The sequence below is a fragment of the Astyanax mexicanus genome, chromosome 1, assembly GCF_023375975.1.
Source record: "Astyanax mexicanus isolate ESR-SI-001 chromosome 1, AstMex3_surface, whole genome shotgun sequence".
In the NCBI taxonomy this organism is placed as follows: Eukaryota; Metazoa; Chordata; class Actinopteri; order Characiformes; family Acestrorhamphidae; genus Astyanax; species Astyanax mexicanus.
Window position 1 is genome coordinate 15,110,471 of NC_064408.1, and position 59,820 is coordinate 15,170,290.

At 36.8% G+C, this 59,820-nt stretch overlaps 2 protein-coding genes across 3 annotated transcripts; both read right to left on the reverse strand.

The window, feature by feature from the left end:
- Positions 1-8,907: 8,907 nt before the first annotated feature.
- Positions 8,908-21,518, reverse strand: ruvbl2 (RuvB-like AAA ATPase 2). The gene is made up of 15 exons (XM_007228601.4): positions 21,389-21,518; positions 19,806-19,860; positions 19,588-19,643; positions 19,327-19,468; positions 18,927-19,056; positions 17,569-17,635; positions 16,685-16,791; positions 15,395-15,488; positions 13,822-13,945; positions 12,569-12,663; positions 11,541-11,659; positions 11,318-11,437; positions 10,944-11,073; positions 9,681-9,795; positions 8,908-9,130 (listed from the first exon to the last, which is right to left on the reverse strand). The coding sequence occupies exons 1-15, from the start codon at positions 21,398-21,400 to the stop codon at positions 9,105-9,107; spliced, it is 1,392 nt and encodes a 463-aa protein (XP_007228663.1). The 5' UTR covers positions 21,401-21,518; the 3' UTR covers positions 8,908-9,104.
- A 1,560-nt stretch (positions 21,519-23,078) lies between these two features.
- Positions 23,079-36,923, reverse strand: ftr83 (finTRIM family, member 83). Of its 2 annotated transcripts, XM_049469743.1 has the most exons (8): positions 36,219-36,922; positions 33,705-33,800; positions 32,725-32,958; positions 31,681-31,840; positions 30,705-30,761; positions 30,071-30,163; positions 25,329-25,401; positions 23,942-24,055 (listed from the first exon to the last, which is right to left on the reverse strand). In XM_049469743.1, the coding sequence occupies exons 1-7, from the start codon at positions 36,792-36,794 to the stop codon at positions 25,340-25,342; spliced, it is 1,278 nt and encodes a 425-aa protein (XP_049325700.1). In that variant the 5' UTR covers positions 36,795-36,922; the 3' UTR covers positions 23,942-24,055; positions 25,329-25,339. The 2 variants fall into 2 exon arrangements, with proteins under 2 accessions (XP_049325669.1, XP_049325700.1); XM_049469712.1 differs by lacking the exon at positions 25,329-25,401 and having other exon boundaries at positions 23,079-24,055; positions 36,219-36,923.
- Between the last annotated feature and the right edge of the window lie 22,897 nt (positions 36,924-59,820).

Consider the following 59,820-nt stretch of genomic DNA (forward strand, 5'->3'; position numbering starts at 1 on the left):
TTGGCATGTTCTCCTCCACCAGTCTTATACACTGCTTTTGGATAACTTTATGCCTTTACTCCTGGTGCAAAATTTCAAGCAGTTCAGCTTGGTTTGATGGCTTGTGATCATCCATCTTCCTCTTGATTATATTCCAGAGGTTTCCAAAAAAAATCAAAAATCTTTTTTTTCCATAGCTGTATAAGAACAACACTTTGATGAAAATATAAGAAGTAGAAAGAGTAGTTCAGATATTTGTGTGAAAATGTAAGGATTAGAAGTAAAAAGTCCTCTAAAAAAATAATTACTACAGTATAGATAACCAACATGTCAAGTGGAGTTTTATAACTTAAATTTGGGAGTTTGATCCACGCCCTTACTCCTCCCACTCTCCAACCTATTTAACTGTCACTTCCTCTCTACCTGCATGATGAACAACCTCGCACCCACCTCCTCCCCATCTTCCTATTTTATCATTGTCTCACTTTCTCTTCCTGTTTCTTTGTGGGGGTGCTTCAGCTTCACGCTTTTCCAATCATCTGAGTGTTTTTACTTCCTTACTTGACACCTCTGGCTACAGGTGTAGTAAACCAAGCATAGTCGGTTTTCATGATTGCACAGACTGAGAAATCCCAGGATACTCAGATTAGCAGTTTAAATGCATTGAGAAATACCATCACAGAGCTAAAATCAGAACCTGCTGTCCTACCCAACACACAGATGGATCGTGCTGTAGAGCAGATTGCTGGGTCCCTTGTTGGCCTTACAGTCATCATCACTTCAACCCCCAGCACAGCAGAAGGGTCGTATGGACATAAACAGTGTCCATGCAGAGCTCTCGCACTCTTGCATCACAATCACAGCTTGGGCTGCTCAGGACTCTCATCTCACGACCATCAGGTGGGAGCAGCATATTAATCATTCAGTTAAGCTTCTTCTCAATTCATGTTCTTGCAGATAGATCACTAAAGCAGCATTTTGCGAGTGAGGACCATGTTCTACTGCAGCACGGAGAAATTAATTCAGATGTAGTTTGGGAAAGGGTTCAGGGCAGATTTAAGGTGGTACATGAGCTTAGAATAGTATAGAGCTTAAAAAGCAATGCATTTAAGACAGCCCAATATTTTTTCAAAAGCATTTTAGAGGAAATTTTGATAAAAATAATTTTAACCATCATCAAACAGCAATAATGAGGAAAAAATAGCGGATGGCAAGGAGAAGGACACTTCAGACTAATATTTCCCACATTTCTGAAACATCCCCCAAGTCTATCTGCGTCTGGCTTGAACAGGAATAAATTGGAAGCTGTCAGTTTAAGCTGATCTTCTTTCTCTTTAAGCCACAGTGAAGATTATTTGAACCCCAATAACCCCCATATTAAAGACTTCTTTAAGCACTTAGCTTAAAAATATAGAAAAAAAAACTGGGTCAATATCAACTTTCTTCTTTCCAAGCCAGACTAATGCTGTGTTCCATTTACCATGGACGTTAAATGTCGAAATGGGAAATTACGTCAAACAATTAGGGCAGATTGCTGGTTCGAATTCCAGTCATGCAGCTTGCCATCAGCTGCTGGAGCCCTGAGAGAGCACAATTGTACTTGTTCTCCCTGGGTGGGTAGATGGCGCTCTCTCCCCACATCACTCCAAAGGGTAAAGTCGATCATCAGAAGGCTTCTGTGAGCTGATGTATCAGAACCGAGTCGCTGTGCTTTCCTCTGAGCACGCTGAGATGCTACTCAGCAATGCTGCATCAGCAGCAGCTGAAAAAAGGCAGTGATTGGCTTCACATGTGTCGGAGGAGGCATCACTATTGATGGGTGATACAGGAAATTAGAAATAAAAATAAAAAATTAGCTTGATTCTGCGAATATCTAAACTGGTTTTACATTTAGCAGTGTTTTTTTATGGAAAACCATATGAAAGCATATTGATGTTGGATGTCTACTGTTTCACTGTCAGCCTACATTGGCTGGGCTTGAATATCAACTGGTATCTGACAGTAACATTGGGTGCCTTCTGTTGTTTGAAAGTGGGTTTACATTGGCCTAATGTTGGGTGCCAGTTGATACTTGACAGTAGGCCTGCCTTGGTCTAACATTGGGTGTCTACTGTTTTTTGATTGTCTACCTATATTAGCCTAAAGTTGGGTGTCAACTGTTGTTTTTTCAGTAGGTCTACGTTGGCCTAACATTGGATGTCTACTGTTGTGTAACAGTGGGTCTATGTTGGCCTAATGTTGGGTGTCAACTAGTACTTGACAGTGGGCCTAGGGTTGGCCTAATATTGGGTCTCTACTGTTGTTTGACGGTCGACCTATGTTGGCCTAATGTTGGGTGGCAATTATTGTTTTTTTCAGTGGGTCTACATTGACCTAACATTGGATGTCTACTGTTGTGTAACAGTGGGTCTATGTTGGCCTAATGTTGGGTGTCAACTGGTAACTAGGCTTATATTGGCCTGGTGTTGGATGTAAACTGGTGACTGGGCTTATATTGGCCTGGTGTTGGATGTAAACTGGTGACCGGGCTTATATTGGCCTGGTGTTGGATGTAAACTGGTGACCGGGCTTATATTGGCCTGGTGTTGGATGTAAACTGGTGACTGGGCTTATATTGGCCTGGTGTTGGATGTAAACTGGTGACTGGGCTTATATTGGCCTGGTGTTGGATGTAAACTGGTGACTGGGCTTATATTGGCCTGGTGTTGGATGTAAACTGGTGACTGGGCTTATATTGGCCTGGTGTTGGATGTAAACTGGTAACTGGACTTATATTGGTCTGGCATTAGCTTCTGACCATTTAATATTAGCAATAGATTACCAAAAATGTAATCTATTGGCTACTAAATTGGTATAATTGATTAAAAAGAATGTGTTACTGTATGTACTATGTATATTTCGTATGTATCTCATTGAATACATCTAGCACAAAAATGAGCACTGAGGTCAGGTGTTGGCTTTTGAACTTGGGAGTTGATTTGCATGGTTGATGTGTGTTAGTTCCTGGCATTTTGAATGCATTTTTTTTCTATTGTGCCAATCAGTTTAAATGTCATTTTTTTGCCTCAAAAGCTTGACTTTTTAGATTTGCTTCGGAAAAACAACATGCCATAATCTCATTAAAACTGACACAGACCAATGTGAAGCATTCGTGACGACTTCTGCTTTTTAAAAAACATTATCCAGCGTTCTGGAAACAGAAATGATGTTCACCAACATACTTGATATATTAGGAGGCACACACACAGATCTCTCTCAGTGTCAATCTTCAGGCCCAAGCATCCCTGAGGACAGTTTCCACATCATTCAGTAGTTCCTCTCCAGTCACTCCCATTCATTTACAGCCATTTAGTTAGGCATGTTAATGGCCAGTTTTGAGTTACTGCCCTTATCTCCAGGACAGCAGGGGGACAGGAGGCTAGCAGACATGCACATTCTCCTCTAGCGTATTCTCCAGTTTCTATAAAGTCATAGACCCCCTATTCACTTCCCAGGCTGGGACCACCCGTCTGAAAGCAAATGAATGAGTGTTTATGTGTGCAGATTACCTGTTATACTGTCTTTTGTTAGACTGCATCTGAAAGCAGTCTGGCTCTTTGTTAGAGCTGGTTATTTTTTAACACACAGTCGAGCTGTAAACCAGGAGGTGTGTTCTTCTCTTATGCAGCCGCTTGTAGCCTCAGACATAATGCCGGCTCTCTCTGGGCCTCTGATTTCATGAGGCCCAGTTTTACCAGCATAACCCCCCCCCCCCCCCCCCCCCCCAAGAAAAGCTCCACTGTCCATCCATCCATTCATCCATCCACACATGTCCACTTTGTGGTGGAACTACTCGAATATCTTCCTATTTGCTGGCTTGATCTATACGGCAAAAAATATATTTCTATAATTTGCTCTGGTTTGTGGGATTGCCAAGACACACAATCTGTATGGACAAAGCACATAACATATGCAGTCCATATGTTAACAAATATTTCCACTGCTGGTGATACGCCATGACCACAAGTCAGATTCTTTTAGTGATTTGGAACCGGTTTTAGTTGATTCACTTGGGTCTGTTCTATTCAAAGCAGACTGGCCATAGGAAGGAGCAGGACAATTCCCGGTGAGTACCTCTATGTGTGGGCCACTGAAATCAGGTATAATCAGGTATTCTATATTAGACCTCCTGTTACCTGATTATTATGTAATACTATTTTTTTACCCAAGTTTATGTCAAATACTATATTAGTTTGTTGACTACTTAAATAGCCATTTAAAAAAATAACATTGTTCTTAACAGCTTTCCCAAAATAAGTAAAATTATGTTTTTATGTCTAGATATACTGAAAAAACAAAAATCTTCGCATAGCAGTATATCATCAGTTATGAAACTTTAAAATGTAAAATAAAATATAGACTTTTATTTATTTATTAACATTTTAATTAACTTCTTTCAGAAAAAAAATTCTTTTTATTGAGCAATTTTGTATTCATGTCTAGATATACTGACAAACCAAAAATCATGGGACGGCAGCAGGTAAATTCCATGACGTGAGGAATGTCAGTGTATTGCATTATTTTCTAGTGCTCCTCCCTTAAAACAATGTAATTTTTCTACCTGTAAAAATAAAAAAAATTATATTTCTGATTAATTTTGACAAAGTGTCCCTTCTCTACATATTAAAACATTTTTATCCTATCTTATTCAAAACCTTACTAAAATATCATTAAATAAAAAATAAATAAATAATTAAATAAATATTTGCCATACTGCTATGTGAAATATTTGAAACAAAAAAAAAAATCATACAATAACATTTAAAATCAAGGAAAGATATATTGGTCACTTTGAATGTGATGGGTTTGAAGCATTGTTACAGGGTTTTTTATTCAATAAAGAAATTGATTATTACTGTAAGTTCCTAGTTATAAAATAGCTCCCAACCATAAATAAGGGGCTGGAACTTAATGGGGATATTTCATTAGTAATAATCCTTATGCAGACTTTCTACATAAAGGCCAGATCCCAGTCAGATATTTCACTGTCTGGTAAATTTCCCCAAAACAAAGAAGGCATCACTCGCAGCACAAGCAGAAGCTGCGTGTTGCTGCATAGACTCAATCTTTGCTGCATAAACTCAATAGTGAGGAAACACTGCCACCTGGAGTACTGTAGGACTGTACAATCTGCAGGGATCACGCCTTTTTTTGTGTTTTGCCTTTGTTGTGTTTGCTGGCAAGAATTCTTATTACATAAATCCTAATATACACCGCATATGATAATCAGCGCATGTGCAGTATCTATAGTATTGCAATCGAAAATATTCTGGCATCCTGTGAAGGCCAGTGCACACAGAGACAAAGACCAGGGGCCTCATGTACTAAAGGTGCGTACACACAAAAACATTGCGTACACCATATTTCACGCTCACAGTTGTACTAAATTTGACTTGAACGTGAGAAAGTGCGTTTCCCCAGGGCACTTTCATTTCGGGCTTACGTATGTTTTTTTTTGTACGTATGAATTGTGTACGCACACATTGTAGTAAGCCATTATTGGGTAAAATAAAGTAAATGAATCAGACAATTAAACAGTAAGTGGCTTGGCTTACTGAAATAATCATTCAACCGGTTTCCACTTAGCCACATTTTTTTTTTTAATAATTTTATTTCAATTTTTTTCCCATTTTTTCCCCAATTTACACAGCTAATTACCCAACCCTCTCATTAGGACTCCCCCTATCACTAGTAACGCCCCAACACACCAGGAGAGTGAAGACTAACACAAGCTCTCTCCGATACATGTAATGTCAGCCACCGCTTCTTTTCGAGCTGCTGCTGATGCATTGTCGGAGGAAAGTGCAGCTGCTCGGTTCCGATACATCAGCTCACAGACGCCCTGTGCTGCAGGCATCACCGTAGGAGTAATGTGGGGAGAGAGCGCCATCTACCCACCCAGAGGGAGCAGAGCCAATTTTGCTCCCTCTGAGCGCTGGCAGCTGGATGGCAAAGCTGCATGAACGGGTTCGAATCTGCGACCTCCCGCTCATAGTGGCAGCGCTTTAGACCACTGGACCACTCGGTGCCCCAACCTAGTTTTTTTTAAACATGCTTACAAGTTGTTGAAGACGGCAGCGTTGGCATTATTGGAAAATATTGCTAATAGCCGAATTCGCCGAGAGCGCATTTTCTGTGACCATTATTTTTTTTTTGCCCATGGTTATGACTGGTTTATACGCTGTATCAGATTTCCAAGAGCATGGTTGGGATAAGATTACAAACAGAGTGCGTGACGGCTGGCGTCTTGTTAAGCAACTCATTTAAAGCATTTAAATGAAAGCATTTACTACCCATCTTTGAATAATTAGTTTAAAACATGGGTAATTATTAAATTACTTAGGAGACGGTGGCTACGCTGTCTATCATATTATTATAATTTTTTTTTTTTTTTTTGTGCGTAGGGAACTTTTCAGCTCTGAGCGTACAGAACAATTTCATACCTGTCAAGTTTTGGACTTAAAAATAAGGGATTTTTTCCGCCGCCCCAACAGCCCAAACGAGGGAAAAAAAAAAAAAATATATATATATATATATATATATATATATATATATATATATATATATATATATATATATATATATATTATATATTTTTTTTTTATTTAATAGATTTAAAATTGAAATTGAAGGGTGCACAAATTTACAAGAAGGACATGGATCAGATATATTCCATAAGTAAATAATAGTCCTAAGGGGCCTACACAATTAATAATCTTTCATTAATACTTCTTTCTATCGTTCAGTCCACTCCTGATCAGTTCAGTTAATTTCAGCCCTCTCCACATTTTCTCTCTCTCCAGCTCAACCATCTCTTCTACCCCTTCTAAATAATACATTACATTACATTATAATACATTACACCACAATACTTGAGATTTAAACAAATTCTAACAAACCCTAAAACTAGCCCTGAACTAATAGAGTTTGGAAATGATCGTTATTGGCTGATCAGGCACATCAGGGCAGGGCATTATATATATATATATATATATATATATATATATATATATGTAGATTTTTCTCAAACCCTGAATATCTATCTAGCTAATTCTAAAGTTAAGCTAACTGAACACAAGCTGTATTTTATTAAACACACAGTGGGTTTAATTTATGTTTTGATTCAGAGAAGAGTCTTTTTAACCAGCTATCAGAAACAATCTCATCACAGTTTACATGGTTAGTTACCTTTCTTTTAGAAAAATCTCCGTATATCCAGATTAGTTTTAACGACAGCTGCTCCGACTAGCTGCCTGAACTCACAGCGAGGGGAGGGGCGGGGCTTCCCGCACACTAAACTGCGCTCCGCAAAACCAGCTAGCTGATTGGCTGTTTCTCCTGAAAGGCGGGACTTCCTACTTGAACCGGCACCACGATTGGTTAAGAGACACACAGCGGTCAGTGCATTGTCGCCTGTGGCCTATATATTTTTTTATTTAGTATAATACGGGAAATTTACGGGAAAATACTAATACGGGAGGACGGCGGGAAAGAGGAGTAAAATACGGTAGTTTCCCGGCCAAAACGGGAGACTTGACAGGTATGCAATTTAGTAGGAAGTCCACGCAAGTCTTATGACATGAGGCCTCAGAACAATGGAACAATTTGCTTTGGACAGATTAATCTTATTCCTTAATCCGGATTTCTCCTTTCACATAAACTCTAACAAGAGCAATCTATAGGTCCTGTGATAGAGTTTTAGGATTGCTGGAGACTTCTTTACACATCTTATGGTCTGCTCTTGGGCTGAACATGTTAAGATGGCCTGGTAGTTAATACACTGGTTAAAGATTTAGCAGATACTAGAATGGCCTATTTCTAATTGTCTTGAGATTTTTTTTTTATTCCTTCTCAGACTCCTCATGTTGGTCATGGTAATCCCTTCACTTCAACAATTAAGAGTAAACCAGTCTAAAGTCTGAAGTTTAAATAAGACAGGCTCCTCCAAAATCCTGTTTTGGAAAAAAAAGACTCCAAAATCTTGGTTTAAAAGGACTGTATTGTCAATGCATTTACTGCACCGAGCATGTTTAACAGCCAAATGTAAGTAATGATAGCCCTTTTTGAGCCCATATAAACTCTGGAACTGGTTCAGTTTAAGGCTGAGAACAACCTTGGTGATTTTTTTTTTGTGAACCTACCTGTTTGCACCAGTGTTAGTGGAGCAAACACTATAGTAAACATCCTCTTAGCCAGGACATTACTTTAATTTTGGAAAGTAGAATGATAGTATTTTGCCAAAAACACTAAGAAACCCATGTCTGTGTATTTTAACTTTTTTTTTTAACAAATTGTTTTTAGGCAGTAGATTCACTTGCATTACTGCTACTGATGCTGGAGTTACCCCAAAAACACTTTTAAAAGTCTTAAAACTGGAGTTTAAAAGCTTACACAATTATTTACATTATTCTAAAATTGATTACAATTATTTCAATCAAACATTTATAAACTATTATTTTAGCATATTTTTTTAAAATTTGGAGCCATTTTAGACTCAGTCAAGAGCAGAACAGATGCTTATTCTCCTCTCTGAAGATTCTCCGATAGCCCCTTGCTCCTGTACAACTAGACATGTCCACAGAGGTCATCACAGTTCAGTGCCGAAGAACCCACTATTCTTTGGTTGGGAAAAAGTTTTCACGTTTCAACTGATTTTTGCTGGTGGAAATGTGCCAAATGATAAAATTGCCAACTGCATTTTTACTAAATGTTAAGCATGTGGGCCATGCCAGATTTGAACAATCCCAAGAGTCCAAAACCCATTACAAAGCATCTTCAATTTAGTATTTTAATGGGAAATTAACATTTCGGTTATTAGGAGGCAATCAATCCTCTTAGCCTTGAGTTTAAATCTCCAACAATTAAAATAAAATGAGAAACAGCAGAGAATTGCAATTTCAACCAAAAATAGTTTTAATGTGCATGGATTTCAGCAAATGATAAACCGCAATAAAACACATGGAAAAAAACGAGTAATGAGGGGGAATGCACTTCACAGCCAGGAGCCGGGGGACCATCAGGCCACACGAGCTAAGAGAACATCACAGGAACATGGTATAAAAAACAGGCTCTCTTTTGTCATCTTCTTATGAAGTGTCCATCTGAAGAGATTCTGCAGAAAAGAAGGCGTAAAAAAAAAAACATGAACACACTGTGCCAAATGCCAAAGTATTGTGTCCCATGACTTCTGGAAGCCAAAAGAACACTGCACTGATTCGAGGGACATGTGTGGTGTCTACTGCACTGAATTTGAAAATGATTTCTGGTAGAATCGTATGTCTGTTGGCAGGGACATTTCTAGCCAGAAGCTGCCAGTCATGAGCATTACCACCCACTGCTCTGTCCACTGTGGACGGTAATGCTTTGTAGGACATATTCTTGGTACACATGTGACACTGTGAATGTTAAATGCTAGCACAACAAAGTGTCCCATGTACCCTTGCTCGAACTCTGATATAGCAATTAATATATTACTCTGGCCATAAGTATGCTGGCCAGTTTTCAACCTTACGCACAAGATAACACCTAATAGCCTATACAATCATCTCCTGATACTTTACCTAGAGTTAATTGGTTCACATAGTACTATCCCTTAGTGCTATCGACTTTATTTGGCAGGTCATAAAAAAATATTTTCACAAAAAAAAAAGGTCTTGACTCACGTGCTTCGTTGAAGAGGAAGGAGTCCTGGTACTCCTTCATGTACTGTGAGGAACGAGACTCGTCCAAAAAGAGAGAGTAGACACGTTTAATGTCCTCCACCTGGACCTCTGTGCCCTGAGGAACACATCACATCATATCACATTAGACAGGGCTCTAATGTCTATTGGCAAGAGCTTGGATACATTGCAATATACTGTAATCAAGAAAATACAGCTCTGGGAAAAAAAAATAAGAGACCACTTAAAAATGATGAGTTTCTTTGATTTTTCCCAAATTAAAAACCTCTGGAATATAATCAAGAGGAAGATGGATGATCACAAGCCATCAAACCAAGCTAGACAGCGTAAAGCTTTAAAGGCATAAAGTTATCCAAAAGCAGCGTGTAAGACTGGTGGAGGAGAACATGCCAAGATGCATGAAAAATGTGATTAAAAACCAGGGTTATTCCACCAAATATTGATTTCTGAACTCTTTATAAAATCTGAAAACTTTATAAATATGAACTTGTTTTCTTTGCATTATTTGAGGTCTGAAAGCTCTGCAACTTTTTTTATTTTAGTCATTTCTCATTTTCTGCTAATAAATAACTATTATTATTTGGAATTTGGGAGAAATGTTACCCACAGTTTACAGAATAAAACAACAATGTACATTATATTTAAACATATACCTATAAATAGCAAAATCAGAGAAACTGATTTAGAACCTTAACGTTTTTTCAGAGCTATACTGCAATTGTTTAAATAAGATTTTAGGAAAAACTGTTATAGTATAAAAACAATCATATTATTGAAATTTGAGTAAAAGAAAACTTTTCTCCAATAAAATAAAGGATCTAACGATAGTACAACACTGCTATCTAAACTGTGTAATAAATGCAACAATTATATATATGCAGTATTGCAAAACAAAATAGTTATACTTTGATATCAATATTTTTACACTTTTAGAACAGAGCAGTTTCAGTATTCTGCTCTGCATTCAAACCTACACTGTTCGCACGATTCACACTCAAAGTAACCATAACTAGTGCCCAGTCATTCTCAAGCACCTGAACAAGCATCTGAATGTTCAAAAAGAACATCTTTTGAAAGCAGCAGCAAAGTGCCAGAGTAGGTTGTGAATCACTGCAGTTTTCAAAATGTTTCAGTCAAGAATAAGCTGTTACTTTCAGAACAGCTAAACACTCTACAAGAAGAAGGAACATAACGTATCAAAAAGCAGAAAAACATGCACTTTAGTTGCCAAAAAATGTCTATTACCCTGCGTTTGCGGCACACCAGGCCTGCAGTGCTGATAAGCTGGATGGCGTAGCGAAGAGACGTCTCCTGTCCAATACGTGTGAGAACTGTGTGAGCTTCATCACTCAACTCCACATCCTCCTCTTCACATCTAGAAATGATCAGACGATATCAAATTAACAAGAATACAATTTTACCTATTAGTTTATTACATTTAACTTTGATGTATGTTTAAAATGATTTTTTTCCTTTAATTTTACATGTTCAGTTATATATAATCCATCTCCTAATAGTGTTCAAATGAAGCTGTGCTTAGAAAGACAAAGGTTGCCATGGTGTGGCCTTTTTTTCTTTCTTTTACATGATTGAATAACTGCAGTGAGAGTGTTTCTCACCGGATCTTCAGGATCTGCCTTGTCTCTTTCTCAGTGTAAGGAGATGTGGCGATGATAAGCAGTCGGTCCAGCAGGTCTATTGGAATACCGTGAGGACTCTGGTAGTTTGTGCCTCGAATTCTGTAAAATTAATGACAAATGTTATAATAATAATAATAATAATAATAATAATAATTTATATAATACTTAAATTTGTTGAGCATTTCTATTTTTGTTTGCATACCTGGTGATGCCACGGTTGGTGGCCATGATGAGTACAGGTGAAAGGTCGCTCTCTAAGGCTCGGTTTAGGAAGGAGAAACACTCAATATCCAACATGTGAACTTCATCTATAAAGAGGACCTGCAAGAAAAAAAATAGGATTCTCTTAGGCACATACTGTATTTTACAGACCTTAAGGCACTCTGTATTATAAGGCGCATTATCAATGAACGTCTATTTTCTGGTCTTTTATACATAAGGCGAACAGTATTAAAAGGCGCATTTTAAGCGACAATAGTAAGGAATAAGGGTGTCGCCATGTTGTTAATATACACAGATTTCTCTCCTGAAAACTGTTTATTTACAGTAAGCTTAGATTTCCAATATTTTTATCAGAGCAGTTAGCAGCAGCGTGGCTAGCAGCAGTGCGGTTAGCAGTGCTTAGGCTACTAAATGCTACCTGACAGCGCTACACTTAGGAACCCTGAGCCTGAGTGTTCCAGTAAGCCAGAGCACTACCAGCTAGAGGTTCGTCCCACGTAGCTTGCTTTAACAGAGTAAACACGCAGGCTACAAAAAGTAGCGCTGCATTGGATTATAAGGTGCCCTGTCAATTTTTGGGTAAATTAAAGGATTTTAAGCGCGCCTTATAGTCAGAAAAATACAGTAACTTCTAATATAAAAATGTGGTAACTTTTACATTAATTTTAACTAGATTTCAGCATCAAGTTGATTTATTTATTTTTTATTTCCTTTGATTCATGATCCGCATATTTTTGTAGCTACCTTACTGAAGGACTGCTACTGAAGTACACTAGTTATTGCCACCATTAGGATGTCAGTTCAGGAATCAGTCTATTGGTAGTGTAGGTAGGAGTCATTTTTGGACAATTTGCCTAGGCTCAGGACAGCCTATTGTTGTATTAGAAACTAGATGTTTAATACTGGATTCAAAGAAAACTTTGTGGAAGTAGTTTAGAGTTTAGATCAATTTCAGACCTACATAAAGCACTGGCTTAGAGAGAGTTCAAATCAATTTTAAGAACTTACCCCTGGAATGATCTCTGCTTTGCCCTCCTCTCTCCACTCAGACACTTTAGCGTTGATCTGCTCACGTACCTCTGATTTGATCTCTCCAGTGTCTCCTGCATAGTGCAAACACAATCTGGATCAGTTTTATATTCTGCACCACAGTGAAGAATATTCACATTTAATCTCTAATCGACGAGTTACAAATTCTTATCACAAAAGATAAGTCAAACGATGAGCAACAATCAATAAGTAGGATATGGGAAAAGATTGCTAAATTAATAACTGTAATATTCTTCTATCCTTGCAATATTTGCCAACTCCAGTTGTACCAACTCCAGTCCACAACTAATGTGATTATTCTTGTGACTTATTAACTGTTGTTTCGTTCATGCACATTAGTCGATTTATTGTGACTGAAGGTACTGTGTGTATAATAAACAGTGTTTTTAGTAAACTACCTGTCCTTTCAAAGTTCTAAGTGCCTCTTTTTAAATGTCTCGATCCTCAGACTTCAACCAATGAAGTATGGAGCTACTTTGAGATTGTTAATGATGTAAATTAGCGATTTCTTTGCAGGGCAACACTAGCTTTCATTAGCATTGTAAGCATTGGCTAAAAGCACTGTATTTCAGAATACTGTGTGCGAATACAAGTGAGCTATTTGAGATACGTTTGTACTCGTTATTATGTATCACTACACCCCAAGTCAATTTCACATCGGATTGCTCCTTTAAGGTGTCAGTCTGTATAATGTTGTTTCTAAACTGAAAGCAGAAGCATTTCTGAGTGGAAAAGAGATAAAATATTGTGTTTAATGGTACCAGTGTGCTGAAAACGACCATCCCTACTATCACTACTAATATATTAATTCTAAAAAGTGTCGGGCGCTTTTTGCAAGAGTTCTTTGGCCACGTCACACGTCTTTACATACTTACGTCACATGTACAGACTCTAAAAGAGGATCCAGCTCAGTTTTACTAAACGCTAGCGGCTGGTGGAGCAATGGAGACTTCACTCTTTACTCATAATAAAAGCAAAGAAACGAAGTAGTAAAGTTTCTGACTGAGTGCGTGCTCTCTCTCTCTCTCTGACTGAACATAACCTGAAATCGGATTCATCCGCTCTAAAAGGAGACCTCATTGCACCCGCCCAGTTTAAAATGCCCATTCTCACCAGAGCGGGACCTAAATCCACCAAATCCCAAAACTTACGAACATCAGCTTTAAATGACCTGCGAGTAGAGCAAAACAGAGTAACGATGGGATGCATACCTGAGAACAGGGCTAGAAAGCCCTGCGTCCGACTGTTGATGACATCAATCTCGTGGAGTGAAACTGTGTGGACGACTTCCTTTCTCTTCTGCAGCTCCCCTTCTGGGCACTGCACAAACTGAGTCTGCAAAAGCAGAAATAAAGAAACATAAACATCAAAATCTCAACACCATCAGTTAAAACACAGTCCCAAAATAGAGAAGAGCTCCCAGAAGAGTCAGAGTGCGGTAAATGCACATACAGCAAATCTTAAAGGCGGCAGACAAGTCTTTAATGCCTCTGTGATTGCAGTCCCAAAAAAAGGGTCGGTTATCTAAATCAATTCCAGAGCAGGGTTCTGAATAAAATGGGCAGCAAAGGAACAATTTTGTGGGCAGATTGAAATTCTTGATACCAACATGGCTAAAAAGTGCAAAAGATAAGCCTGATTGGAAATGTTTAGCTTAGTACGTGTTTGGTGTGGTGCAGTGGATAACACCACCACCTGCCAGTGAGCTACCATGTGGGAGACTGGGGTTCAATTCCAGGTCTGGGTGACTATGCTGTGCTACACCAATAAGAGTCCTTGGGCAAGACTCCTAACACTACATTGGCCCAACTCTGTAATAGTAATAAAAATAATTGTAAGTCGCTCTGGATAAGAGCGTCAGCTAAATGCCCTGTAATGTAATGTAATGTAATGTAGTAAATGATGCATTTCGTGGTCAAGATAGAAACAATTATTGTAGCAGCTACACAGTCAAACAGCTCATGCACTTAGATTTGCTAACTTCACAGTTTGAAGTACTGTAGAGTAAGCTGTGGTCAGCCGCCATATAAAAGCAAGGTACACTATGTGTCCAAATGTTTGTGGACACCCCTTCTATTAAACGCATACAGCTACTTTAAACTCCACTTATTGCTGAAAATGATATCAGGGTTCATACATGTTTTAATCAATAAATTTCCATCATTTTTCCATGCCTTCAAGGCAATTTTTTATGACCATAGTTTTTTTTTTAAACATCAGTGCAGACATGGACAATAAAACTAAAACTAAAAATGATTTAAATTGATATAATATAGTAGGTCTAAAAATTAATCTGATAAAAAAATTCTGAGCTGATGTATTTGTTCGCTCAGAATAGATTTTCTTTATCAATAAACCGAAACACAAATATGTGTAGACCAAATTTGCATGACTTTTCTAAAACTTTTTGGGTATTTTTATTTATTTATTTATTTTGTTTAATCTTATCCAGGCCTGGAAACTACTATTTTTAAATTCCATGACTTTTCCAGGTTTTTCATGACAATACGAACCCTGTGATGTGCCATTCAGCACACAGCTCGTCTAGAGTCTGTAGACTCTCTGGGGCAGATCAACATAAACCTATTGACACTAGATTTCCAAGAGGAGTATGAAGCAATCTAGCACTAAGCTGTGGAGCAGTGGAACTGTTTTCTCTAACATGGTGATCATCCAACAATCTGCTCTCACTAATGCAACTGCAGTATGCAATCAAATCATTACCAACGGTCAAAAAATCTAGTCTAGTTTAAGAAAGTGGAGTCCCCAAGCAACACTGCTTACCTGTGCCCCCATGGCATCATAATCTCGTGCTCTTGTAAAAGACCGTCCAAGTTTGCTGATCTTCCCGGTGGCTTTATCGATGGTGATCACATCCCTGAAAAGATGGAAAAGGCTGTAATATTAATATACTTGGTATTAAGCCGACACCTATTTTTGGCCACCCTCCTATTATCAGCCAGTTTCACCTATTGCGCAGTTTTCTGTCCCTCTCTGCCATCGGGTAAAGGAAATTCAAAACCCTCCAGCCTTAGATGAACACTTAAACATTATTCTTACAAAAAAAATCCCAAAATAAAACATCATTTCAGTATAATTCACTATGTTGTAAATCTCTGCATAAAAAAACTGTGCGCACTGCATTTCCATAGCACGACAACTATTTCTTGATTTTTTATGTTGAACACTATTTAGGGAGCCTATTTCTAAGTGAATAAGGGTGTCGCCATTTTTTTTTTGACGTAATCAGAGTTTGGACGCGCACACAGGACAAATGCAATGTCATTATACACCACTGGGAGCCGCTGGATCCCATAGGCACAGTGCAGAAACGGCATGTCTCCAATAGGCGGCACAGGCAAAGATGTGGTCCCACAAATAAATAACGGTGCATTTACACTGCTCCGTCGCGACAACGCACAGCGACGTATCCTATTCATTTTCAATGGGAAGCGCCGCCTCTGTCAGGCGCAGTCGCACGGTGCATCATGGGTCTGATGCGTCAAGATGCTTTTTTTTTAATGCTTTTGTATGAAAGCATTTAAATTTATTAGAAATATTTAATTGGACGACGCAGGAAACACTTTTGTCACGCCCACATGCGACCAGTTGGAGGGGGGCAGTGCGGAGCAGTGTAAACGCACTATAAGCCCAGCGATTCGAAAATATGCATTATTAAATTAAATAAAAAGTTCTGTGTATGTATTTTCCAGTTAATGTAGGAAATTTCAAAGAAGTCCTGGATGTTAATCTACACAGATTACTCACCTAAAAACTGTTTATTTAGGTGAGTAAAGCACTACCGTTTATTTACAGTAAGCTTAGATTTCCAATACTTTGACTGAAATGTCCGAAATTAGAGTCCAATTCGTAAGATGCGTAGATATTATAGAAAATTAGAATAGTTTAAGTTTCCTTTTGTATCAGGCAACTTGTAGCATGATATGTATGAAACTTCATTTACCTTACATGATTGTGCAATGTATTCAGCAGCCTTATATGTGATGTTTGGTCATTTAAAGAGATTACATAAAGAATTATAAGACAGCTACAGAGTGATCTGCACACACTCACCCAGCCTGGACCTTCTCCTTACTGAGGCTTTCGATCATTTTACTGCCCAGGTCATAGATGGTCTCCATATCTGTAGTTTTCAGAGTCAGCTTGCCTACTTTTGCACCCTAAACACACAGAGAAAGTAAGGGAAAGAAAGAGGAAGAGAGGAAAAGAGAGAGATGAAATAATCAATAACCCAAATCTAACAGGGTTTATTTAAGGCCATTTTCTTATTTTGCATTTTAATAGCTTTCGTCTGGACATTTTAGGAAAGCTCATAGCTCATTTATACAGCTGTGCCCCAGCAGCGCCGAACGCATCTGTCACATTTATCACGATAAGAAGTTCATTTCCCACACTGTGTGATAAATATCTTTAATAACCTTTTAGGATTAAACAAATTAACTGTATTAAAATGAATGCCTGCGCTGGAGTTCATCACTCTTACTTTGCTGGTCTCAGTCATGAACAGGTGGGATTTTATTGCACAAAAGGGTTCGTAAATACTGGTAATAGTTTGGATTAATGGTTAATGTGAACTGGCACTGCTATTATCATTTATAAAACTGCATTTACCATTTATTAATAATGGTCAGTTACTGGGATATAATGGAGAAAATACAACAGTTGTACTCATAGTTATGTACCACACAGATGGAATAATGGGGGAAATTTAGAATGTTGGAGAAAATTAGCCTAAATCAGCACAGAAGCACACTGGGATATGATGTGAATAGATAAGATTGGGTTAATTAGATATGTGCTACAACTAAAAACATTACATTTTAAAGCCCATTAGCTCAGGTCTCCAACTTGAGAATCATGAAGGGTACAATTAAAAACACACAGCATGAGATAATCTAATAATAAAAATAAGAGAACTAAGCAAGCAAGATACGTACCGTTCCTGTGGCAGGCCTGTCGATTTGAATCTCCACCACCTCGCCCTCAATGATCTCCGTCTCCTCTCTGTTTGAACAAAAACACAGACACCTTTAACATTCATTCTAAACAATACTTACTATCCCTTTTTCCACTAAAACTTTACTGATAACATGGTAACAGGCAAACCCTAAATTTCCCTCAATAACAGGAGCAAAACTAGTTCTGTTCAAATGCAAACCATGTTCAAATCAGTGTTAATTTTGCTGACGAATAATTTCTTTACACCACTTTCTCATAGGTTTCTTACTTTAACTCAAAGTCTTTCAGTACATCCTGAGAGCATCTCTACAGGACAGTATGTGAATGTGTGTTTTTGAGCTTATTTATAGACTGTAGCTACAGTAGGTGTGCTGGGTTAGTGCTGGAGATAAAACTAGATCCTTTAAAAGCTGTGTTTTTGCGTCTACAGCTCTGTTTAAACTATAATTTAACCATTCAAATGTTTCATCACCTGATTTATAGAACAAAATTTTAAACGTAAAATATTTATAGTCACATACCTACAATAATAATATATATGAAATCATATATAAATATATTTCACATTCAAACATTAACAATCTTACACAACTGGTTAATAAATGTTAAATTTTTTATAAGTATGTAGTTAATAATTCAAGGGAACTGATGAAAAAGCATTTACATTTACAACATTTACATTTTAGTCGACTAAATTGACTGTATTTTTGATGGCTATATTCTTATGATATTTTGTCGACTAAAACTAGACTACAACTAAATACATTTCAGATGACAAAATTATGACTAAAACTAAATGCCATTTTCGTTGCAAGACAAAATTAACAATGCTTCAAATTATGCTAATGCAATAGCAAAGAGACGAGAGAAAAAGATAGAGAAAGAGAGATAGAAAAAGAGAGATAAAGACAGAGAGAGAGAGAGAGAGAGACTGAAAAATGTCAACACGGCATCGCTGTGCTGATATTTTTCATTCGGAGGAAAAAATGTAATGGCTCGTTGGGTAGCTTGCAGGATTAGTGTGCATGTTAATTGGACATAAATCAGCGTTGATAAACAGCGCAACATTGTGAGCGGACGCTAATACACTCAACAGTCAAATTTGAGACTAACATGGAAAATGCGAGACAAAACGATATGCATACTTTAGAACATGGGATTGTACATATTAGCATATTAGGAGGTCAAAATGCGAGACTGTTAAGCAAAATTGGTGTTGGCAGGTCTGGATGGGGCATACAGAAATTACAATGTTACCTCTTAAAATCTACTACTCCTTACTGCTAAGGCAAACTATATAGACAAGACGTTACATTATTTCCTCAGTCAGACTAACTTGATTCGGACTCCGATGGCTTTGCGGAAGGCCTGGCTGAGTGCCTCTGTCTTGCTCATCTCCAGAGAGAAGATCTCACTCCCAGCCAAAGCAGTAAAAGGCGTATCAGATCCAAGTGACTGAGCAATGCCTGTCCAACCAAAACAAAAGACTGTCATTGATGGGTCCCACAATATCAGGTAATAGCAGCATTAATCAAAGGCAGTTTACCTAGACAGGATTTAAGCCTAGTTTTTTGACTACACTGAATCTTAAGTGAAGATTTCCCATTGAAAGGAACATGTTGTATAGGACTAGGGAAACTGACCCATATTGTATATAAAATAGGAATTACAGTGGAAACTGTCCACTTTTAATAAACAGAAAATAAGGCAATTGTTCTTAATACAAATAGTCATACCCATAGCAATAGCAGTCTTGCCAGTCCCAGGCTGGCCAGCGATGAGCACAGCACGGCCAGCAATGTGCCCATCTTTAATCATCTCCAAGATTAAACCAGCAGCCCGCCGAGATGCCAGCTGACCCACCATCCCCTGAGAAACCTGAACAGCACAGAGCAAAAAAATCCACAAAAATCATTACAAACTATCCAGTTCACAAACATAATTATTGTACATACTGGTGCAAAACACATGAAGAAAACCAGTATACGCAGACCCACCTGCCGTGGCTCCAAAGCATCGTCTAGTCCAAGGCCTCGAATGTGTGAATGTGCACCTAAAACCCCAGACAACAAAACATTTTTATCCATAGTAAAAAATAATTTGTTCTAAGCTCAAGAGAATTAACGGTTACACTACATAACACTAGACTACATATTTAGCATGCATCATGTGTGTTCTAGTCATATGTGTCCTAATGTCCATCATCATCACTCACCAATCCTCTCTATCCGGGTGATGTCTCGCACCTCGGGCACTTTCGTGGCTGCCATCTTTGACAAACAGAAAGAAAAAAAAATCATTAGGCACCAAAGCACAGAAATAAATCATTTACATGAAAAATAACCAACTGTATAAAGTCTTTATACACTTTTTACCTGTAAGCATTTTCAACTTACAAATGATGTCCATCATCATGTACCAAGGTCTGGATAGAAATAGTTTCCATTTCTATACTTTCAACATACGCATTAATTAAAGTAATTTAACTGATTTAATTTAAATTATTAATGACTAATTTAGATTACTCTAAAGTACAAAAAAGTCTATAAAGTACAATAAAAACTCCACTTCCGCTTCTGAATCAGTTTCTCTTATTTTGTTATTTATAAGTATATGTTTGAGTTAAAAAAACATTGTTGTTTTATTCTATAAACTACGGACAACATTTCTCCCAAATTCCAAATAAACATTTTGTCATTTAGAGCATTTATTTGCAGAATATGAGAAATAGCTGAAATAACAAAAAAGATGCAGAGCTTTCAGACCTCAAACAATGCAAACAAAAAAAGTTCATATTCATAAAGTTTTAAGAGTTCAGAAATCAATATTTGGTGGAATAACCGGGTTTTTATCACAGATTTCATGTATCTAGGCACGCTCTCCTCCACCAGTCTTACACGCTGCTTTGGTATAACTTTATGCCACACCTGGTGCAAAATTTTAAGTAGTTCAGCTTGTTTTGATGGCTTGTGATCTTGACTTGTGATCATCCATCTTCCTCTTGATTATATTCCAGAGGTTTTTAATTTGGTAAAATCAAAGAAACTTATCATTTTTAAGTGATCTCTTATTTTTCCAGAGCTGTGTATATGTACATGTGTATATCTATAACAAAAGACAAAATCACATTTATAGTCACTAGTTAGGTAACGTTAGTTAATTAAGCACTGCAGCGCGTGCCTCAACAGTTCATGTTGCCATAGTGACACATGAGCCACAACAGTAGCTAGCTAACTTAGTAACGTTACATACGGTTAGCACAACTAAATTAAATTACTCTTTATAAACCATAATGTAGCTACAATAATATGTTTAATATTAACAGAGAAAGTGTCAGCTAGCGTCAGTGAACCATATGCTGAGCTGTTTACTGTAATGTAAGTTATCTGTAGGATGGTCAAATTGCTAGCTTTAGCTAACTTAGCCAGCTAGCATGCTAACACCAAGCTAACTAACTGAAGCTAAATATAAATTAACTAAATAAGACGAGCCAGTTGTTAAGATCAGCTAGGGGGCAGGCACTCAGAAATGATCAGAGACCGCAGGTTAAGTGTTTAAATAGTTAGTTAGTTGTATATACAGTACAGAAGCGCAGTGAGGGGCAGGTACACACATGTGCAGGAAGCTACGCTAACCCGCTAACTCGCACTCAGATATTTACAAAAGCCCCGTCTCTCTCTACAGCAGATTTAAAGCTTTACACACATTAATACAGTTTCTATATAGACCTAGGCCATTAAATAAGAGCTAGTAGAAGAATAATAAGTCTATATTTAAAGCAGAGAATCTCGCTCTCACCTGCGCTGCCATGTTTTCTCTCTCTCTCTTTTCGCGGCCGGCGGTTTCTGAATGGGTGCGCAGCCGAAATGCGCTCGTCTAGCAAACAGATTCACTACAGTTCCTCCTCACTCGTTTACCACTCAACTCTGAACTCACACACCTGTACTGTTGATAACATTCCTACTTTAAAAACATCATGCTATTATACATATTTTCCGGTGGCTCCCAAAGTGAAAGAAGTTCACTATATATTGTTTTTTTTATTTATCTAATGTTATGCTTTACCTTTTAGCCCTTTTATTTTATTTATTTTATTAATTTCATCTTTTTATTTGTTTTGTTACTGCTTTTACTTTTGACCTTTACGTTTTTATTTTATTTTATTTTATTTATTTTCTTAATATATTTTTACTTATTATTATTATTTATTTTAGTTCCATCATTTACATTTTTATAATTGTGGTTATTTATAAAGTAAATTCCTGAGAAGGAGATTTGGTTTTGAAGAGAATGCTTACATTGAGACCACCTCTTTTATATTTCTAGTCCTTCGTCTACGTGAATTATATTTATATTGAATTATGAATATAATTATACTTTATACTATATAGTTATATTATATATTATATAATTATATCATATTTAATTAATTATATTGCTGGTTGAAGGCAATACTATTGTTCAGCACCTCAAGACAAGTTTTTACAGGTATATGTATATAATACACATTTTATCCTTTTGTATTAACATTCATTTTTAGTGTTTTTTTATTAGCTATTTCAATATTTTGTTATTTTTTTCATGTAGATTTTATCTTTTATTTTTTAAATATTATTCTCTTGTTAATTAAATCTTAATTTAATCATTTTATCCCACCACTTACTCTTCTAATATGTTTTTCTTCCTAATATTTTAATTCGTTCAATTATCTCAATTAATTTTTTTATTCTGTTGTTTTGTTCAGACAGGTTGTCAAGTTGAGGACACTGAACTGACAAAAACAAGTCCTTCTAGGCTCTAAGCTGTCTCCAACTATCAAATGCATTGCCAGTATTTGCTTGCATTGTACTCTGTCTCTGGTCATATCACTTGCTGAGACTTTTTTAGCTTAGGTAGCATCTCGCTAAAGCTGTTTCTGCTAAACCAGTTTATCTTACTGGCTAATTCCATGGCTCCACACAGCTGTGTTTGCTGTTGTGTTGAATACCTGGCAACCCAGGGTGTGGAAATAGGATTGGGGAATGGGCGGTGGGTTGGACCAGAGACTAAAACACAAAAAGATTGCTCCTTTAAAGCACAGTATTTTAGTGTAGAGGCCAGCTTTCTTCCTGCAGATTTCAACAAGGTCAAATCTAATATGCCCCATTCAGCAACTCAGGAACTTCTGAAGGAGGTAATTAGCTAAATCTAATGGAGTGAAATAGGATTGGCTGCAAAGTCTGCAGAAAGATGAGGATTTTTTATTATGGTTGGAGACCACTGGTATAGGATATAGGGTGCCATTTGTAATGTAGCGTCTGGCACCAGTAGATGGCGCTCTTGTTATTTACTTAATCTACCCTGAAGCTTGTCTCACTTTTCACACATACTTTGTACTTATTTGCTGGGGTGGTTTGTTTAGTTTGTTGATTGACTACAACAAGAATGAAGCTTTCCTTCATTTGTAACTACATAATATAATAATTATTATAAAAACAAATACAATAACTTTGTCATTTCATAAATCTTTATTTGATTTCTCCATTTGTGCACACAGAACAATGGTGCCTTGACACACACACACACACAAATCAATAGTGTACATTCTGATTATTAGCTTTCTTCATGTTTATAAAACATTATTAATATGCAGTTACATTACATTTAAGCTGACATTTGGAGCATTTGTCTATACTGTATTTATAGTATAGTATATTAAAAATATTGTATAGTATATAGTATATTAAAAATAATACAATCACTGGCTCTGAAACACACGTACATTGTCACACATGTAATTTGACAAATATCATACACAGGTATTTTCCTTAAAAAAAAAGAAAAGAAAAAGAAAGTGGATTTTTAGTGACATTAAAAAAATCTGTTCTTTTATAATGATCAAAAATATATAATTACGCAATTCTTCATCCTCTTATACTACCCTAGCACACAAACAGCTCTACAACTGGCAAATAGTGATGGCCGACTCGTACCACACCCAGAAGCCAGGAAAGACCGGCTCACTGAAGGAGGCCTTGAACTGGTGGATAAGTGACATGGACTCAGAGACATTGTAGAAGGAGAGAGTGCCTCCATCGTAGTCCAGGAAGACCCCGATGCGAGACGAGTAGGGAGCTTTAATCTCCACCTGGTCTTTGCTGTGGCGAGCCGAATAGCTGGAGTCGGAGCAGAACAGGCTCCAGGACTTGCGGTTGTAGCCAAGTCGGGCCGAATCTCCGTAGCCCGTCCTCTTGATTCCTTTGTAGGTGATGCCAAAGGAGGCTCCCTCCCCGCTCCACTCCACCTCCCAGTAATGGGCCCCTCCGGACAGGGCCTCCTTGCAGAGAACCTGAGGAAGGCAGTCAAATCTCTGGGCGCTGTCACTGTAGGACTGAGGGTCTCTCTTCAGGGCTGCTTTCCTGTTTCCTCGGGATATGTAGAGCTGTTTGTAGGCTGTGTTAGAGTCCAGAGTCAGCTGGCTGGCATCTGTTGGACAGAACAGGAGAAATCACAGCTATTTACTGCTGGAGAATTTAGCTGATTTCAGTATAATTTGGCTACAATACAAATTGGCTAATTTCAATAAAATTAGGCTGTTTAGATTTATATTGCATTAGAATTTCATGATAAATTTACCAATAGAAATGCTTTAAATAATTATGAATAAAATCTTTTACTCACTTATTCATTAAAAATCTGATATAGACTTTAAGCTGCTTTTTAGAGATACGGTACAAGTTTTTTTTGTGGCAGTGACACTAAATGTGTTTCGAGACAAAAGATTTTATGTTCTTTTGTTGAGAACAGGAAAACAGATATTTTCCTCATTTTAGATGAACTATGTAAACATCACTTGCAATTAGGGACGCAACTAAAAATATTCATACAAAAAGAGTGGAATGTGAATAACTAATAATAAATTATACTCATTTATTTGAAGTCGTATTGCAGTATGTTCTCTAGAGTTAGGGTTTTTTGAGCAGAGGTGGCAGCCCTACATACCTCCGCTATTCTTTGAATAGCACTGCTGAGGTAAATATATTACGCTATGTTGGTTTATCTGCTAGTATATTAAAGTGTTAAATATTCAATAAATACTTTTAAATTGTAGTTTTGACAAAAATATCTGCAGGCTAAATATCTGCAGGCTATGAAACATACTTAATGTTGAAATTGATAAATAGTAGTATAAGCGATTTGCTTGGGAAATCACTTTTGGGAAATATCTAAAGAATCCAGTTATAGAGTAAGAAATTATTATCTGGACCTACATACAGAATTTTACAGGCATTGACATTAATAATCATACCATATAACAGGACTGAATACACCATTGTGTTAATTAATGTATGAATCTTGATCTATGTACAAACATTAAGTGAGTTATAGCTCTATAAAGGATTCTGTGTCTCTAAACAGTTTTATAAATATTATTAATACCAAGCTCCACATAGACATGGATTAAGTTAAAACATGGATGCCTCTATGTTAACCCACACTTAAGCATTTCACAACTGAGAAAAGAAAACAACGATAAATCCCCACTTTCAAGTGTTTCAAGACGAGAAAGACCCGAGATAACAGACCCTGAAGGTAAAGACTACCCTTAAAATAGGAGTGGTGACCTGAGATCATTTTTTTTTCATTATTGTTAAATGATTTCAGATGATTACAGACAGAAAGAGAGCTGATACAGTAAAAGTTAATGAGTACAGGCCCAGCCCACAGACAGCAGGTGAAGTGTATAGAGTCTGCCCACCTCATCGGCTCTCAAAGCTGGTTGTACATTAGGTGGTGGTGGCTGCCAGATGAACCACGGGGCCGTCTCTGATCTAGAGGGCCGAGAGTGGCAATATACACTTTAGACTGACTGCACATTTATGGCAGCTACAATGGAATATATGAATAGTGGTAAATTTGCTGCATTTGTCAGATATGAGTAAATTTACACAAAAATACATGCCAAAAGTAATAGGACAGAAAATAGTATCATGTCCCATGACTTTTGCCATGTGTCATAGAAGCTAAAGAACGCTGAACAAACCTGCAGTATATGTGTATGTGGGGGGTCTGCTGTATTGAATATGGATGCGATTCCTGCTAGAGTTGCTTCTTTTGTTTCATCTATTGTGAATAAAATATTCTAGCTGGTAACGATCATTAACACCTACTGAACTGTCCACTGTGGGAGGTAATGCCTTCTATTACAAATTCCCAACACAAGCATGACACTGTAAGTTATGGAATCTTCAATGCCACCCACTATCAGGCCAAATTTTTGGCATGTCAGTATATCATTTTTCAGTCTGTTTATAAGTGTAATCTTTGGGGATAGGCCGAGCTACACGCAATACTGGTGGCTTAAAGGAGAAATCCAGTGTGACATGGACTTGGGTTGTATTGAAAAATGATAATGAGTACCCCTAGCATTCTGAAATACACAGCTTTTAGCAGATGCTCCCAACAGGCTTTCAATACTAAAATAATATGAGAGAGACATAATGTTACCCATGCAAAGAAATTGCCATTTTTACACCATTAGCAATCTCAATGTTGCTCCAAACGTCATTAGTGCAAATCCAAGAGCCCTGACATTTAAAACATGGCACTGAGAGCCTTGAAAGTGCACAGATTATTCCTTATGTTTTTTTTCTAATTTATATCCCATTTTCTCCCTAATTTACAAGACCAATTACCAAACCTATTCATTGACACTCCCTAGTAATCACTAGTAATGCCCCAATACCAGGATGGTGAAGACTAGCACCTGCCTCCTCCGATATATGTGAAGTCAGACTCTGTCTCTTTTTGAGCTGCTGCTGATGTAGGTTAAGGAAAAAGGCCAATTGTTCTAATGGCAAGCTGCATGATTGGGATTCGAACCAGCGATCTCTCGATCATAGTGGCAGCGCATTCCTTACATTTCTATAGAACTTGCAACTTCTGCATGTCCAGAGATGCGACAAATTCAAACTCACATACAAATAAAAACCTGTAAAGTTGGTATTTGGTATTCTGCCTTAGTTGTTGGTTTCAATCAAGCATATTTTTTGGTGGCCTTCTTAGAAAAATCTAAAATTGTTACAGATTTTTAGCATTCAGAATTGGTTTTATGTGAATAAAGCCAGATTTTTCTTACCAAGATATATTGTTTTCAAACTGCCAGCATCTCTGTTAAAGCCTAACCTGCCAACGCTTCTTGGCCAGAAAACTACCTTTTGCTAGTTTGGTTTGCCATAGTTAACAGTAGCTTGCAGTGCCTTCAGGCTGTGCGGACAGTAAGGAGGTGGGCTTATGGCTCCCCTCACCTCGGCGCTAATCAAGGCGCCACCCTGACTGCACACAATAGATGAAACGTTCAATTTTTCTTTTGTTGCCCTGGCTTTATTGTGCTTTTCATCTGGACAGGAACAACAGGCGTTTCGGTTAAATGCTTCCAGCTGGAGAGGAACAACAAACAATTCACCAGAACATCCGCACTCGCAGATGCAGGCGTTCAGACCAAGTGTTCGTTTCAGCCTCACCCGCTGAAGCTCATAACAAACAGAGCGCAGCTGAACGGAGGAGGACCCGCAGGTTTCTAAGATCCAGTCGGAGGCTAATAGGTGCGTGGGGCGGTGGGGGGGGGGGGGAGTTGGAGAATGATACTATTGCTAGTAAAGTTCTCGCCTAAGTTCTTGGAACGTCCTCCCTCCCTTGACAAACCCTACGCCCACTAGCCTGACTGAACCAGCCAGTTTTTAGGCCTGCTCACACACAAATCCTGTATCTAAAGAATGCAGCCGGGCTACTCCCACAACAGCCTGTTCTGGAATGAACCAAAAGCCAAGCACGTACTTCAGAGTTTTGTTTAATGTCTAATTAAGCAGCTAATGTGTATCCCAACATATCCATTTCCATAGATAATGGAGCATGTATAAATATATAAACTACATTTCTCTTATTATTGTCTCATTATCAGTATAACGTTTCTTATACAATTACATTCAAACATTGTGTAACAATATATTTTAATTTTAGATTTACTCTAAATAAACTGATTATTACACATAGAGGATATAGACCGACCTTAATTTTAGTTTTTACTGTACCGTGTGATTTTAAGAATATATATATATATATATATTCTTAAAATCACACGGTACATATATATATATATCATCATACATCATCTTGGGATAACGCTATACATTTAAGAAAGTATTTTTTTAATAATTTTTTAATAAACTCAATATTTCTCATTTTGCCTCAATTTTTTAATCTGAAGTGAAGTTTAAGCTGTCCACCCTGTCATAAATAATTTCAAATGTTTGCAACTCTAGATCAAGCATTTGCACTAAAATTGTCCACCCGGTCATGCATACTGTCATGACAGGGTGGACAAATGATTACATGCAAGACAGGAATTAAAAAGTGGAAATAAAAAGTGATTAATCTGTGAAAATATAATTTCTCTTCAGTGTGAAGCTTTACAAATATAACATATGAATACACATAGTCAAAAGAATAGCAAAATTAAAAGTTTTGAGGGCCAAAGGGCACAGTATTCTGATAATGACCAATTCCCACAAACCTGTTAGTGGTTAAATCAGGCCCAAGTAAAAAGAACATGAAAATATTTTTTAACCACAGGCTTATTTTTGATGCTATTTATCTTTTAAATAATTTAAGTAAGATATACAGTGAAGAATCCTGAAGTGTGGATCCACATAACGTCTCTTGCTATTTTGCCCTTCTCTTAAAATTAACTGAAAAATGAAAGCCCACAAAAAATGACCCCCTGTGTTGATATTTGCAATAAGAGTGCATTAACCCATTTCAACCCATCGGTCACAATTGTGACCAAAAAATGTTTTTTAATTATTAGCCTCTAAAAATGTTACTGGTTAATTTCCCAATACTCTATAAGGAAATATTGAAATATTACAATGTTTCAATTAAATGTGGACAGTATCAAATGTTTTGAGTAAATTGTCACATGACCAGAGCTGTTTACTTCCTGGTTGCATCTTGAGAAGAGGATGGCTGCCTCAAAGCTCCCAAATAAAAGGCTGGTAAAGTATGTTAAAATAAACATAGAAACAAATATTTTTGTACACATGCTCTCGAAGTTGTTTAGTTATGATATATGCATTCGTAATTAGTCAAATGTCTTTGGTGTGTTTGCAGAATGAGTAAACATGTAAACAGTCACAATTGTGACCGGTGGGATAGAATGTTGTATCTAGATGCACACATACTAAATATACAAACAAATTTCTTGTTGCATCTTACCTATATATATTTTTATTTTAGGATGACTAATTTTAGGCATGCAACGTTGCTATCATACCTCAAAATGAGAAAGATGCTATTATAAGTTATTGTGATAGTGATGGGTCAGATATGGACTACCATATCTGGTTACTTTATTTTCTAAGTTACTGTAATACAATGTCTGACTGATTGTTGAACAGAATCAAGCACTTCGCTCAGGTGCCTACCTCGTTACTGTATACCTGCCTATTATCAATTTTTTGTTAAATTAGGGAATAACGGTGTTCAGTAAGGAGTAATCAGTAACTAATTACTGTTATCATTTTCAACACCCCGTTACTGCACGTTATTTAGACGCTCAATTAACTATTTTTTTTTAACTTTGCGCATACAGACAAATATGCAAGTGTGTGTGTGTGTGTTGTGTGTGTGAGTTACAAGGGAGGGGAGGATGAGATAACCGCCTAAGCAATGATTGTTGTCTTTGCTGTTGTCTTTGGGGGCTGGGAGGTGGGGGGGGAGGGGGGGGGGGGTTACGGAGGCAAGTAACAAAAGTAACCCAGTAGTTACTTTTACTGGTAACTAGTTACTTTTATAGTGGAGTAACTCAGTTAGTAAATCAGTTTCCTTTTCGGAGAAGTAACTACTAACTATAACTAATTACTTTTTCAAAGTAACGTGCCCAACACTGTTTACTAATAGTATACACAACAGTTTACATCATTCCTGAAGTTTTGAATGAAGTATTTGACTGTAATTTACATTTAGTTGTAAATGTTGTACTAAAATATTACACCAACATTAAAAGATTTGCAGTAAAGTACAATTTAAAATGTTTACAAATAAATGTTTCAATACATGTTACACTAAAGTGATGCTGTTGCAATTTGTATTTGAAATAATTAAACAAGGTTAACATATTTTGAACATATTTTGCCACGGGTCTTAGTGTTCCTATGGTGTGGAAAGTCCCAAGTTCCTGATCAAGTATTCTGTTTCAGTGATTGCTGTCAGAAGGCCCTTATTTCAACAAAAAAACTATTTGAGCAACCTTTCATTGAGAATACGCATATCATCCCACCGGTCACAATTGTGACCGGTAATAAAACACACTTTTTCATCTACTTTTCTCATTTTTTTGGAGGAAATAATTCTTGATTATTTCAAAGGGTTACTAATAACACATGATTTGCATATTTGCATGTCTGGGAAAAATTTGGGCATAAATGGGTTAAGAATGCTTACACTGGAGAAATTCATCCCGGCTGCGTGGTACCAGGCTGCGGGGCGGAGCTGAGTTTAGGGTCCTTTGAGTCTTCACCACGTCAACTTCATCAGCTAGAGACACAACAAAGATGGAGAGAGGGAAATGAGATTTAACTCAAAGAAAACACTGTGATCTTCTCCAAAAATAAGGACAAAAAGGAATCATCAATATTAAACAGTTACAGTCGCAGGCAAAAACTGCTAAATTCAGTTTCCTGTTACAGGAATTAAGCCTAGTCATAGACTATAATTTTCTTATCACATTCTTTGCTGTGAAGGAAGTCACAAAGAAAGACAGGAAAAAATCTAAGCTATGCCATATATGCCCAGTAACCAGAGTGACGACACACTTATCTACCAGGCGAGCTCTCTTCATAGTTTCACCTCATGATGATTAGACGTTTTGTTGAATCCTCATTCCATCTTTCACAACAGCCTAATACATATTCATTAACATGATATTAAAGCAAACTCAAGCTGTTGCCTAGTGACCAGCCCAAAAATGTCCTGGACCCCTGATATTGACTTTTAACGAATGCCATTCCAGCATTCCAGCCAATCTTCACAAAGCAAACAGCGGGAAGTCTAACGTTTCCCATTTTAATGAACTTACCCTTCATAGTCTTCCTCCGCTTCTTTTCGTCCAGCTGGCAGAAGGGCATTTTGTTCACTGCAAGAGAATTTAGAGCTGTGAGTCACCATGTTACTGCACTTTATATAATTAAAAACAAAATTACATATATACTATATACAGCTCTGGAACAAATAAGAGACCACTCAAAAATGATGAATTTCTTTGATTTTACCAAATTGAAATCCTCTGAAATATAATCAAGAGGAAGCTGGATGATCACAAGCCATCAAACCAAGCTGAACTGCTTGAATTTTTGCAGCAGGAGTGGCATAAAGTAATTCAAAAGCAGTGTGTAAGACTGGTGGAGAAGAACATGCCAAGATGCATGAAACCAAGATGATTAAAAACCAGGGTTATTCCACCAAATATTGATGTCTGAACTCTTAAACCTTTATGAATATGAGGTCTGAAAGCTCTGCATCTTTTTTTGTTATTTCATAAATTTCTCACTTTCTGTAAATAAATGCTCTAAATGACAATATTTTATTTGGAATTTGGGAGAAATGTTGTCTGTAGTTTAAAGAATAAAACAAAAATGTTAATTTTACTCAAACATATAACTATAAATAGCAAAAACATAAAAACTGATTTAGAAACTGAAGTGGTCTTTTAATTTTTTCTAGGGCTGTATATTTAAAAATGAACCATTTAAGGTTTAATAAATGTTTCCAAGAACATTTCTAAACTTTCAGCTGCCTATATATACAGTACTATGCAAATGTGGAAAAAAAAAGGAAAATATAGAATTTAAAATAATAAAAAAAGTGCAGGAAGTATTTATTTTGCCCAAAGAATGGCAATTTTGAGACAAAATGTAATTTTTTCATTACAGTGTTTAATATATTAATTACTGTGTTTATTAAAACATCTCCAAAGTTCTGCTCATGTGAGTCCAGGAGTATTTTGCTTGTTTAACAAGTAAAATCTCTCTTATATTGCTGAAACATGTACTGACCTGTGGTGGCCACCTTAACCATCTCCTCATTGCTGTACTCTTTCAGATGCTCTTTGAGTTCGGAGACGGTCTTAGTGACGGAGCCGAAGGAGAAGTAGGGGTTGACGCTGACTGAGGGCAGCTCCTCAGCGTCTGTCTGAGCTAACAGCATATGGTAACTCTACAAAAAGAGGAAATAACAGTTAGAAATGTGGTTTAATAGGATTTCAGGAAATTACTGTACTTTTATTCATTGGGATTCATTTTTAGAACATGTAGAGGTGCAGTTTACTAGACAGGGATTAAGCATAGTAGTAGAATATATTTTGCTATCAATAAAAAAGTCCCCTTTTAAAAATACAATATAGTTCACGGCTTAATGCCTGTCTGGGAAACTGACCCACAGTCCTAGTTAAGCTGGTTCAAAATTCCTTTAAATACATTCTAACTACTTATTTGCTTTATTTATATTTATTTATTGAAAATAAATTAAAACATGTTAGTGGTATTTTTTCTATATGTTAAATTCATTATAGAAACAGAAATTATACTTTAAAATTTGCATGTAAAGGCAAACTTAATCTTGTTTCCTGTTGAGAATTTGTGTATTTATATTTACTCAGATATACATAATATAGTAATAAAACCCACATGCAGTTAAGGGTTTGCATTGGGCTAAAGGAAGTGGTATGTGATACTAAAAGATCTAAGATCTAATGTGTCCATTTTTATACTAAAACTATGTCAGAAATCACTTTAAGCTTCTACCATATGTTAGCAACATTAGCTAGCAACATGCAGCTAACTTCAGTACAGAACTATAGAACCAACTTCAGACATCCACCATGCCTTTCTTCACCAATTACATGTATTTGAAGCAAATAGAAATAGGTGTAAATGTTATTCTGTGCATTGGACACTTCCACACTTCCTTTCACGTCTATCTGCCCCACTGAACTATGAAGTTATGCACACTGAAACCAGAGGGCCACACTTCCTGTGTGGCTCCTCACGTCGACCAGGCTGCTCAGAGCCACTCCTGCATTTCCAGCTAGTCCTGTTCACCTGGATGAAGTGGATGTGGTCCTCAGTGCGCGAGAGCTGCGTCAGCTCGTTGTCTCGTCTCTTCAGGTCAGTGATCTCCTGGTCCAGGCGCTCCATGTGGCCCTCAGCTGTGTTCAGCGCAGCCTTCTTATTGGAGGAGATCAGCCTGGCCATTTCCTGCTGCATCCTCTCGATGATCTGCAGCATGTCTCCAAACAGCTTCTCACTCTCCTGCAGTGCCCGCTGTGCCGAGCTCTGGGGAGAAAACACGTTATATTAACACATTAGCTCCAAGTGATCTGCTTTAACTGTGTTTCTATTCTATTCTATTTTAGATTGTTCTAGCCTATACCATTTTAATATCATGTTTTGTTGTGTATGACCTGAGGCGCAATCCCATTTCACCCCTTGGCCCTACCACAGAGTTAGAAGGAGAAGGGGTAAAATCCTCCCCTTAAGAATTGGGACAACCCTTCAAGCACCCGAAACGTCATTAGGAGCGCTAAAGTTCAGTAACCTAACTGCTGCTGGTTAACTAGTTAACTGTAGGGCTTTTATTGTATGTCTTCAGAAAGGCGGGAGGTGGTGCAGAATTTAATTATTATTGTCACTTTCTTAATTCATCTGTGATGGGGAGCTAAAATTAACTTTGATTAGCTTAAATTAAATTTTATTTTTCCATTTCGCCTTAAATGCTGCAGCCCATGTAAGTTAGCTGGTTAGCTTCCTTCTGAGACAATCCACTAGCAACCCTTTTTATGCTTGTTATGAAAAATTTGGACATAAAACACTGAAAGTACACATTAAACTATGGTAATATAGCGCTAATCGTCACTTTTAACAAGTTTCTTATCAGTGATTCTCATAACCCTTTGTTTGAAGTGTGCCTCTGAAAAATCTCTGTTTGAAGGGCTAACAAGACGTGTCCTTTCCCCCTACTCCTTCAGCCTAACAAAAATCATTGCTGAATCATTATTCAGCTTCTCAAATCATTTCCTCACCTTCAGTGCATCCACAGCTTGCTTCAACTCCTCCATTTGTTTCACTCTGTCGTGGATCTTCTCCTGAATCTCGGCCTGGGTGGCACCCAAGCGTTGCTACAAAGAAAAAGCACAAGAATATTACAAATGCTGCATTCCTTTTCAGAGTGACTGGGGAAGGATGGGTGGGACGTGTCCCACCTAATATCAGAAATTGGTGGAATAGGCCCTGCAGTAAAAGCAAACATTGTTTTAAAGGCTTGTTTTAGAGGCTTCATGTGACATTTCTTTTTCATTATTTCTTAGGAGTTAGCATAGCTTAGAACATAATCTTGGGTATTTCAGTTTTCTAAGTAAAGTTAAAGCCAAGAAGACGTGGGTGTGTGCTCCCGAGAGGCGGTGCTTTTTCTGGTGGGGGTGATAAATTCAGCTACATGCGAGGTCAGGGATTACAGCAATGAATCACAACAAAATAATATACTGCAATAAAAACAACTTTTGCGTAATGTCTTGTTCTGCTATCAGACTAAAAGGGTTTGGGTTACCTAACTGCTTGCCCAACGAGAGCAAAGTAGTGTTGTTACACACTTTATTACATCAATACACTATACAACATTATTAACATACAGAAATAAATTATTATAGATTTAATATCTGTCTTTCACAGCCTCTGATACAAAACTGCTGAAAAGGTGTTCTATACAGGGTACTAACCTGGCATATTTATAGCTTGCTTTATAGTTAAATAAAGGCACAGAGGCTGTTCAGAAACTGGAACGATTGCACAACACTAGGCTTGTCAAAGAACAATAATCACAAATAGCGGAGGTCCGTCCCTCAGCAGTAATACAGCACAAACGACTTCTTTATCCCTGAACTGGGCGGAGATCACACACTGATGTGTTTGTTTTAGGGGATTGGCAAATAGCAATAGATACTCTCTTCTTTTCACACAAGGCAAAAACATACATTTCTTTGGTAGATATGTAACCAAAGTCAGGGGGTGTCCAACTCTCAGTTCTGAAGGGCCTTCATTCAGCAAAGTTTGATAATTTCCCTGCTTTTGCCCATTTGAGATGTGTAAGAGTATGGAAAACACTAAACTTTAAAGGATTGTCATAATATAAGGTATTCTAACTAACATTTCCATGATTTGCCCTCAAATATGTTGTTTCATTCCTGCTGTAGAGCAAGTTTGGAGATGTTATATAGATAAAGCTGTCAGAAAGCATATCAATAAACTGAGTTATAAACAGCCTATGTCGTATGCATTTGCTGAGTTGAGTCTGAGAAAACTAGGGAAAATGCTTCTATGCTTATATTATCTGCATAATAATTTTGCTAATGCATGAAAATAGTACAGCTTTTAAAAGTGAGGTGTATTTTGACACCCAGACAAAATGCATCAATAGCAGCAGAATCTTAAAAACTCCTACTCAACTACTTCCTTATACCTACTTAAAATGTGCTGCAATTTTTTAAACAATATGTTTAGAAAAGTATATTGAGTGTCATGATAACATAAAATGCAATACAACAAAATATTGTGATAATGCCCACCTTTAAACGTCTAAACAGTATTACATAGTACTTAAATACTTCATATTCATCGTATAAATAGCCAGATTGTAACATGTGGTAGTTTCACAAATAAGGTGAAACTAACAGGCTCAGTTTTTTATTAATTTAAAAGGACTTTCAGTATTTCTTTGAATGCAGAGGTGTGTCCCCATTTGTATTAATAGCTGTATGTATGCATGTAAGTCTAAGACTAACAATTGTCAGAACAAGAGCCGCAGTTAAAGAGATAAGATGTACACAACTGTGAAAAATACATACCAAGAAATCCACCAAGTGTAGGATCTTAAACATTTCTTCATTATTTTACATTTTATGTTTTAACATTTCTTTGTCTGAATATTTTTCATTCTAAAATGTTGTGATGTTTATTTCCAGGATAAAATATTAAAAGTTCTATACCAGAACCAAAATGCATATAACTTTAGTCCAATAACAAATATGTATCTCTTTTTTTTGGGTTTTGTTTTTAACACTATTTGAACCTTCTAGCTACTCTTAATACTGTGTAAATTATTTTGTATGAATAGACCAATAGAAAACACTTTAAACACTTTTATCTTATTTTACATTGAATACCATTTAAAATTTAGAACATTTTGCCTTCTTCTGTAAAGTCACCTATTTGAAGATACATGCTTTTCATTGTACATCAAGGATATGAAAGGTATGTCAGGTAAAATTGTGTCAGCAGTTGATAATTTCAGTTCAGAATTACTCCAATCAATAATAGGTTAGAATGCTGACATATATAGCTAGCTATAAACTTTACAATAATGAACAACCATGAAGGGACTCTTGCTTAATCCAATACAGCTACACAAGAACACAGTTTTGGCCTAAGCATGAATTTCTCAATTAGTGAAATAAGCACAAAGTCTAAATAGTCCTAAAATTGATGCTTGACCATGTTTCTCACTCATATCTTAGGACACGTGATGCTCAAACTCATCCTACCTGCATGTCGGCACGCTCCTGCTCAGCAGACACCATGTCGTGGCCCTTGTGTTCTTTGACGGTGCACAGCACACAGATGCACATCTGGTCGGTTCGGCAGTAGAGCTCCAGGCCCTTCTGGTGCTGAGGACAGATCTGCCGGTCCAGGTGGCCGATCTCGTCCACCAGCTTGTGCCTCTTGAAGGTGGCCGACTCATAGTGAGGCTTCAGGTGCTTCTCGCAGTACGAGGCCAGGCACATCAGGCAGGACTTAACCGCCTTGAGCTTCTTGCCAATGCAGATGTCGCAGGCTACATCCCTGGGGCCTGCGTAGTTGTAGTCAGGAGATGGAGGGGCCGGAGGGGACGGCTCCGACTGCCTGAGGGTGGAGGAGCTGCGAGACGTCTGCAGACGGCGTGGGTTAGGCCTCTTGTTGTAGGTAACCCGGCATTGGGGGCACAGGTACTGGCCGGTGTGGTCAGCATGGTCCCAGTAGGTCTTGAGGCAGATGGAGCAGAAGATGTGGCCGCAAGGGATGGACACGGGGTCCCTGAGGTCCTCCTTGCAGAGGAAGCAGATGTCCTGGTCAAAAGACATTTGCTTCAGATGTAGTAGAACCCTGTGTGAGAAGGTACAGAGAAGACCTGACCCTTAGCTGATCTAACAGGGGCCTTGGAGAGAGGTGTGTGTGTTTGGAGGACGTCAGGCGAAGTGAGACTCCGGCGCCACTGCTGAGCATGTTATATACAGTAAACAGGCAGCCAGCGAGGGAGGACAAACTGGTTGAGCAGAAACTAGTAAGCGTGTGAGGGGAGTGGCTGAGAGACACAGGTGAGTGCAGCACCAGAGAGTGGAGGGGGTGAAGAGGTTGAGAAAGAGAGAGAAAGAGAGAAAGAAAGAAAAGGCCCATCATCAATCAATCAACAGTCCTCTATGAATAGCAAAGGTGAGAAGAATGAATGAAATGTCTGATCTCAAGACACAACTTTGTTTTGACAGTTGTACAGTCAATGTGAGGTATGTGTTTTCATAAGCAGTGCACTGTCCAAATAAGCACAAACCTCAACGTTTGCATCATCCGCAAACTATGGCAGTATAACCAGACCCGCATGCCAGCAGTGGACGAGAAGTCGTGACGGAGAACATGACACCTGAAGTTACACAAGGACAGTGTCCCTTGATATGTAACTGCAGATAAGTTGGCAACAGACTCTATAGCTCTGGAAAAAAAAATTAGAGACCACTTGAAAATGATGAGTTTCTTGGATTTTACCAAATTGAAAACCTCTGGAATATAATCAAGAGGAAGATGGATGATCACAAGCCATCAAACCAAGCTGAACTGGACTTTTGCACCAGGAGTGGCATAAAGTTATCCAAAAGCAGTGTGAAAGACTGGTGGAGGAGAACATACCAAGATGCGTGAAAACCATGATTAAAAACCAGGTTTATTCCACCAAATATTGATACTGATTTCTGAACTCTTAAAACTTGAATATCAATTTGCATTATTTGAGGTCTGAAAGCTCTGCATTTTTTTGTTATTTCGGCCATTTCTTATTTTCTGCAAATGCTCTAAATGACAATATTTTTATTTGGAATTTTAAGAGAAATGTTGTCCATGGTTTATAGAATAAAACAACAATGTTCATTTTACTCAAACTTTTTCCTATAAATAGAAAAATTAGAGAAACTGATTCAAAAACTGAAGTGGTCTCTTACTTTTTTCCAGAGCTGTATATGAACAAACCAAAACGTTTTATTTACATCAGGAGGAGAAGGTGCTTACAACAAAAGAAGATGAAAAAACAGAGAGAAGGGGAATAAAATAATATTTACACAAGAACAACTGAACTCTGATGTAATCTAGCACAGGATTTCTCATGAATAGCAATATATAGTACATTCTACATCCAATATTCTCATGTGTGGCTCACATGAGTGGAACATGGGCTAGGTGGGTTTCGGGTTAACATAAGCTCTAGGTTTGTTGGTTTGTAATTGTGTTGTTACTGGGTTTCCCAAATGGGCCTCATCATTACACCCCTCCTTAATCCCACATTGGTCATTGGCCTCATACACAGAGTACAACCATTTAATTCAGACAGGGCTCACATGGATACAGGCCCCAGTAGTATTGGGAAATTAAGGGTATTAAATAGTGTTTATCCTGCTATTGTTGGTGAACACAGTTCCACTGAAAAATATGGAGGATACACCTCACAATTCACTGGGTTCTTTTCAGCCTTGGATGCTCTGTATTTAACACACCATGACTAATAGGTGTGAGTGACTAATTAGTGGCTTTTGACCACAGTGTGTTGAGTTCTGGTTGATGTATGATCATCTTTTTTTGCACTTCTTGGTAAACGCATTCTCAAGAGGCACTCTGTTGCTAATGCAGTGCATTAATGTTGCTAGCGGATGTCTTCATTCATTCCAGACTGTGGAGGAGCTTCCATGATTGATGTTGACTTAGAATCAAGACAAATTGGGACATTTTTGCAGGTGTTGACAAACCCTGAGGGTAAAAAATGACAAAAAGAGGATGAGTGTTTTACATTACATTACATTTGGAGTGGACTTTATGGCTAAATGCCTCAGAATACAAAGAAAGTGATGTGGTTCCAGTTTTGTACAAGCAGAGCCTAAAAGAGTAAAACCGATACTAACTCTAGGTTGAAACTCTCTAAACATTTGCTGATGATTTATTGCTTTGAGGACAGCTTTGATATTGTGGATTAAAAGCAAAGGGTCAACTTTTACTGAACCCCTTTGTATCATGCACGGCCAAGCTCTTCTTTCTGAAGTAGCTCTTGCTTTTATCCTTGCCCAAAGAAAGCGGAAATCTGTGTTTGTAGGCATGCCCCCCGCCAGGCCAAAGGAATCTCTGCTGCACAAACCCAAACTGGCTTAAAGTGGTTCTTATTCAGAGTGACAGAAAGCAGAGTCGAAGTTCAGATTGTCCTATAAAACTAAGAGAGGTCTTTTTGAAACCTGCACTTTACACAGCTGTATATCAACAATTAGGTAAATTGTATGCAGAAATTAAATAAAGTTTACTAAAAGAAAGGATTAACTGAAGTTCACTTATTCACTCTATGTAACATTTAAGTCTTGAAATCGAGTTGAAGTTACTTAAATTGATCTGAAATTAAATTTACTTAAAAAAAAAAGCAAATGGAGAAAGTTGCGAAACTTTTTTAAAGTAAATGTAACTCATCATTTTTTTCAGTGTAGGATTACACAGTTGACTTTGAAGTTTTAAACTGTACTTGGTTCATACAGTTTTATGATTTTCATTGGGCCACCAGATCTTTGCTTTTAGTGTGAGAAGAAAAAATGTCGGCAGCAGGAATGCAGCCAGGCCTGATAAGTAAGATAACGAAGGGTCAGGGAACTGGGGGCCTGTGGGAGTAAATGCGTCTGTCTTGCAAGAGTGATCTGGCTTGATCTAAGAACTAATCTTCCAGCATCAGTACCTGAACTGCGTAATGCTCCTGTTTTGCTGAATGAAATCAGATACTCATAGCAAGTGTTCTAAAATACAGTGGAAATTCGACCCAGAGCAGAGATATTTGATTTCTAACAAAGATGTCAAAAGTATTCACATTCAGTAATCAGAAGTAGAAGTATGAATACAAGGGTTTTAAAATACTTCAGTAGAAACTGAAGTTAACTGAAGTGTTATTTTGTTTCTAAACTGAAAGCAAAAGCATTTCTGAGTGGAGATGGGACAAAATATTATGTTTATTGGTACCAGTGTGCTGGAACGACCATCCCTGCTAAGCCTAATATATTCATTCTAAAAACTGGGGTGTCGGGTCGCTTTTCACAGGAGTTCTACTGGCCACGTCATGTGTCTTTACGTACTTATGTCACATGTACAGCCTCTAAAAGAGGATCCGGTTCAGTTTTACTAAACGCGAGTGGCTGGTGGAGCAATGGAGACTTCAGAAGGGGAAACTCAGAGCTCAGTAGCTCATTTACTCATAGTAAAAGCAAAGTGTGTAGTTGAAGTGAAGTTTCTGACTGAACGCTCTCTCTCTCTTTCTCTCTCTCTCTCTGACTGAACAGAACCTGGAGTCAGATTTATCTTCTCTAAAAGGAGACCGCATCACACCCGCCCAGTTTAAAATGATTCTTCCGCATACTCAGTGCAATAACCCATTCTCACCAGAGAGGGCCCAAAATCCCCCAAATTCCAAAACTTACGGACATCAGCTTTAAAGTGTAAAGTAATAGAAGGTAAGTAGTTAAAAATGTTTTTAGAGACAAAAGCTTAAGCTGCCCCATAGCGGTCTATAGTCCTTTAACAAAAGTAATGTTATATTATTTAAGCAATTATACACGGTAGGGAGTGCTGCCACAGATCAGCACAGCAGTGCCAATATTACACTTTATATGTTATCGATGAGAAAATACAACCTGTTTGGTTATAAAAACTCTACAAGTTAAAATAGTTCCATTGCTGCTCTGTTTGTAGCTGCGCTGTTTGGCTTGTAAGCGCTGCATCGTTGTAAGGTTACCTGTATGTGGCGGAGTACTACATGGAAAGCTTTAGTTACAGTGCATTACTGGCTGATAACGGCACTCATAGAAGGCCTCTCAGCCAATCCCATTGCAGGGACAGTGGTAACAAACTGTGGTATAATTATAAATGCTTATAAAAAAAATATTTGCACCTAGAAGGAATCAACTGTCAGAAAAAAAATGTAACGGCTATTTGTGCCAGACTGTCATGGAGTGATAAAGAATGTCAGTGGCAGTAATGTGGGATACTATTGGATGCACTTTCAACAGTACACTCCTTTAGAATCTGCAGAAACTGCAGGAATATTGGAGCTGCATGGAATAAATTATTGCAGGACACCATTAGGAACCTCTACAACAACTCTATGCCAAGGAATATAAAGTTATAAGTTAAACACTACGTCTGTTTGTGTAGCTTAATAAACATGACCAGGAATTATAGACCATATCAGTCTTTTTTAACTTTTAATAATTGATTGTTCCTGGTAACCTTTATCGTCCATCAGAATAGCATGCAACTATGCAACTACTTATTTAACGATGAGTGCATTACATTCCCGCATGATCCGATACTGTCCTGGAATGCAGCTCACAGCTGGAGAAAGCTCAGGAAGGTGGTATAAAGTGAAGGAAATCATAGTATAGAGAACCGGAGGCTCACATTCCTGTTGAATCACTTCCGCACCGCCACACAGGATGTTTGATTCAATGTTCTATAAAGAGGACTGTAAAATTACCCACAAACAGTTTGTCCATATGTCCTTCATGCAATGTTAATGCTATGAACAGCATCGATTGCCCTTGTCAAATACTCATGACCACATTCATGGACTATCTACGACAATTTATTACTGTCATGCAGAACGCATTTACCGTGACCATTACAGGACGTTCCCACAGTGATAAACATGTAGTCGTAACTGGGATTGACTATAATTGAGCTTCTGGAAGGGGAGAACAGCTGACTTTATACTGCTTCTGCAAATTAATGCTTAAACCTAAACACGTTTCCTATTGGAGAAAGGCCTGGACTAAAGGCCAGGTCAGTTTAGCACAGCACTCTTCTTCTGAAAACTGTGCTTTTGTGATAGCCAGAGTTGCCAGGTTTGCTGTCTTCTCACCATATTGGGCTTGTTTGGGAATCCAGTCACGAGTAAACAAATTCAGGGGTGGCGGTGCATTTTTTGGGCTACTTTAAAAAATTACTGTAGCCATTAAAAAAACAAAAAGAGTGAGTGTTGCCTTGGATGTTACGTGAACACGGCAGGCAAATGTGTACAAGTCAACACTAAAATCAATCTTTTGATTGTATTTATTTGCAGAAAATGAGAAATGGCTGAAATAACAAAGAAGATGCAGAGCTTTCAGACCTCAAATAATGCAAAAAAAAAAACAAGTTCATATTCATAAAGATTTAAAAGTTCAGAAATCAATATTTTGTTCAATAACCCTTCTTTTTAATCACAGTTTTCATGCATCTTGGCATGTTCTCCTCCACCAGTCTTACACACTGCTTTTGGGTAACTTTATGCCTCTCCTGATGCAAAAATTCAAGCAGTTCAGCTTGTTTTTTTAAGTGCTCTCTTATTTATTTCCAGAGCTGTATGCATGTTTGGCACAAACATATTAGTGTTCCATTATATCATCAGTTTATTTCCAGCGTAAACTGTAGCTGAAGTGTGTGTGGGGTTTAAAATTAGAATGATCCTTCTGGTCTCTCTTGATTGCGGTGTAATTGGAGTTGCATCTCCTTCTACTGCAACACCTTCAAAGAGCAGCAGACGTGACTGCACCAAAAGAACAGACTGGCTGACTGACTCCACTGTTTATCTATTGCCATTTTTAGCAAGCAGCAGGACTCCATCTAATCTGGCTTGGAAGTGCCATGTAGCAGTTAAGCATATTGTTGCTGTCAGAGAAAAACGTTGTATCCCCAATATGGTAACTTTACAGGAGAAGAAAAGACCTTCTTCACTTTTAATAGAAGTCATCGGAAAAAGATTTTTAGGATTTTTTTAATTTTGGACCATTTCTATTGGTCCACTCATCATAGATCTCTGATATAATATAAAAATACTGGGGATCATTGGTCACAATGGGAGGCAATGCCTTCTATGAGCGATTCCCAGTGCATTTGTGACATTGTGAATTGAAAATGTTATTTTTAATTTAAATTTTCAAATATTCCATTCGGAAACTTCCAATAGAAATGTCCCATCCATTCATGTTGTCTTTGAATGAGCACACTGGCCAGTGTTCAGCCCCAGCCACAAGATAACACCTCACAACTCACTGCAGGTCATCTCCTGAAGTAACACTACAAGACAAGATTACATACTGCTATCCCGTGACTTTTAGCATGTCAGAAAATATCTACAGAATATACACTATTTTTATCAGTAGTCACATTATCAATGAACATATGTTTGCTTTGGGCAATTAATCCTTTTTCTCTGGTCTCCAACTTATAAACATAAGTTAATGTTGGTTCCATCTGTACAAAAAGAACATGTTCCAGAACTGGGTATTTGAAATTATTATGTTTTTAAGTCCTAATTGTCTTTTATTCAAATGTATAAAGGCATCACTTGTATTTAATGTAATTGTAGACTTTGTCAATATCATCTCCTCAACTGTGTGTCTGATTTGACCAGATACTGTAAAAGTTCTTATTTAACACTTCAGATCTACTTTAGTTGGTTTCTGTGGTCTTTAAGACCTTTTAGACATTGAATTGACCACTCCTGAAGTTTCTGCCCTCTCTCTGATAGGTTTGCTTTGTTTTTTTCACCCCAATGATGGCCTCCTTGATGGTGTATTGACACCTCTTTGAATCGCATGCTGAGAGTTCCCATAAACTGATACCAAATGCAAATTAAACACTAGGGATCAACTCCAGACCTTTCTTTTTTTATTCATTCTTAATCTATTGTGAAATAATGAGGGAACAAACAATCACATCTTCATTGCTTCATTTAAAATCCACTGCTTTGGTACTGTATACCAAATCAAAATTAAATAAAAAATGTTTTGGACCTGACCGTAAAATATTTGATAACATACTGTAAAGCACTTGATTAATAACAAGGGACCTAATTATTCTCTATACCATTATCGTTATTGTCAACATTCATTCTTCATTACTGGAGCAGGATGAGCTCTAAACATTCCCACAAATTCATGCACTGGAAACTTTTTCATCAGAGGTGAAACAGCTGTCCACAACAGATGAGGTTTTTATGATTTTTGTAGTTTACGATGCGCTTCTTGGTGCAGTGTCTCTCTCTTTCCATTACCTCAATGCACCTAAAACTGTTTTTTCAAACTGTCAGCTATTGCAGCTTTCACATGTGATTAATGTTTTGCAGAAATTATGTTTCTTTTGATAAGAATTAATCTGTTTCTTTAATAAAGATTTTAGAAATGTACAATCATTTTAATCCATGCAAACCACAGCTTTTATTCAGTGTTCTTTGTTGTGGAAAACAGAATTTTGATATTTCTATTCAATTTCCATACTGCAGGAGGCCAATACAATTTTATTCACAATTGTGGACGGGAGTCAGACTCCAAATTGTACATTACACAGCTGAACAAGTGCTTCATCGACAATTTGCCTCTGAGCACAGGGATTCGATGGTGATTTACATCATAGAGTTGGCAACTGGAAACCTGTGCTAAAACCTTATAGCGTGAACTAGGCATTAGTGTTCTGGGGTGTGTTTCCCATAATATTCTAATGCTAATACTTTTGTTAAATCCGGCTTAAAATAGATCGTTAATTAAAAAGTGTCTCTCAAACCCTTTAGTTACTAAAGTATGATATGAACTCACTCGCAATGATGTTGATTCAAACACATTTCTACATTTTTCAGACATTGTATTGAATAAATACTGTATATTGTTGCTGCCTAATGAAAAAGAAGTACCTCCAAAATAGCAACTTTACAGGGGAGAGAAAAAAATGTATGAACTTTCAATGGAAATCAATGTAAAAAGAGTTTATTTCAGATACTTCTGAAGTATTTCTATTGGTCCATTCATCAAGAAATTTTAGCACAGTGTAAGAGACAGTTTGTCTGTTTAACCCTTGTGTGGTGTTCGGGTCTGTGGGACCCGTTTTCATTTTTCATCAAATGATACAAAAAATATATTTTTTCTAACTCAAACTCATTGGCATTGGCTCATTTTTTGTGAAAAACATATATCAAAACACATTTTCAATAAACACACACTGTACACCCCTCCCCCCCCACACACACACATACATTTATATTACATACAGTATGTTTGGCCAAGGGCTAATAAACATTGCTTCATTTGTAAATTTGAAACTAAACAAATTTTCTACTCATATCTTGAGTTAAATTCATTTTCTTTTACATTTTATTAAAAAACTAATAAAAAAAGAGAAGCACTTTTTAAAAGAAATGTAACATAAGAAAGGTAAAGGACAAATATTAACCATGTAAGCTGTTTATATTGCTTGCAATTTAGGTGAAGCAAGCATGTGTTAATGTAAAATTGCTTAATTTTGCTGAATTAAATTCAAGTAACAAAGTAAACGAGTAACAAAAATATGAACACCACACAAGGGTTAAGTATAGTAAACTAAAAATCAACAAAAATGGAGATACTTGTTTTTCATTGGACAGTGACGATATTTGGCAGAGTTGAATCGATGTTTGTGGTTCGACTGAGCGTGCTGTTTCGGAGAAGGAGCCAACTATAACATTCTTTGAACTTAGGTTTCACTTTATCAATGCAAATTTGGAAAACATCTGCAGAACTGGTCTTTTTTTCACGTCATGTGTGATTTGCACTCCTGATCAGTTTTCATACAAATGTTTAAGTTCATATAACAAAATGAAATGTTAACAAAAATGCACAATAAAATGAAGACACTACCGTCACTTAACCCATTCGTTCTGAGACATTCAGAGTTTTGATTTCCATTACCTCACTGCACCTGAAACAAGGCTGTGCTAGGTAAGCTCCAGCGTTCATGCACCATTTTTCTCTGCTTTACATGTTTTTTTCCTGCAGTTTCACTCTCTGCAACCTGCTCACTCCCACCTGGCCTTTCTCCAAACGTCTAGCAACACACACACCCTGCATTCTGTGTTTCTGCCAAGACTCACAAAGGTAACCATTGTTCGAGGGAAACACTTGTAAATACCTTGTCTCCATGCACTGACCAATCTCAACGCACACAAGCAGGCCCTTCAGTCCTACATTAGCAACCACCAGTATGAGTATTGCATGTCTGTATGTACTTTAGACACATATAGAGTACATGGACATGGAGGTGCATGGACACATATCTAGACATAAACATGTAAACATACAAATACACAAATATACCTGTACATATATAGTATGCAGACCAGGGGTGTCCAAACTACGGCCTGCGGTCCATTTGTGGCCTGTTTCCTTTTTTGGAGCGGCCCGCGAGGTATTTTAGAAATAAAATGAAAGTTGGCCCGCAGGTTTTTATAATGTGAGATTCAAAGTTTGAACTCTGGGTGTCAGAAAACGGATCAAAGGGCCTATAAATGTGACAAGAATGCACAGTTGTAGGGCAGAAAACAGACCAAAGATTCAACATGCGACGAGAATGCGCAGTTGTGGCGCGGAAAACGGGCCAAAGAGTCTAAAAGCGGCGAGAGTGCATGGTTGTAGTGCGAAAAAAGGAACCAAAAAGTCTATATGCAGCGAGAGTGTTCAGTTGTAGCGCAGAAAACAAGCCAAAGAGTCTAAAAGCGGCGAAAGTGATCAGTTGCAGCAAGGTTAATGGGCCAAAGAGTCTAAAAGCAGCGAGAGTGGCCAAAGAGTTTAACTACTCCAAAGAAACGAAAAATGGACAGCAAATGCAGAAATTTTTAGGCATGTTGGGAAAATTACAATTTTTTTATCTGAGTACCGAGGGAAGTGTGTATATTTAATTTATCAGGAATCAGTTGCCTAATTAGGAGTATAATACTAAGAGACATTATGAACCGAAACATTAATTTGGAAATCTTAGTTTACACAACACTGTCAAAGATAGATAAAGATAGTAACTGAGGTAAAATGATGTGTAAATGATAGTTATTAAGGAAATGTTTTATTATAAGAACTATATTTCATCATTTGTTTTATTGTTTTTTGAGTCTGTGGCCTGTGACTGCACATATATTTCTTCTTCTGGCCCACAACAAAAAAAGTTTGGACACTCCTGATGCAGACTACACAGTTTCTCTGCATGCACAGGTATGCACACATGCATGCATGAACCCACACACATGGTGTACATGGCCAAGTATTTGGACAGTTTCTCTATGAGTAAAAATAGATTGGCCACAAACGTATTAGTTTGGAGACTGTAAAAACAAGATGGACGCCGTGTCGCCGTTCCCATTCATTCAATGAAAATGAAGCCAAAATGTTCCTCCATGTTGGCGATCCTGATACCCGAGTCTGCGCAGTAGAGACCAGAGGAGGGAGAAAGACTGTGGAGAGACAGCCTACTCATTTAAATAACCCCGCCCCTGAGGTCACAGCTGACAGTCTGTTATTGGTCCCGCCCATAACCAGCCCTTTTACAATAAACACACCTTTTTGAATAAAGCTGAATAACGTTTTAAAAAACGAATTCTGTGGGGATATAAAAATGTGACAATATAAGCAGAGGTTACACTAGCTGTTGCATTTAAATAATGGAGGTAGAATTACAGAATATTAGAAAAAAACGTGATTGAAAATTGTCTGTTTTGCCATTGAAACCTATGGTAATGGGTGGGGTTACACAGCTTTCTGAAACCGAACAGCAGGGGGCGCCCGACCTGTGGTGGCTTCACTTTTGAGAGATGATGCTCTCTCCAGCTATACACAGTCTATGGTTTGTACAAACATTAGAGTTATGCAAACACCCTTGCAAATTTGTCCAAAAATGGCAATTTTACAGGAGAAGCTAATCTTGAGAAAGTAATTTTCCAGTTTGGGGCATTCTCTCATGTAAAGTAATGAAGCAGTAACTTTAGTAAGTTAAATTGGGGTGAATCTTATGGAAATTAGAGCGACTATGCTTCAATAAAACATTAATATTTGATGCTACATTACGATAATATATCGAAAAAAAACAAAACAATGTATCGCAATATCAATATTTTGTCCCAACCCTAGTGAAAATGGTTTGGTTTCTGGAAGGATGACACTCAGCAGAGATACACAGTCTTGGGTATTTTGTGTGGCAACAAATCACAATTTAATGAGTAGCATGATGCCTTTATTTCAACATCTCAAACCACATCATCTAGTGCAGTTTGCTGAGTCAGCAAAGAGTACGAAGAGTACAGAAAAGAGTGCAACACACCCTCACACACTCCCAGCACAGACTCTTTCCACTTTTACTATCAGGCAGGCGCTACAGGAGTGTGAAGTCCAGGACAACCAGACCGAACTGGTTGTCCAATACACACACACACACACACACATAAATACACATTACTATTGAACTATATGCAACTGTATGCACACACGTTTACTGCTATTCCTGCAAAATGTACTGTGCACTTTATGACAGTGCTCTTTGCACGTACAGCTCATGAAACTTTGCTGAAACTTTGTACACAGAAGGAAGTGTCAGACTGCAATGTTATTCAGAAAAAAATATAAAGGTTACCAGGAACAATAAATGGTTAAAATTAAAACTGATATAGGTTACTCTTCATAATATTATTGAGATGCACATACGGAAGTAATGTCTAATGTATTTTTCTCACTATAAGGTGCACCGGATTATATAAGGTGCACTATCAAAAAAGTGTGTTATAATACACAAGGCATTTTTCTTCTAATTCAGCAGGTTTTCCCACTGGGTGGGGGACCGGTAAAGCTAAGCTTAGTAAACAAAACTGTAATATCTAAAAAAAAGTAAAACGAGCACTGGATGTTAATCTACACAGATTTCTCTCCTGAGAACTGTTCATGTGGGTGAGTAAAGTGCTTCCATTTATTTATAGTGAGCTTAGATTTCCAGAATTCCACTAAGGCTGGGTGCAGCAGCATTAGCAACTACCCGCTAGTGCTAGAGTTTTCTGGTAAGCCAGGGTAATATTAGCTAGCAGTCTGTTCCACGTAGCTTGTTTTAACTTAGTAAACATGCATAATAATCTGAACGGTTACATGAATGTTTTGCAATTGCTCTTGTATTAGCCCCGTTAGCAGGGCTATGAATTGCTCAGGTAACCCGCATCACCAGGTAACTAGGTAACCTACCAGACCACGATGTTGTTAAAACATATTTGCCCACACTGAGCGGCTAATGCTAATACTACTCCAACCTTGATGCTGGAGAACTAAACTCAAACTCCTGTATAAAGCTGTACTTCAATGAAATGGCTTTACTGCTCCTTACAACCTGACTGGTAAAATTCATACATAACGTGTACCAGATTATAAGGCATACTGATGATTTTTTGAGAAAATAAAAGGATGTTAAGTGCATCTTATATTGTAAAAAAAAATCTGGTATGAATGCCAGGTGTTTCATTATGGAGTTGTAGAGGATAATGAGCTACACATACAGAACTAGTGTGTAATGCATGTGTTGTTGAGCTTCCTAATGGTGTCCTTGGATAATCCATTCCATGCATCTCGACTATTAACACTTAGTTCCTGCAAATTTTTGGAGTGGAGTGTTGATAGCACATACAATAGCATCCCACGCATTTATATTCAGGGATAGGTCTAGTAATACGGCTGGCCATGGCATAGAATCTGTGTCTTTATGGCAAACTTTTATGGACAAAGGAAAAAGTGGAACTCATCACAAAGATGAGTTGCTTTTATTCGGCTTTTGTCTTGGTGGAGACAACTAACAAATCTGTGTGTGGAAGCACTCTGGTCAGCACTAAGATGAATGGTTTGCTGTGCCACGTTTCCTCCGTTCCTCCGGTGCACTATTCCAACAGGACATCGCTAATCCACACACTGCTGCCATCTCAAGAGCTTGCCTTGAAGACACAGATATTACACCATGCCTGTTACATCGGCAGATCTATCCCTGACTGAAAACGTGTAAGATGCTTTTTGATGATTTACCAACCATGATCATTTACCAATGATTACATTTAACCCTCCTGCTATCCTCAAAGTTAGCAGCACCTTTTATTCTGTAGGTTTATATGATCCAGAAAAATAAACCTTCAGAAAATTATTATAAATAAAGATAATTAGACATTTTAAAAAGTTTCCTCACCAGTTTATTTTTTATGTTTATTTGACAAATGATCAGTGGTTCTGGCATTATTATAAGTGTTTTATTAGTATTATAAGTATTATAAGTGTTATAAGTATTGTGCTGTTAAATCAGGGTTTAAAGTAAAGGGACAATTAGAGAAAGATTATAAAAATGAATGTCATGTTAACCTCAAAATGATTACCACACAAATGTGTGTAAAATATTGAGATTTTTTTATGTTTTATGCTGATAAAACATTCTTAATAAAACAGACATTAAAGTTGAAACATGTGAAACATTTATTTATTTTTACTTCTTTTTAATTGTCTTCATCCAATTAGGAAAAGGCAATAAATATGAATTACAAAACTAATGTCATCCATTTTTTTCTGAGACTTTGAACACTGAATGGGGTTAAACAAATTGACCTCAAAGACAAAAGAAGGGTTAAAAAGAAAAATATATGTTGCACTACATTATCTCAAGTGGGAAGGACTTTTTTATAGTAATTAAAAAAAAACATTTCTTTTCTATATACTAATATGTACTGATGTATAACCTATTAGTTTTGATTTGTGCTTTCCCTGGCAGCCCCTGGCTACGTATATAGTTTTAAAAACAAAACAAAACGAGATGAGTGATGTATAATTTGATGATGAAAGTTAAAAATGAAAAATATTGTTAAAAAAAAGAAAAAAAAAACATTTCTAAAGTGTTTTTCTGTTTTTTTACTGAAGCACAGCAATTGTATACTTAGTCCATCCCTGCAGAGGCCTTAAGACGAGCACTCATGCATGCACCTACCCACCCACAAAGATACATTTGCATGCAAAAACACACATACGCACACACACACTTACAAACACACCCACAGTCTTTTTAGTCATTAACCTATTGAAGCATGGCCTGTGACCCGTGGTACAGGTCAGGAAGTCCAGCACTTCCTGCTGCCTCCAGTCTTCGAGTGGGAACCCAAAGCTTTTTAAGTACTGTAAACTATACAGGGTCATGCAGAGGGTGCACAAGTGCCACCAACTGTTTACGGCAGTCTTATTTACACCACTGCTGCCTCATTGCTTGTGCTGTATCCACAACAACACATTTCCACTACATTTCCCAGCATGTCCGTTCCTCTGCCACTTCTCGAACTACCTTTCCAGAAGCCACATGTCTTTCCACCTACAAGCTGCCCTCTGACACCAACATGAGACCCACCTACTCAAAGCACATTAATAAACACTCTAAAATACATGTGTTTGAGTGTAGGAGATCAGGCCTCCGCCCTGAGAAAGCTTCACCTTACTCTGCGTCAGTTTAATCAGTAGTCACACACTCAGACAATCACAGGAAAAGCTCTGCGCTGCTGCCTTTCCTGGAATCCGATCAACTCTGAAAAAAGAGGAAGGAAGGAGAAAACTGGCTTATCAGAAACCGCTCCAAACAAGGAGCGAGACGAAACCGTCTATGGAATGATGTAAGACGTGCACTCATGGGCGGGGCTAATAAAACCGGTCTGCCCCAACCAGTCATTGACAAGTGTCAAAATGTGTGTCACCGCCTGCTCACCTGCAGTAAGAACCATTTCTGGCCCCTTTATACTGTGCAGCTGTAATGCTGTGAGTTGTTCAGTGACCTCTGTGAGGCTATTTTGTTATGCACTTATAAGTGAAAACACATGCACAACATTCAAAAGTTTTATATCACTGGTCAAATTCATATTTTTGATAATATAATGTATGTGCATATAACTAAATCATAATGTACAGTACTGTGCAAAAGTTTTAGGCACCTAAAGGCAAATTACACTAATCCATTTATCTTAGCAGTAGCAGAGTGTTTTGCCTGTAAAAAGCACCACATATAATTTAAGCAGATGCAAATAGACATAAATACAGTAAAAAGTAACAAGAATTTCTTATTTTGTGGTAAATAGTTTGTATCCTGAGCCAAGCTGTAGAACAAAGTGTAGTTCCAGATTTCTCCTGGATGTCCTCAGCCAGCATATGTATATGTTCAGTTCCATCAGCAGCTCACCTGATTTAACATCAGTAAGATTTAATTTACCAAAAAAGTTGTTAATGATATGTTGAGAACTAGAAATAATAATATTACAGAAGGAAATATTATGAGATGTTTTAAGGGAAAACGGTGCTGTAAAAGCTCTGCTTTTTGTAAAATTGCTATTTGTATTTAATGTAATGCTAGTGTTTTACTGAGCTAATCAACACTAACTGAACAGATTAAAAGCTTTTTCTTTACAAAAATTCCCACAGGTGCCTAAAACATTTGCACAGTACTGTATACCATCACTAGCATGCAAAAACTCTGTAAACCTTGTATTTTCTAATGCTTTTACAAGTCACCTCACTTTTTAGCAAAAACACAGCAACTAAGCTGCACACCTAGTTCAAATGGTCTTGAACCTCCACAGATGCTTTTCACTTTTAGACATAATGTGAATGTGCCAGATGTTCGAACATAAATCAGAAATGTATCATCGATGGACCAATAGACAAGCTCTAAAATTGTTTTTAATACAATCTTTCAGTGACGCTATGGTGCATTATATTACATACATAAGTCATTAGCTTGTATAACAAGTCATCAGTACTTATAGTGACACACTACATAATGTTAAAAAATACAAGTATGTGGCGTTAAAGGATGCTTCATAGTTCCTAATATTATTCATATTACATATGAAACCTCTCCTGCTGAAGAGACATACCTGTAGTTGTATTTTATACCATGTTATGTATGTCACTATACAGACGCTAGATGCTTATGATTTACTATACAAGCATATGATGGTTGTTATAAGCTATAATGTATGCCTAAGACTGCATTATGAAAACAGGATTCATAGGAACTGTTTATATTTCCACTGAAAGATAATTTTTTTTATGTTGCCTTGTTCTGAAAAGGTGACATTTTAGAGGTATACAGCAACATATTACATAACTGAAATAATGTATATTTAGAAAATGTAGTTTTACAAGTTTTGTAAGCTTTTTTAAACTTACATATAACTTCGAAATTATATATAAAGCAACATAAGATATTTATGTATGAATACAATACGGTAATAGTCTGTTTTTAGGAACAATATAGAGATGTTTATATAAATACTAGCATCATCTAAAACCTTATTTATTGTTCTAGACACACCTAAAAGTGGTGGCTCAACTATCACACATACAACTGTTGGGCTCAAATTAAAAGTTATTAAGTCTCTCCTCAGGCACTGCAGTGAGGGCTGCCCACTGCTCCAGGCACATGTGCTCACTTTATCACTGTGTTTATTTATGTGTTTACAAATGGTGAAAATGGTTGTTTGGTTTTGATACTTTTCTAATTAGGGTCGTACTGATATGTGTTGATGAAAGGGAAGTGAGAAATAATTATTAATTCAATAAAGTAATATGGCTGTATATCTAAAATGACATCTAAAATGAAAATGACCATAAATGACCACAAAGCGACATCTCAGGAATCTGGTTTTGTATTTTTATCCACTGTGTGTAGCAGAGTTCTGCAGGATACCTTTTAGAGCTATCAAATGATTCAGACATCTGGTTCATATTACTGACACTATGAAATTTATCAGTGAATTTCTCTAGAAAGCATTTGACCTCAAAGAACTCCAAATGACTTCTAATTCTATCTTATAATGTGATTCTACAGAAAAATAAAAAAGTCAGGGAAATTTCCCTTTATTTATTAACTAAGTAATTTATTTGTTTACAACTCTCTACTAATACATTTATATGAGACATAATTTGCATAGTTCTAGTATATAAGAATCATTAAAGAAGGCTCCAGCATTTTTGCTAAAATTGATGCATTAGAGTAACAGTGCTGCTTCATTAATTTGCACCAATAAATAAATTTTTAAGACAATATTAGACTATATCAATTAGTCCTGCTTTTGATTTGTTGGAGAGATCAATGATTTGTTGTCACTTGTTCAGAAATCCTGGTATCATGGTGTGTGTTTTAATTTCATACAGTGCTAGATCACATTTTGTCTTTATTACAGTCCAACCATACCTTAATGATGCATGTCCTGCAATCAATGAGCCTTTTATGGATATACACACACACTTTGGTGCACTATTCCAACAGGACAATGCTCATCCACATACTGCTACTGAATTTGCCTTGAAGACACAGATGGTATGCCATGGCCAACCGCATTATCAGAATTGAAAATGTATAGGATGCTTTTGGATGTTATCAACCCCCCCAGTTTTCTGACTGCGTGAGAATATTCAAGCTAAATGGGATGGATTGTTGCAGGACACCATTAGGAACCTCTACAACACATGCATTACACACTACTTCTGTATGTGTAGCTCACAAAATATGATCATTAGTTGCCCAAATCAGTCCAAATTATTAACACTTCCATCTGGGAAAAACTACTTTTGCAACTACAGCTCTGAAAAAGAAGAGAACACTTTAGTTTCTAAATCGGTTTCTCTGATTTTGCTATTTACAGGTATATGTTTGAGTAAAATGAACATTGTTGTTTTATTCTATAAACTACGGACAATATTTTTCCCAAATTCCAAATAAAAACATTCATTTAGAGCATTTATTTGCAGAAAAAGAGAAATGGTTGATATAACAAAAAATATGCAGAGCTTTCAGACCTCAAATAATGCAAAGAAAACAAGTTCATATTCATAAAGTTTTAAGAGTTCAGAAAAAAATATTTGGTGGAATAACCCTGGTTTTTAATCACAGTTTTCATGCATCTTGGCATGTTCTCCTCCACCCGTTTTACACACTGCTTTTGGATAACTTTATGCCACTTTTGGTGCACAATTTCAAGCAGTTCAGCTTGGTTTGATGGTTTGTGATCATCCATCTTCCTCTTGATAATATTCCAAAAGTTTTTTCAATTTGGTAAAATCAAAGAAATGAACTTTTAAGTGGTCTCTTATTTTTTTCCAGTGCTGTATGTTTTTCAGGTATAGGAGTGTACAAGGCATTATCAGTATGCAAAAGATTATTTTTGTGTTTGTATATGGCAGACTAAAGCTACTTGATGTGTACCCTTAAATTATTCCTGACAGATGTTTTACAAATGTGTGGTGGTCCCAAGCCCGGCCCCCAAGCGGGGATGTTGTTTCTATGTCTATGCAAATACAAGGGGAACCATTGAAACTAAAGCTCCTGAGGCATTGTGTGACAGAGAGGCATTACCCAGCCTGTGCAAAGGTACACAGTGTCATTCATCTCTCTCACCTTCAAAAGGAAGTGTACGTCAGCTGGTGAAAGTAGGCTTGTCCGCTGGGAGAGGGCGACATCTATGAGCTGGTGACCACAAAAGAATCAGAAGATCTTACACACCACATATCTGACTGCCAGAACTGCGAATCATGATGACGTGGACTCTGGCGCTTACAAAATACTATGTAGCTCCAGAATGTTGCTCTCCGTGTTTCTGTGCATTCTTGAAAAGCACGCATTAACAAACATGACTGGAATTCATACATGAGGAAGATCAGATTGCAGTATGTGAAGTAAAGAGCCAAAACCAGGTTCCTTCACCTCAGATTCACCTCTCACTTCCAAAATTAGACAAAATACAAATACTTTATGAATAATAACAGCATGAATAATCAAAATTCATGCATTTCTTACTGAGATAGACAATATAAAAACAAAATAAGGACTGCTACAATAACAAACACATTTTGGACATTATATTGACCCCGGATTAATTGTGATTAACTATATTATTGTCAATTTAAGACCATCAGGGGTGTCAGAAACATATTTAATTGAGGATTAAAAAGCATTCTAATTATTTTATTTAATTATTTAATTCAATATTAGTATTTAACATTTATTCATATTTATTTGGGGGTTTGTCTGGGGGTCCTTCTTACAATTTCTTTTATGAATTAGATGTCATGTCCTGCATTCTGTTGTATTTTTAACAGGTTAACAGCTAAACACATTTTTTGCCTACAAATTATTTTGAATTAATTTAACAATTATTTTAGAGACACATTCAACAATACATTCAAAATACAAACTAGTCCATATATTTATTTCCCTGTTTTAAACCCTATGCTATGCCTAAGATAAAGCATAATTACACAATTTATCACAAAAAATGACTTTATGGGGGCATTTTTCTTCTTATTTTGTGAATACCATAATATTTTAAGAATACCCTACTGGTACTCAAAGTGAATTAGCCAAGGCTTACTCCTTATTTATGATTTATTTATTATTTTATTTATTATTTATTATTAAGGCTTACTACTATTTCTTATTTAATTGAACAGGGTTAATTTTAAGCATATAACCAAAAAATAAGGTTTTAGCAAAAGCTGGACGTCTCCTCCTCCAGTTTCACTCGCATGCGTTTGTTATAGACAGTCTGGATTGGACTTTCAGTGGTATGTATATTCTCCTATTGAGCAAGTAAAATGGATTCTTTCGTGAAGCAATAGAAACAATGATGTGTGAAGAAAACTTATATTTTAAATTGGTAATTGTGGGGATAGTAATTGATAAATGAATAATTATGAAATGTAAATAATGTATATGTATATAATGACAATAATATAGCATAATGATGCATTTACACATTACTGTTGAAGAGCAGTGAAAGTTGATATACTAAGAATATTTAGACATTAATAATATTCATAATATAAATTGTTTAAATATCCTACATTAATTAAATAAAACTACTGTTTTAAAGTAGTGGCCCCTAAGATGAAAGCAGCATTATTCCTGAGTTGGAAGAGGACAAAAGATGCGAAAGAATAGTATAATGTTCCAGAAATTGCCATCCTTCCTGGGTCTAATATATTAATTGTAAAAACAGAGTGGTGTGCTAGGTTTGTTGAATGTATTTCATAAATGAGTAAAATGAACAGAACAATCTACTCAAGGACATTGAATTGCCCATAGAAATGTATTTACATCAGCCTGTATTAACATGCTCTGTGCAATTACACATTCTCACCAGAGAGGTCTCTAAATCACCAAATCTTCAAAACTTACAGACTGTCCCTTTAAAGACAACATACAAGCTCATTTAATACAATAAGAGCTAAGATAATCCTTTATTAGTCCCACGGCAGTGAAATTTACAGTGTTTATCACATTAATGGGCTCTTCTTACTAAGTAAACATAATGAGTAATAGAAATGCCCCTGATCAAAGTCTAGTGTCACCAAAATACTATGCCTAGACAGTGCTTGTTTATATATATAACACACCCTGTGTGGGACACCTGTTCATTCATTAATTCCCTTATTCTTTAGAAATCAAGGGTATTAAAAACTGTTTATCCTGCTTTTGTTGAAGTTACTGTTTTTACTGTCCAAGAAAGCCTTTCTAATGAGGATCTGATTACATTGCACTGTATACTTTTAATTACACTTCTCTTTCAATTTGATGACCTGCCTCCTGCACCCAACATTATTTTAATAGTCTTTTGCTGATATTCAATAATAAAGTATTTTTAAAAGTAATAAAGGATATTTAGCAATTTAGCACTCACAATATTGTTATTGAGAGTATTTATACAAAAATAAAGGACTGAATGAAAACTGCTGTGCTGCTATACATTAAATAATCATTAATAATATAATAATATTATTACATTGTATTATATAATATTCTACATATATAAATTGTTACTTTCAGTCAAAATCCTTATCCACCTCAAAATAAAAAAACAAAAACAGAAATTTAAAGGAGAATAATAAACTTTCTTCCAACATGTAATGATTTTAATTCTAAACATATTGGTGCGTTTCCATTGGTCCATTTATCAGAGAACTTTCAAAAAAGGAAAAACTTAAAAAATGGAAAAACAATGTTTTGGCTCAACAGTGGCAATATACATATTGTACCTACAAATATACCTACCAACCATTTACATATAAACACTGATGGCTGGGCCATTTCCTTAAAAAAAAAGATTATATAATAACATATAATAATAAAGATTAAGCCTAACATATATGTACATGTGTTGTTTAAATTTTGAATCCTATACATTTTAATTGAAGTTTAGGTTACTATTATTTCAGATATTTAAACTAATTAATTAATAAAAGCAGAACTTTGACCTATAAGCTTTACTTTTTGTTACAGTACACAAAAATGAAATCAAAGAAAGGAATGTTGCATATCAGTCCATAGTCCAAAGTCCATTTATTTATCTGTAAAACTAATACTGTGCGATTGGTACATGCTTTCATGGTCACTCTGCCTCTGGGCTCAATCCAAATAGCACTGAAAACTGTTAACACAGAGCAGAAAAGAGAATAAAATCTCATAATTACAGCATCTCTCAATCATGAGTTTCACAATTGAGTTTCATAATTTTGTTTCAGAATTGGTTTCTAAGTATTTTTTCCAGACATATATTCCACACATATTTCAAATAGATGACTCATGTAATGTTATCATCACCATGTGATATCAAATCCAGATCACATGACAATCTGTCACCAGGACTATTTGACAGAATGTTTACACATGCCTGTTCAGCAACGGCGTTATGAGACGAGTTTAACCAGCTTTATTTAGTCGGATATGACTCAAACTATGTTCTTGAAGAGTCACTAACTGTTACTGTTGTTTATTTCATTCGGTGGGAATGGCCACACCCCCCTCGCTGATAATGAGGGCTTGGTTTCAGTGTTCAGGGTTCTGACAGAATCACTCTCTGTTACTGAAAATCTGTGAAATTACATAATGTGAATGAGGCATGACATGATAAACATTCTGTCCCGGAAATCACTGTGATGAACAATATTAGTGTGATTTTAAGACATTTTGTTCTACTGACGTAATTATAATATAATAAGGGATGTACCAATGTGGGAAATCTGGGCCGATGCTGATGTATATGACTTTCCACATGTATAAACCTTTCAATGTCAATACCGATATACACATTTATAACTTATAGAGAAACTAGACTCCCTGGTATAATTTCAGAAACAAATGTAATTTTTTTTTGCTTTTCATTTTCACATTTTTTTGGTTTCACATTTATTTAACTAATTGGTCCTTATATAACTTTTTACAGATTTTGGTACCACTTTAAAATAAGACTACCTTTATAAAGGGTTCATAAATGGTTTACAATTAGTTTATTAATGGTTACTAATTAGGTTATAAATGCCTTAAAAATCATTAATAATCAGTTATTACACATACATAGAAAGGGCAACAATATAAATAGCTGTGGGTTCACTATTTGGCAAACAACAGGTCATTGTTTCCCTTTCTATGTATGTGTTATAACTGATTATTAATGATTTTTAGGGCATTTACAACCTAATTAATAACCATTACTAAACTAATTGTAAACCATTTATAAACACTTTATAAAGGCAGTCTTATTTTAAAGTGGTACCCAGATTTTAAATCCTTTAAATAAACATATTAAATAAAACAATAGATCTATTATAGTGGATTTTTAAAGTAGCACAGCCAGTGTCAGTCCGTAATTGTTGCTTGGTCCTTTTCAGACATACAATAAATATATCAGCAAGTATTAGTTTAATTAGTAAAATATTTACAAATTGGCCAATACTGATATATTTCTGATTTCATCGTACATCCCTAAACATAATGGCATATTATTGCAATTAGATAGATTAGTGTAAGCAATATTCTTAAGAGAATATAAACAAATATAAATATAAGAAATGAATAACGACTACAAAAACAGAAAACAATATGTGTAGTGTGTTGTTGTGGAAAAATATGATGTGTAGTTTGTTGCTGTGCAAAGTGCAAGTAAGATAAAGTGTCAGTTCACCCTAAACAGTATAGCAGGAAATGTGTCTGTACATTGTAAACATTTGCACCTTC

What these genes read in the sequence shown, in the direction of transcription:
- ruvbl2 (XM_007228601.4), bottom strand. An exon ending in AAGCAGAGATCATTCCAGGG is followed by an intron (nt 11,660 to 12,568) that starts GTAAGTTCTTAA and finishes TTTTTCTTGCAG; the next exon opens with GTCCTCTTTATAGATGAAGT. An exon ending in TGGTGTGCCGCAAACGCAGG is followed by an intron (nt 9,796 to 10,943) that starts GTAATAGACATT and finishes TGTGTTCCTCAG; the next exon opens with GGCACAGAGGTCCAGGTGGA.
- ftr83 (XM_049469712.1), bottom strand. Translation starts at nt 36,794, where the DNA reads ATGTCTTTTGACCAGGACATCTGCTTCCTCTGCAAGGAGGACCTCAGG. An exon ending in AGGAGCGTGCCGACATGCAG is followed by an intron (nt 33,801 to 36,218) that starts GTAGGATGAGTT and finishes TTTTCTTTGTAG; the next exon opens with CAACGCTTGGGTGCCACCCA. An exon ending in ACCACATCCACTTCATCCAG is followed by an intron (nt 31,841 to 32,724) that starts GTGAACAGGACT and finishes CTCTTTTTGTAG; the next exon opens with AGTTACCATATGCTGTTAGC.